Source organism: Macrosteles quadrilineatus, unplaced genomic scaffold, assembly GCF_028750875.1.
Source record: "Macrosteles quadrilineatus isolate MER2022 unplaced genomic scaffold, UCM_ALF_1.0 Scaffold_1__1_contigs__length_201487025, whole genome shotgun sequence".
Taxonomy (NCBI): domain Eukaryota; kingdom Metazoa; phylum Arthropoda; class Insecta; order Hemiptera; family Cicadellidae; genus Macrosteles; species Macrosteles quadrilineatus.
Genome location: NW_026542594.1, coordinates 64393785 through 64451152, shown reverse-complemented (window position 1 = coordinate 64451152; position 57368 = coordinate 64393785). Strand labels below are relative to the sequence as shown.

At 37.2% G+C, this 57368-nt stretch overlaps 1 protein-coding gene across 1 annotated transcript; it reads right to left on the bottom strand.

Annotated features, from left to right (window-relative positions):
• Positions 1–8689: 8689 nt before the first annotated feature.
• On the bottom strand, positions 8690–56925 carry LOC128983384 (isocitrate dehydrogenase [NAD] subunit beta, mitochondrial). Its single transcript, XM_054402648.1, has 9 exons — positions 56740–56925; positions 56589–56654; positions 48745–48846; positions 40220–40336; positions 21765–21971; positions 21174–21338; positions 16391–16600; positions 16093–16248; positions 8690–9499 (listed from the first exon to the last, which is right to left on the bottom strand). The coding sequence occupies exons 1-9, from the start codon at positions 56776–56778 to the stop codon at positions 9422–9424; spliced, it is 1140 nt and encodes a 379-aa protein (XP_054258623.1). The 5' UTR covers positions 56779–56925; the 3' UTR covers positions 8690–9421.
• Positions 56926–57368: the final 443 nt, after the last annotated feature.

Here is a 57368-nt window from a genome sequence, read left to right as displayed (position 1 = left end):
TAGCCGTGCATGAGGTGAACCAGGGTGACATTCCCACGAGGGCACAGCATGGGGGGGAACAATTGAAAAAATGGCAGAACACAACCAAAAAGAAAACATTTCAATTGTGCAAGAAAAACTTCGGTCGTTTGAGTTGTTCCCATGTTCGCGCCCGTTCTTTATTCACTTCGAGTGCCAATCGATCGCCGCTCTCGGAAACTCTGCCAGAGCAGGACAGTGAAAAACGGCTCACCATACGAGGCCGTGATCACACTGGCCAGGCAGGAGGAGGAGGACCTCCTGACGAAGTGTTTTGACACTCTCAGTCAGATGAAGTCAGCGACACGCTGACAGGAACGTGAACAAAGACGTTAAGACTGGGATTACCAAGCTGGAGTCATACTTAACCACATCCTCCACCTCCGCAAGTCTTGGAAGTCTTGTGAAAGGACCATCATCGTGTCTACGTCGATGCAGACCTCACCATGACAACAGACGTCTCAGTCCCTCAACTGCGGCCAGCTCTAAGCGTTCCACCTCAAGCCAAGCTGAGCCTGTCACTGAGAAGAAAAAGAAGGTCGATGGATACAAACCAGGAGAGTGGGTGACTGTTGCGAAACGGAAGGGCAAGCAGAAGAACACCCCTCATCAGTCTGTTTTCTAACCTGGTGACAAGATGGCAAAGTCGACTTTGGAAGTGAGGGACCTCGATGAACTCACGACTGAGGAAGAGGTCTCTACTGGAGTCAAGACTGTCCTCGGGGAATCCAGTGAGATGAAGATCTTTGTCTCAAAGGTCAACCCCAAACAAACACAAGGGGACGATATGTTTTATAGAGATGGCAGCCAGGCTGGGTCTTCATATCCTAAACACAGACAATTTCTCCACTTTCCATCGCCCGGGATATGGAGATATGATCCCTGATATCTCTCTGGCATCTAAAAGCCTAGCCAATCAGATCACTGACTGGCGAGTCTCCGAAGACTACTCTGCAAGCAATTACCATGCAATTGTTTTCGGGGTACTTCCTGAGCGCAGGCATCCATATGCCAGCTCAGCACATTTGCCTCGACGTTGGAACCTCGGTCGTCTTTGCCGAGACACCTTTCGGGGACGTATCGGCCGGTTTAAACTGTTGGGGGCATTGGTAGTGCCGAATATTTAGCGCCACGTCGACGTTGTGTCTAATTTTTTTGGTGTTTGACTGTACCATGCCCAGGATTTCCGCCCGCCGCGAGAATAAGCCAGTTTACTGGTGGACACCCGAGATTTCAGAACTCCGGATAAGATACCAGATACCTTAGCCTCCGACGAGAAGCAGCGTTCCAGAAACCAGCCTGAAGCCAATGCCAGATCGGTCGAGGTCGCTAGGCGAGATCTCCGCAATCAACCGGAGTAAGGTCAGGTGCTGGAAGCAACTGTGTCAGGACGTTGACAACAATCCCTGGGGGATGGGCTACAAGATAGTATCTCAAAAGCTAGGGACTCGTTCTCCACCTGTGGTCATGGAACCTGCTGCCGGCTGCTGTCACCTACTCGTTGTTTTCAAAGCACTCAGCGCGACCTACTAGAGAATTCAGGGATCTTGGCACGTTCTCAACCTTTCGGGAAGATGGACTTACCTCCGCTGTCCGATTCCTGAGGAATCGAAGAGCACCCGGTCTTTATGTCATTCCTGCGGAAATCCTCAAGCTCATCGTTGAGTACAATCCATAACTACTACGGATACGTTCAATGCCTGTTTGGCGGACGGCGTATTTACGACGGCGTGGAAGGTGGCTAGCCTTATTGTCCTGATCCCCAAGGCAAAGAGTGCACCGGGAACCCCCTCTTCTTACCACCCATTGTGTATGCTTGACACCATCAGCAAATTGATGGAGAAGTTAATTCGTGTCAGACTGAATAATGTCTTAGTGACCAATCTTACTAATCTTACTAATATTATAAACTAGCGGAATACCCGTGCTTCGCTACGGAAACTTTCAGATTGGTTGAAATTTTTAATAGATTAGTGTTTAAGTTCCAACAGCCTTCAGTCATCAATTCAGCTACAACCTGTTTTGCTCCAATCGATGTCATATTAAAGCAGCTATTATAATGTCTCACCCGGTCCATAAAGTGTGTATGCTCAGGGTGGTTGCCCATGACCATATAGGTTTAAAGGCATAAAGGTTTAGGTAGGTGCTTTAAAGGTAATAGCTACACTTTACCACCATTGCAGTACATGCCCGGTGTTTATTCTTTCCATTTTAAGGCTTCTCAGTACTTATTATTTGAACTTCATGTTACCGGTACCTATCGCCACCGAGCTATCTCCTTCATAGTCTATTTTCGAATGATATTTCTTGTTAATAGATGTTTCACCATCCATTGAATCTTTGGCAAATGTATTTCAGGATGAGTTTGTTTATACCTTTTGCTTGCGTACTCAGATGCGTATTAGGAGAAACAGGCTGTTGTGGCTCTAAAACGTCAAAGACAGGGATTGTGTCAATTTGAGTCTTTTCACGGGATTACGTTCATCACCAAATTTGACATATAATTCACACTATTCCGATAAACCTCGAAAACAAATTTGAATAGGGTTGAAGCTACAACCTACCAAAGGTAAACGGCTTAGACATTTAATAGAAGTATTCCCTGGAATTGAGGTAATTATTCCCATCACTGTCGTAGAGAATAAGATTGAGAAGTAGTCCCAGTTCCTCACATTTTCAACAATCGCTTCGCACACAGTTATTAGTTTGTGTGTGTGTGTAAGGTGATGAATGAGAGTGAAGTAAATAAACACACTTTAGAAAAAACGAAAGTCAATAAGTTAATGAATTACGCACTTAAAAAATAAAACTCCTTATTTACACACTATCAAAAATTATTTATTAAACAAACTTCCTTTAATATAAATATAGCTAACTAGCTGAGTACCCGTCCTTCGTACGGGGTTGGTATACAATGCTTATTGTAGTAAAATACTCGTGCTTTGCGTTTGCAATGAGAGAGGACACGTTTTGAGAAAATTTGGTTTACTATAATCTATGGTATATTATAATATATAGAACATCTACCATAGCCATAATGTTCTACCACTTCACCTAAACAATAGAAAGAAGTAAAGTTCTCACACTCAGGTTTTTGTTGCTGCTTGGTTCAAATTAGCTGTTGTCATAAATGTATAAAGAACTAATGGTGCTGCACCCTGTTGGTAAACCATATAACCTTTTAATGCTATTGAATATCATAGAAACAAATTGTGTAGTTGAAACAGCTGGCAAAATTATTTAATTCCTTTTAAATATGAATACTCATAAGGTTAACATGGGAAACCCTAGAGCCACTGGGGCGGAGCCCGAAAGGATTTTTGAGGTAAGAATATGTCTATATGTTAATCGGGAATGTGAGCTATCATCATACCAAATTTCAACACAATCCGACCAGTAGTTAATGCGTGATTGAACTTCAAACACACAAACAAACAAACAAACACACAAACTTTCACATTTATAATATTAGTATGATATGAAAGTTTGTGTGTTTGTTTGTTTGTTTGAAGTTCAATCACGCATAAACCACTGGACAGATTGGGCTGAAATTTGGCATGATGATAGCTTACATTCCCGATTAACATATAGGCATATTCTTATCTCAAAAATCCTTTCGGGCTCCGCCCCAGTGGCTCTGTAGTTCCCCATGTTAACCTTATGAGTATTTGTATTTAAAGGGAATTAAAGAATTTAGTCAGCTGTTTCAACTAAAAAAGTTGGTTCTATGATATGGAAAAGCATGAAAAAGTTATAAGATTTACCAACAGGGTGCAGCACTATATTTTTCACTTTCTCCCCCTATACCATAGTATATGGAGAAAGTATTGTTTTCGTCAAAATTTTTGAGTTTGAGTTTTGAGTGGATATATTCGTTTTGGGTCCCCCTGGACCCAAAAAAGTGGTTTTCGAAGTGATGTCTGTGTGTGTGTGTGTGTGTTTGTGTGTGTGTGTGTGTGTCTGTGTGTCTGGATGTGTACAGAGCTAGAGACTACACCTGTGGTTCGATTTCGATGAAATTTGGTATGTAGGTTATAATCCATGGTATCTCCAGGCGTTTTTTTCATTTTTTTGAAATTTTGATTTTTAATGGGGATTTTACCATAAAAACCCATAAAAAACCGGAAAAATCGGATTTTTTCAAAAATGGCCCGAACAATTTTGATAAAAATTTAGTATGTTGTAGCCCTTTAAATTCTGAACAAAGTGGTACAAAACCCATTTCTGTAAAAATTATGGTTCAAAAGTTATTGTAAATTATGTTATTTTCCCACAAAACCCCCATAAAATAACAGAAAATCAGATTTTCCCAAAATTGGCTCAAACTATTTTGATAAAAATTTAGCATGTTATAATGCTTTAAATTCTGAACAAAATTGTACAAATCCCATTTGCGTATAGGCCTACAGTTATTTACTCTCACCACTCTTACACATGATAAAGGTTTTTGACAAACTTATGGGAGAAAGTATGTGTCAGAATGCTGATACCGTTTATTTACTTTCTCCCCCTATACCATAGTATATGGAGAAAGTATTGTTTTCGTCAAAATTTTCGAGTCTGAGTTTTGAGTGGATATATTCGTTTTGGGTCCCCCTGGACCCAAAAAAGTGGTTTTCGAAGTGATGTCTGTGTGTGTGTGTGTGTGTTTGTGTGTGTGTGTGTGTGTCTGTGTGTCTGGATGTGTACAGAGCTAGAGACTACACCTGTGGTTCGATTTCGATGAAATTTGGTATGTAGGTTATAATCCATGGTATCTCCAGGCGTTTTTTTCATTTTTTTGAAATTTTGATTTTTAATGGGGATTTTACCATAAAAACCCATAAAAAACCGGAAAAATCGGATTTTTTCAAAAATGGCCCGAACAATTTTGATAAAAATTTAGTATGTTGTAGCCCTTTAAATTCTGAACAAAGTGGTACAAAACCCATTTCTGTAAAAATTATGGTTCAAAAGTTATTGTAAATTATGTTATTTTCCCACAAAACCCCCATAAAATAACAGAAAATCAGATTTTCCCAAAATTGGCTCAAACTATTTTGATAAAAATTTAGTATGTTATAGTCCTTTAAATCCTGTAGAAAACTATACAAATCCCATTTCCGTATATTTACTGTCACCGCTTACACACGGTTTTGTTGACAAACTTATGGGAGAAAGTATGTGTCAGAATGCTGATACCGTTTATTTCATTTATGAAAACAGCTACTTTGAACCAAGCAGCAACAAAAGACTGTGATTCGCAATGAGAACTGTCAACGTAGAATTGTTCACAGTTATGTTTATGTTTTTCATTTCATGAATAATTTAAGTAGTAGAACATTATGGCTATGGTAGATGGTTCTAATACTATAGAATACTGTAAATTTAAAAAAGAAAATTTTATCAAACTGTGTCCTCCCTTATTGCAAACGCAAAGCTTGAGTATAACTGCAATAAGCATTTTATAATTGTATTCCAACCCCGTACGAAGGACGGGTACTCTGCTAGTATTATAAATGTGAAAGTTTGTGTGTTTGTTTGTTTGAAGTTCCATCGCGCATAAGCCACTGGACGGATTGGGCTAAAATTTGGCATAATGATAGCTCACATATAGGCATATTGTTATCTCAAAAATCCTTTCGGGCTCCGCCCCAGTGGCTCTGTAGTTCTCCATGTTAATCTTATGAGTATTCATATTTAAAGGCAATTAAAGAATTTAGTCAGCTGTTTCAACTAAAAAAGTTGGTTCCATGATATACAAAAGCATTAAAAAGTTATAAGATATACCAGGGTGCAGCACTATAATTGTTTTTGTATTTATGTAAACAGCTAATTTGAACCAAGCAGCAACAAAAATGTGATACACAATGAGAACTGTTAAATTATGATTGTTTACAGTTATGTTTATGTTTTTAACGTCATGAATAATTTGTGACTTTTTGTGAATTTTAATAATTTATTTTAAAACGTTTTTATTAGCTCGCTTTCTTGTCCAGTACAAATTTTGAAATCAATTTTATACTAACTTCCCGACGAGCTAGAGACTTGAAACTTGAAACATAGCTCACAAATGGAAGACATTGCATCATTATATCATTTAATTTTCATATTTCCCTTGGGCTACGCCCCTTTGGCTTCCAAATTTTTCATGTTTACATTTTAAAAGAATGTAAACATATAAATTAATTTAAGTCAGCTGTAAATTCTTAAATTTGACAGAAGAGCAGGGTTAAGAGGTACAGGTTCTGCGGTGGGGCACACGGAAGATTTCTCAGGTGCCGTTTGACGTCACTAACTGCTGACGTCACTAACTGCTGCGTCTGAAGAAACAGACAATTTTATAATTTTCTATTATTAAATTAAACTGTCATAACCTAACCAAACTAACCAAACGTGCTGATAATGGAAAAATCGAATAAAGGTTTACCAATCTAAAAAATAGTTTTGTTCATAAAATAAAATTATAATTGCCTAAAATTCAATTTTATAATTTTTTAATTATAAAATTAAACTGTAATAACCTAACCAAACCAACCAAACTTGCTGATATGAAAAAATTGTTGATAAAAAGTTAGTGCCGCCGGCGGGATTCGAACCCGGAACATTCGGATTATCAGCCCGCAACGCTATCCACTGCACCAACGAGGCCGATGGCTCAAAACCGTATCGTTGCGGTATTGGTGTTCCCTCAAAGTGACGTCAGCAGTTAGTGACATCAAACGGCACCTGAGAAATCTTCCGTGTGCCGTTTCGCAGGTTCTGCATAATTTCAATGACAAGATAAAACATCTGATTACAGATAATAAGGTTTAGGGTTTTGCTTATATATTAAGAGGCTATATAAAATGGATTTAACATATTTACACATTAAAGACTAAAAACTAGAAAATAATTTATAATTAAAAATACTTTTTAAAAATGTTACGTTTTTAAACGCACTAAAAAATAAAATAATTTATAAAATGTTGAGATAATAAATACTTGTAAGATTTAAAACGAAAAACATGGGGCGCATGCAATAGATCGTAATAGTTCAATAGGTGAAGTTTCAGCATGCGTCCCACGTTTTTCGTTTTAAATCTTACAAGTATTTATTCTCTCAACATTTTATAAATTATTTTATACTTTTTAGTGCGTTTAAAAACGTGACATTTTTAAAAAGTATTTTTAATTATAAACTATTTCTTTATTGTTTACGTTAAGTGGTAGAATATTATTATGGCTATGGTAGATGTGTATATACCGTCAATTTAAAGAAGCAAATTTGATCAAACTTTGTCCTCCCCCATTGCAAACGCAAAGCTTGAGTATAACTGCAATAAGCATTTTAAACTTATATGCCAACCCCGTACGAAGGACGGGTACTCTGCTAGTGTAAACCAATAAGGCCCATGTTAAATTTCTAAAATTGAAAAATTAGCTGAGAGAAAATTAGCCATTTAGTCCGATTTGTACCATTTAAGATATTTATACCTTCCCATAGTTGGTAACTATGACTGTGCTATAAATTTCAAGCCAATCGCTTTAGCCGTTCAGGTATTTGTAAAACAAAATCAGGGTTGTAGTATGCTCAACAACTACTGTATCATGTTCATATTAAGAGTCAGCAGGACCGCCGGCCATATGGGATTTTCTGCCCTTAACCACAGAAGACTTTCTGTGCCATAACGGAAATGTTAATGGTTGAAGCATAAGCATAGGTCATAAGCTACTAGCAATTTGTATAGACAAACGCCTATCTTTTGTACTCATTAGAGGGTGTAAATGCCCCCCAAATTAAAATCAACTTTTTTTTTGTTTTGGATAGCTTGCTTTTATTTTTGTAATACCAAATATACCCACTTTGTACAACTTATCCCCCCTCTTACCCTCTTTTCCCCTTAGGGAACAAAAACACCATTGCATCTAATCTATACATATATGGCTCTGGGGAGTTGGTATGTTGTAATGATGCAGGGGTACCGATATTATGTGTACCCCCTATTTTTGGGGCAAGAAACTCAATGCAACCATTCTCGCTCCCTAACACCCCCCCCCCTTTGTACTTACAAGGGGGGTTTATTGCCCTCCTTGTAAAGGGGGCAAAGTGGGTATATTTGGTATTACAAAAATAAAAGCAGTCAATTTAAGACAAAAAATATTTATTTTAATAAGGAGAGCATCTTTACCTTCCTAAATAAGTAAAAAAAAAGGGGTGTTAGGGGGACGGTGATTGTTCCATTGAATTGCTCGCCCAAAAAATAAGGCATTTTTTAACTACTTCATTTATATGTTGACAATTTTACATCGTAGTTAACAAATAATTACAACTTGGATGTTTAATTAAACAAAATAGCGAGCACTGAACCTTTCTCCGTCCTAAATCCTTTCAATTACTGTCCCTAAGATTCTTTATTTTGTGACGCTAAAATTAAAAATCCAAACATATAGGTACAATTAACAATAACTCAACAGTTGTCACCATAAATATCCATGCCCATACCATACCCATACACACATTATTTTACATGATTAACTTATTGTATTTCAAATACTGTATTTACAAAACTGCATGAAACTACAATGATTTTAAATTTATAATTTTACTGTTTTAAATTTGGATTTGTTATACAAAACAGTTTTTAATTAATTTTCAAATAACAGTATCTTTTAATAAAAAAAGGGAAACTTTACAAAAAACTTCATGATACTTCATAAACCAAATTTTATTACATTACAATTTTTAATATTACAGAACAGTAACAATATTTATACAATTTAGAATTAAAAAAAATAGTAGCCTAAAAGTAGTTTACATACTCCACAGTATGTAGAATAAAAACAATATTGTAATCAATAAATACTGAGTGTAGCTATGACTAGAACAAGTTAATAAAACTAAAACTATTATACTTTAAATAAAATTGTATAATTGTATGTAGTCCTGTATGGAGTACAGTTTTGGAAAATTTAATAGAATACAATCTGGAGTTGATTTAGAAGTAGTTTCAAGTAAAAATGTCAAAATGAACAGTAAATTTAAAAACACATCACGTCATCGTTCAATACTGATAGCCATTACATTAGGCCTACTACTTTAGAAGATGAATTAATTACTTCTTTTTAAAAGTTTGCACAATATTACTACTAATCATGATGCAGCCAACTGGCATCAATAAAATGTATTTATATAAAAAATCAACACGGTTATCTCCAAATAATCTACATTTTTATAGCCTACAGTTAATAAACCTACATTTTTTTGAATAAAAAGTTGCTTTCAAAATGTTGAAAAATGCTGCAATTGGTTTACTACATTTTCAATGAATATTCAAGGTTTCCCTGCAAATTAACAGTTTAAGAATCTACATTCTTATCTTTACACATTTTTCAGATTTATTAAATGTACAAAAAGGCCCTATGTACAATTTTTTATCCTCTTCTATTTTCCTAAGTTGGCAATGACGGCATACGTGTATTCATTAGTAGTGTTCTGTCCTCCTAGATCTTTAGTTCTGACCTATAAAATAAATAAAAAGAATTAATAAAAACAAAAATATCAAAAGTATTTGTAATTCAAATCAGAAATACATGTTAATTAATATCGTGGATATTGCTTACATTGACTAGAGATTTGACTTTAATAGGAAATCAATCCAAATAATAAAGTGAGGCCTCTCCTCCGCAAATTGTATTCAACTCCGAACCAACGATGTAAAGAACTACTGGATTGCGCTCTCAGTAGCACTGCTGGCGCTGTTTTCGGTCTAGCTCCCCCCACCAGTAGCTGACGCAGCCCTTACACTCACCACTATAAAACTCACCTTTTTAAGTTGCTGCTCTCTTGAAATATATAATGCAAAATATTTAATGAAATATATTAAATATTGTTAATGCATGCCAAACTCTTTTTACTAATCTAATCTTTATGTATGTTTATTTTCTTGCAGAAAACAACCCATTTGAAATCTTTGAAACCCGACTACATTTGTCCAGTTTTTACCGCAGTTTTTTGACATTAACGTGATGGGCCTACTTTTTTCTTTCGCTTTTTTGTTACCTACCTATTTTGTAAGATACATTGACATTACACATTGGAACAAAAAAGTATCGAGTTTACGTCAAACATAGGTCTGCGGCAAAAACTTGGCAAAATCATTCTATTCAAAAGTGTTTATATTGGTTTACTATTTTTGTTTGTTTAGTAAAATAGGTTTTAAATTACAAATATTCTACTTTCTATTTGTCCTTTATAACTACTTATCATGTTACCATGTGCAGTTTGGAACTAACTATATCAGTTGTCTAAAAACATCTACAGATCGAGTTTAGTGAATTTGTAGTTTTAAAGTATTCAGATGGGTTATTTTCTGCAAGAAACAAAAAACAGACATAAAGGTTTAAATACTAAAAAGAGTTTGACATCGACATGCGTTAGCAATATTTATCCCTATACATTTCAACAGGACAGCAACTAAAAATGTGCAATTAAAGTGGACCTCTTGTTAACTTCACGCCTTCACCAGCATACAAAGTAGCAAAGAAACTTGATAATATAATCAGAAATGAAATTATTTTAGAGAACAACCATAGCCTTAAAAATAGCCTAGAATTAATTGACAAAATGAAATTACTGTCAATAAAAAATAACCAAAGACTAGCATCATTCGATATTGTGAATCTTTATACAAATATTCCTATTAACGAAACAATAGACATCCTCAAACTGAACTTATTGAAGAATTCCAAACTTTCACCTGACGCAATAGATGATCTGATAAAACTAACAAATGTTGTTCTGAAACAGAATTATTTTAAATTTCAAAATAGCTTCTACATCCAAAAAGAAGGGTTAGCTAAGGGCTCCCCTCTATCAAGCATTTTGGCCGAAGTATTCTTAAATGAACTTGAAAACAGAACATTGTTCACAGACGCTAACCGTTACAGGGCTCGATCAACTTTCTCGACCTCACCATCTTTAAACAACATGACCACTTTGAATTTAAGATCTATAGAAAACCGACTTGCACTGACCAAACCATTAATTCAGAATCACACCATCCATACTCCCAAAAGATGGCTGCATACAACTGTTTTGTACACAGGTTATTGACAGTACCAATGAATACAAAAGATTATGAAGAGGAATTAAATACCATCAAAAACATAGCTGTAAAAAATGGATTCAAAAGTAGTATAGTAGATAAACTAGTAGCTAAACAGTTGAACAAAGATAAAAACAAAACAAAAGATCCTAAAACGTTTTTATCGGCTGACTGATATCATGGCCAAGAACAACATCACAGTGGCATTTAAATCTGTTAACAAACTTGGCTCTAAGTTAAAGGAACGTCCTCTCATATCTTCATCAAACTACGATAAGACAGGTGTTTACCAAATCAATTGCAGCAATTGTGATAGTTATTACATAGGCCAGACATCACGCTCTTTTGCAAAACGTTTTAAGGAACACATCCCCAAGAAAACCACGTCTACTCAATCATCAACTTTTGCAGAGCATTTAATCACAAACAACCATAGCTATTCCAACATCAACGATAACATGACTGTTCTACATTTTAATAATAACAAGTTTCAGATCAACACGCTAGAAGAATTCGAAATTTATAAGGCAGTCAAATCGGACAAACAAAACGTGCTAAACGACAAGCTTTCATTCGCATCTAATTTCATTTGCAACACTACAATAGAAATAATGGAAAGGGAGAGGGAGAAGAATGATACCCACAAACAACCTGTTACTGATAAGACGCACCGACCATAGTGCCCGGCAGTCTAGACGTAAACTCCCGCCGGTCACATCGTTAAAGCTAGGCCTAGGCATGCTTGTTACGTGTTTTAAATGTTTTTTATGTTTTGTAAATATTGTGATCTTTGACGACCTTCAGAAGAAGTGACAATGTCCTTGGGAAAACCTGAAGAAGGCTCCTTTGTGAGCCGAAACTAGTTGTTTCACAACCGATTGGATTATCGACATTACAGGTATTTAAACCACTTTAATTGTATCTTGATAATCCGGAGGCTACCCATTCGAAAAAATGAAAGTAAAAATGTGCCTTTTATATTTGTGAGTGTATGGGCTGCGTCGGCTTCTGCCAGTAGATGGTGCGGGAAGCTAGACCGCGCGGCCCAACACTGAGCCAGTGATCCATGAGTTGTTTATATCGTTGCTCCGAACAGGCGGTGAAAGAGATCATCTTGATCTTCTCCCTTGAAACTGTAGCCTCAAGAAATGAGCACTTCAAATCTGTAAAGATTTCCAGAGATAGCACTCCTCGAAAAAATGATTATTTTAAGAGACTTAAATCTGAACTGGATCAGCGTGTATCTAATGGAGAGCAAGACGTTACCATAATGGAGTCCCTCAAATTGTCAAGAATAAAAAAAAAACTAATTGAGATGAACAGTCCACCAATGCATGTTAGTTGTTATTACCAAGAATTTGAATGGTCTAAAGTCAAAATTGATCAACCTATCTCAGTCTAGCTCGCATGATATCATTGCATTCATTGAAACTTGAAACAAATTTGGATCCTTACGTTTAAGACTCGGAATTGGGCTTCGTTGGAGACAAATTATTATATATATATATATATATATCAGATGCGACAGAACATCGCCTTCAAGTGGCAAAAGAAGTGGTGGAGTAATGATTGCTGTGCATGAGATCATATCTTGTCACAACCTTGCTTCAACTGTAAGGAGCGTAGAGTATGTATTCTTATACCTTAACTTGTCCTCTCCAATGAATGGCTGTGTTTCTATCTACTGTGATGCAGTTATGTAATTGTGGTATCTAATAGGAGCCTGGAACATATACTGATACTTGGGGATTTTATTCTTCCACAGGTGAATTGGACTTTTCTTGAGAAGGAAAATGCAAAGGCACTAGGCAGTTCTTCTTGACTTATCGCTGACCTAGCAATAAGTCTCATCATGGTTCCATTTCAAATTTCATAGGTGTTGGATTGGGAATAGTAAAAAATATTTAAATTATAATAAAGACACCATGTTAACATGATCAATTAAAACAATGTATTGAAAAAGTAAAAAGAAAGAAATAATAACGTATCACAAATGCACGCACACATGATAGAGACGGTTCAAGGGAAAAAGTCTTAAAGTAGAGACAGTTCAAGGGAAAAAGTCTTAAAGTCTTCAACTACTGCCCGCCTTAAAGCAACAAAGGGCTTTAACCAAGGACCCATAAAAATTCTCATTAAAACTTCAATACTAAAAAATATTATTAGTAAGGCAGCTTAGAATCTTTTAGTCAAGTGGCAAAGGAAATACTTTTGTTATTGCTGGACGGGTCAGGTGTCCTGAAGACGTCTTGAGGTTCACAACACGGACGATCCCATCCTTTCCAGGATGGATGCCAGTTATACGGGCAAGAGGCCAATTTAGTGGTGGAGAAGAATCGTGCACCAAAACTAGATCTCCTATCTTCAGGTTTGGAGAATTTTTACAACATTTTGAGCGTTGTTGAAGCGTATGAATATATTCCAAGCTCCATCGTTTCCAAAGTTGTTGATGGAAAGCCTGTACTAATTGCCAATGTTTAAGGTGATTTGTTGGCACATCCATGACGTGAGGCTCTGGAACGGATGCCAGAGAAGTTCCGAGGAGGGCGTTAAGGCTGAAAGGTCAACTGGATCACTTGAGAGCGGAGTTAGCAGCCTGGAATTAAGCATGGCCTCAACTTGAGTGGTGAGCATGATGAATTTTGAAAGAATGAGAACTGTGTCACCCATGACACGTCGTAGATGATGTTTGGCGCTCTTCACTGCGCTTTCCCATAGTCCGCCTTGATGAGGAGCAGCAGAAGGATTGAAATGTAACTTGATTCCACGAGTAGAAGCGTAAGAGTGTTTTGTGCTTGAGGAGTTGTGAGGTGAGGTTTAACCAGTGTACGAAGAACTGCGTCAGCACTGACAAAATTCGTGCCACAATCACAATATATGTCCGCACAAAGTCCACGGGGGGAAACAAAGCGCGTTAGAACAGCTACTAATCCATCAGTGGTGAGATCTGTCACTTCTTCGAGGTGGACAGCCTTGGTCACCATGCAAATGAAGATGCGCAGATACACTTTTACAACTTTCACAGAATGGAGATTTAAGTTTTTAATTGTGAAGGACCCACAGTAGTCGATTCCTGTAGAGAGGAATGGTCGAGCAGGAGTGATTCGAGAGGAGGGTAGATCACTTATTAGCGGGTTTATTTCGGAAACATATAACACACTTGAATGTACGTGAGCGAATAACGCTACGTGCACAAAGAATTCGGACGGATTGAGTGATCAGAGCTTGAGTGAGTTGAGGTCCAGAGTGCAGGTGTGTGACATGGAAATGGTCCACTAGCAGGTCAACAACATGATGCTTCCTTGGTAGCAGCAATGGATTTTGAACATCAATTATCAATTATCAATTCAAAAGGTAGTGATGAATTGTTGAGACGACCACCAACACGAAAAAGTCCATCAGAGTCAAGAAATGGTTTTAAACGTTGTAGTTGGGTGGAGCAGTCACGCTTCTTTTGGAGGGACGAAATTTAATCTGCAAAGGTGGCTTGTTGAACAGGATGGAAGATCTTGAGACGAGCTTTGGAGATTTCAGACGATGAGTGAGGACATAGATGGTTACTTTAATGACGACAATTGTGAATGAAGCGGATAAGAAGAGCAACAATGCATTGGAGTTTGTTCCACGATGAGTAGGCAGAGAGAAGTTCCCACTCCTTTTGAGGAGCTGATGTAAGAACAACTATCTTCTGGATTTCTTCTGACGAAGAGAGGTCCTCCGGAGTGAAGTGCGAGGTAGGCCAATAAAAACGAAGCTCCTACTTAAAGCTTAAACCAAGGAGGGCCTGTCCACCAGAGCGGACGGTTGACAAGGAGAGAAGCAGAAATTCCTCTTGACGCACAGTCTGCAGGATTATCAGTACTTGATATGTGTCGCTAAGAGTCGATGGGAACAAGTTATTGAGTTTGAGAAACCCTGTTGGCTACATATGTCTTGAGTTTCTAGGGTGGAGTCCGTAACCATGCCAAGACTATCAAAGTTCTGAAGTGGTTTAGTACATCCATATGAGGTGTCCAGGACTTAGTCCGTTGTGGCTATTTCTGAAATTTTATGAAATTCGACCTCCAGTCAGGGCCGGTTAAACCCATACGCAAACTACGCGGTCGCATATGGTGCCACAAAAAAGTGGCACCATTGGGACAAAATTTTTTTTCAGAAGCCAAATTGGAAACAAATTTACTGACAAGTGAACAACTTAATTTTGTTTTTTTTTTCGCTCAGAGTTCAAGTACCCAAAGCACCACACCAAATAAATAAATAAATAATTCCTTATTGTCATAGAAAGTTTTGAATCATACCATAGCTAAAAAACAGATGACATTGTCAAAACTAACCTAAAATATACAATAATATGTCTTATGCACTATGTTGTAAAAATTTGCTGAACGATAAAAGTAAAAATGAATTTCTATGAATATTAAGATTAAGTCAAATAAGAACTTTGTACAAAATAAAAGTCATATTGTTCATTAGCTTCGTTAAGGTATTCATTTACACTGTAATATGTTTTACTAGTCAGGATTTATTATGAATTAAAGTTTTTAGAGTTGTGGGGTAGTTTATTAAAAAGCTTTTTCCCCATATACCGGTATTTAGGAGTTTTTTCTACAAGCTCCAAACGGTGTCTGAGGTATTGAAAATTATTCTTAAATCTAGTGTTTTAAATCAAAGGCATTTATTCTGTTTGTACCAACAGCACTTCAACTCAAGGACTCGAAGCATTGATTGCAGTTTCGATTTGTAGTGAGCAAGTACTTAGTTTCTTGTACTAGTTAGTACAAGTAGTAATTAGTACTAGTTAGTTCTTGTACTTAGTTTCTAGCTCGATCCGTCCAGAAAATCTGGAACTAGCAAACCCATAGGAAAAAGGAACATTTGGAGACCGGGAAAACTAGGTTTTACTACTATTACTGGGACCACTGGGAAAAATGTGTGATATATTTCACAGAAGTTCTGAGACCACCCTGAATGTGCCATATTAAAATGAATATAATAATTTATGTCATACCTTCCCATCTATGAGTACTTTGGCGATGGCACCTCTGATCATGTCAGCGTAGTGGTGAAGGTTGACATGGGCAAGCATCTTGGCGGCACACAGCATCATTGCCGTGGGGTTGGCTACGTTCTTGCCTACTGCCTCAGAGTAGGTGTGTCGTGCACCCTGAGAGACAAGAACATGATATAAACTGGCATGCCCACCCAAACACATTATGAGTTTTACTTACCATAGAGGTAATATTGTCTTATTTTCACTGCTAATTCTAGTTAATGACAAGGAGTAAGCTTTCCTATGAGTTTCTTACCGGCTCAAACACTGAGCACTCAGGACTGTAGGAGGCCCCAGCCACAACACCAGCTCCTCCCACCAGCCCAGAAGCCAGGTTGTCTATGATGTTGCCATACAGATTGGGCATCACCATCACATCAAACTGGTGCGGGTTGCTCACCATCTGCATCGTACAGTTGTCTACAATCATTGTCTCAAACTTTATCTTCGGATACAGCTTTGCCATCTACAAAAAAAAAAATATTTACATATCACATTAAGTTTTTCTGCAAATTCCCCCTAAAGGAAATACGCTATTGTACCACAGGTGACACAGGAGGACCTAGACCCGGAACCACTTTACTGTTTCAGGGTGTATACTATTTTATTAAAGTGAAATTCCAGGTTTTTTCCTGGTTTTTCGAAGTTTTTCCAGGTTCCCGCGTATTTGTTTGGTTCCACTTAAACTATAATCAATTTAAGACTTGCAGCTTAAGTATACAATACTAGCTGTACCCGCGGGCTTTGCCCCGTTTAACTTCATAAGTGAGCTCGTTCGCATGGCTCAATCACGTCCTGGTTGAAGTTCATTCGCTACGCTCACTCACTTTTAGGTTGGAGCTCCTTCGCTGCGCTCACTTGCCTTCAGGTTAGCTCGTTCGCTAAGCTAACTCACCACCAGGTTGAAGTTTGTTCGCTGCGCTCACTCACCTTTTGGTTGCAAATTAGCTGTTGTCATAAATGTAAAAGAAATAATAGTGATGCACCCTGTTGGTAATCCTTGTAACTTTAATGCTATTGAACATCATAGAACAGAACCAACTTGATTAATTGAAACAGCTGTTGTTAAGATTCATTAATTCCATTTAAATATGAGTACTCATATGGTTGACATGGGAAACTCCAGAGCCACTGGGGCGGAGCCCGAGAGTCCGATCAGAATAAAAACAACTTAGTTTGCCTATTTAATGCCTAAAGAATCAGTGTACCAAATTTCAGCCTCCTAGGTAAATGGGAAGTGGGAGAATTAGTGATGAGTTAGTCAGTCAGTGAGGGCTTTGCCTTTTATATATACAACTAGAGTACCCGTGCGGCTCAATGAGCCGCATAGTATGAAACATAACTCCGAGGAAAACGTTATGCTTAAATTAGAGTAATTCTACTTACATCTTAGAGTAGTTTAAACACTTGTTAGAAACTAATTTTAAAAACCTCTATTTGCGTTGTAAAAGGTTCAACCTACCTACATTATTTCTGTGCTCAGTTTTAACTGATAACTCCTAATGAATGCTAAACGATCTGCTTCAATTCGAGTTAACATGTTACAACAAAGTGTTTCCAGAATTGAGAATTAAAGAAAACTGTTGCCTTGCTGATAGCCTGTGTTAAGTAATTTAAGTTTGGGTCATTTTATTTCTTTGATTTGAGACTTCACTCTAAACAAACGAATTTTCTCCGTAGAGAATCCTGAAAAGGTGGGTGATATCAACCATTTTATGTGGTCCATTTTTTACCCACAAACTCTGGGTTACCAACTGGACAGCCTTAATCTGCGTTGAATAATAGGCTAAAGCAGCAACACCATTGAAAGATGGTTAACGTATTTTAACGTGTTGTCTGTCAGTCACAGTATATACCCCGCATCATAACGTTCTCACGTTGTTCAATGGAGTACCAAATTTTTGAAAGTATGGATTCTTTTGTCGAAATAGGTTGGATAACTCTTGTAGCTATAAAATTTGGATATCAATTTTCATTTTCTCTTTTTGAAAAGCGTATATTATTTGCCTCTCCTGAATCATAAAAATAAACTTGACCTTACATAAAACAATATGAAACAATATAAAACATTATTAGAGTAGTAATAATGTTAAAGGTACTATTCGATCGTTAAATACATGAACACTAATTCCTTCACTTATGTTTGATCTAATATTGCCACTAACTTTTTGAAACTTCTGATTTTTGATCTGAAATGTCTGGATTGTGTTGGTGAATTCAGTCCAAAAATTTGGTATATAAGTTTGTCAGAGATACGGGCAACACAACCTAGAAGTAAACAATCCATTTGCGTTTTTCTCAATTGAAGTAGACTGAGTAATACAGAAAGTTTACAATAAAAACATAAGGTCCGCAAAGATGTGGTATAATCTTACTACTTGAACTTATCATAGTCAATGCATTATTATAGTTTCTACTAAATGTTTTGAAATTTCTCGATCTGTAAGTGTCAGAAGTAAACAATTCTTGCATGCATTCATTTGATCTGTGATTAGCCAAGTTTACTTTACCAACGTGAAAACACTATGTGCTTCGTATATTTTCCACGACCAAAGTAAGTTGCATAGCATAACTGTCAAATATTATTCATCTCACCAAGTGAATTTGTATCTGGATGGGTATCTGTTAGACGGGGATCTGTTTTTCTACTCTCCTCATACACATAAGATATCTTATTATTAATTGTCTCCTCCTCCCGTTTTCAATGTTTCTTCTTTGAACTTGAGGCATTTTCTGTTCTTCCAACAAAACTGATAAACTGTTTAACATGGCCTTAACCTACTGAATATTACAAACAATAATATTTACTCCCAAAAAGCTAATGAGTTTCTTTTCATTAACAGCTGTTTTTTGTTTTTAAATTTGTTCTGTGTATTTCTTATGGGGGAAACCCGACCTTTGAGAGGGTCTCACGCTCTTAAGAGTAGGAATTTTAAAATTGTAAAACCTTATTGCAAAACTACATATTGAGACGAATCTTTCGACACCTTAAACGTTGAAATTGGTCCACAAATAAGGGAGGAGTTGCCTTAACAAAAAACAGCTTCACGTATTATATATATAGATATAAACTTACATCAAATTTGTTTCAAAGTCCAGTGAGCTAGTGTTGAAAAAGTAATAATCCTTATTATAGTAATAATTTTCATTATCATCATTACTTAAGGCCACGGAAACATCGTCTCTCTCGATAGCAGCAAAATCCTGAATATTTCCTGCGGTCGTGTGGTCGCTTCCCACAGTGACGTAAATGTCATCACAGTCTTACGTTATCATAGAAAAATCATGGACATCTCCCGCGGTATGTATACATTATCGCCGTCTCTCGCGATCACGGAAACGCAATCATTGTCATCCACGATCGCGGCAAAATCACGAAAATCTTCCGCGGCCGTGTCTACATCATCATCGTCTCCCGCGGTCACGTAAACGTCATCGTCGTCTCCCGCGGTCACGGAAACGTCATCGTCGTCCCCCGCGGTCACGGAAACGTCATCGTCGTAGGTCGCAATCGCGGCAAAATCATGAGCATTTCACGCGGCCGTGTAGAAATCATCATCGTCATCTTTCGCGGTCACGGCAAATCATGAAAATCTTCCACGGCCGTGGAAAAAAAAACATGGCCGAGAAATCATCATTGACTCCAGCGGTTAGGGAAACGAAATCGTCGAAGTACGCGATCGCGGTAAAATCATGAATATTTACCGCAGCCATGTAAACATCATCGTCGTCTCCCGCGGTCACGGAAACGTCATCGTTGTCGTTCGCAATAGCGGCAAATCATGAACATTTCCCGCGGACGTGTAGATGTCATTGTCATATCCCGCGATCACTGAAACGTCATCGTCGTCGCCCGCAATCGCGGCAAGACGCATTTAACGACTACAATCTTCTACCGGGGCTAAAATAAAAATCCCGGAATCGGTCCAAAAATCCCGGCTTTTTCCAGGTCCCTTCAAATTCAAGGTTATTTCCCGGTTCTCCCGGTTTTCCCGGTTGGTATACAGCCTGTGTTTCTTTTTGGTGTCCCCACAGGCCAAGAGAACTATTCTTAACATATTTATAAATGTTTTTTATAAGTTAAAATGTTTATATGTCAGTACCAAAATTTATCAATTCTGAAATTTGATCGTGTTACCAATACCTGAAAAATCAATACTTAATACCGATACAATTTTTGTATAGTTTCACTAAATATTATGAATAGATTGTTTATACTACACCAACCCCTGTCTTTATCTCGTTCCATAAAGTAATTTTGAGATAATGGGTTGTTTTAAAGTAAAGAAAAAATTAATACAGTAGTGATGAATTCTAACTAGACGATTTAAGTTTAAACCCTTCTAAACACAGTGAATAACTACCATATCAAAAGTAAATGAAGATCTAAAATAAATCAAAAAGACAATTTTACTATAACTAGAGGTTTGCCAGCCTGATATTTTTAGTCAAGCCAAACTTGAGGTAATATCGTAATCATCTCCCGCAGTGGAGACGTCATCATCGTCTTCTGGGATCACCTAAAAATCCTGAATAACTTCCTCAGCCACCACTGAAACATCATCACTGTTTTTCACAGACGTGTATACATTAACATCGTCTTCCGCGATCTTGGCAAAATTCTGATTTCTGCCACCATGGAGACATCATCATCTTCTCCCGTGGTCACGCAAACCTCATCATCCTCTTGCGCGATCGCGACATACAGAACTTCCACAATTCAATTGACTCCCATTTCAAGGGGTTTTCATTCACATTTTAGGTTAGTTTTTTGTTAGCAATACTAAGTTTTACAAGCAAAGTGCAGTTGTTTATTTTGTAAGTTTTAAGGGTATAAACATTTTGGTTTCTTGACAGATGTAACATTAGGTTCTCTGATTATAAATTTCCAACTTGACACAAACTGTAAACATAGGTGCTTTACATGGTAAAAGAACAAGGTATTATTGTCAATTGTCACAACTTTATTTAGTAATAATAAATATAGTTAAGTGAATAAAGCAAATAAAGTAAATAATAAATTTGACATCACAACCAACCTCTGTGCAACTTCTCAAGAACAACCCATCTCCCAACTTCATGATGTTGGCTTTGTGGACTGCGGTGACCTTCTTACGGTTGTTTTTGGTGGCATAATCAAATGCAAACTTAGCGATTCTTGAAGATTTAGTTGCTGTTACAATCTTCAGACACTCCACAACTCCCTACGACAAACCATAACTCAGTGATGTATTATGTATCAGGTGGCTCCACAGCAAGCAGTTTTGAAAACTTGTTGTAATATTGTTGACTTACACTTACAGTTACAGTATTAAAATATATTAAATATGTACAGTATTAAAACATCTACAATAATTGGTAATTCGAAAATGAGGTCTAGCAGCTGCTAAGTGACAATAAAGTTAAATACCTACCAACAAATTTGGTGGCTCTTACTTTGAAAGTAGAATAGTTCATAGAAAAATGTTGCAACTCACTTTTTAGTACAACACTTTATTGAAGAAATACACTTTCATTTAAATAACAGATTAACAGAAAAATACTTTAGTTGAGTAAAAGTTAAATATCAGGTAGACAAGTTAACGTCATTGTTTTAAAAAATAACTTAGGCTACAAAGATCTAACCTAACCTTGACACTTTCATGTTCCAAAGCTGAGTACTCCCCCTCAGTTTGTTCTCTGATGACAACACAGTCAATGTTTTTGTGTCTCATCGTGATGCCAGGAAGAGACTTGACATGGACCACGTTGGCGTACAGGTCCAGAGCTTTGCGCAGCTTCATGTTCAAAGTCTCCAGCTCACCAGTGTGACTGTAGTCTGGGGTGGCCAAGATACCCTGATATTTCATCATATTATTAATTACTCTAAGAATTTCTTTTTTGCAACACATATATCTTTGCACAGTTAAATTATCTATCAATAATGTATTATTTTCCCATCAACTTACAGAAAAACGGAAATGCATTTAATAGTAATTATGTGACGCAAAATTCTAGGGGGGGAATAAAGTAGTATTCACCTAAGTCAGGCTAGGCCTACCCCTAGAACCGGCCACACTCAAATTTCTTCCCCGGAGTGCTCAGAAGGAGCCGAGAAAAATCCAGAGGTCGATACAAAGTTGTCACGGCTTTGACTGATCAATTTATTAAAATTTAATCGAAGGCTCAGAGCTCTAGAAGCGCTCAGGCAATCCTGCAGACGCCCAGTTGGAGCTATATCATCCCAGCCTTCGTAAAAGTGTTTTGGTAAATTTTGCCTAACTTTTAGAATGTCTCTGTAGGGCCGACGAGTATCCAATCTTAAGCCAATGTCATTTAAATACTCGTAATAAACTGTAAACTATCTGGCTAAAGACGGTGGTAGATAATAAAATTGAATCTAATGTAAAAAGCAATTCCTACAGAGTCGTCGGGCCTAATTAATATAATCGAATGGAGAATTTATCGTGGGATGATTTAAAATGGATTCAATATTAATATTCGTAGCTGTTTGATTGTTCAAATCGGCTGCTCCCAAGACTTGATTCTTTCACCCGCCAAAGACGGGGTTTAGAACTTAGACGACAAGTCTCGGGGTATTAAAACGGTGAAAACGAGATATAATTTAGACGTAATAATTATTTGTTAAGCGAACGGATAAATCGTAATTTCGAAAATAATTAATTATAATTAAATAAACGATAGCCACCGCTAGTCACTGGCGGGTCAAGACTCCAATCGGCGAAAACTAAGTTATTAAAATTTAGGAAATTAAAATCGAACTTGAACGGGTAAACAATAAGTGGCAGACAAGTATGCGTATGTTAAAAGAAAATTTAGATGAACGTAAGAAAGCCTAAAAACGTAGCTAACCTGAATCAATGGGTAACGTAGTATTGTATGGCGTGATCTTAATTCGTGTTAGACGGGCTTCTCGTGAACGAGTCGACGGTTGAACAGCGAATAATCCTTGTCCGGCTCAAATCCCGATTTCCTCGGCCCAGCTTAAGCGCTGCGGTGGCGATTTTGGAAACTAGCCAACAGCTGATCGGGGATTCGGTCTAGTTATCGTCTGTCATCGCCAATCAACAAACACCAGCTTGAGGTTATGTCGTCGTTGTCGGTGATAAAAACTTGTAAAATCGGTCGGTTTAACTTTGTTTGGTGAAACGGAGTGCTACTATGAATAAATATGAAGTCGTGGGTGTGTTTGTGTTGAGCCGACCCCTCGCACCGCCCCCAGACGAACAACTAAAGGAAGCATGCCCCCCATAGTGACAGTGCGAGTGGCCGCCCCACATCACTAACTAGTGAAAGGCCGTGGGTGAATATCAAAACAAAACAAATAGTTGTCAACAAAGCCTATAATTAATCTCAAAAATTCAACAAAATAACAATCAACAATCAAACAATGTAACCATCCAAAGAATTTCTCAAATCTCTTAAAAAACTTAATCAAAAATTTTAATGAAAAGGAATTTAGCCTACCCTTCTGAACTTACAAGAACTGGTACCAGTAACAAAATTAGGCCTAACAAATAAATAATTAAAAGTGGTAACTGTAAAAGGATGGTAACTGATCAGTTTTAAACTTTAAATAGATTAACAATAAATAATTAACTTTCAAAATTAATAAATAACGATTAGCTTAAAAATAAATAACAAGTCATGAATAATTTGGGGGCCCCTCTAAATATCAAGTCCTTCAAAAATGTTTATAGGCTAATTCAAACAAACTTGCGGCACTTGGTGGTGGTAGGCGGTGGTGGTTGAAGGCGGATGGTGGCTTAAAAGTCCCCGGAGAAACAGGGCAGTTGGCAGCTCAAGGGGGTGGAAGGTGGAGAGTTCCCCCAGGCGACCCTCTCCGAGGACGACATCAGCAGAACCAAACCTCCCATCCGGGACCCTTTGAACAGATTCCAGGCCTAACTAATAAAAGTTCATTTCTTAGGCTTCATATGACTGCAGTGTTAGGCCTATCCAGGTTTGCAAGCAATAAAATCAAAAACAATTTCCGCACCACTCATTCACTGACCAAACCATTAAGAGTGATTTTATTAATAAATATTCTTCTTTTAAATTAGGCTTTCCTTTGTAAAACAGTTTTTAAAATTAGAAAAAGTAAAATGACTAGAAATAATTTAATTCAGTTCAATAAAGCTCTAAAACATAACAATAAATAGACTTTTTAGATTTTACAAACTTTAACAACACATTCTTACAGACATTTTTCATAAAAATTGAAGTTGACAATAAAAAATATAAATTATCTGGTCCAGAAGGGTAAAACACATTAATCAAACACAAAACAGTTACATAAATACTACAATTAATACTTCAAAAAACAGTTTACACAAAATATTAAAAATTCTTTGGCTGGAGGTGCATTTTCAGGTAAAACCGGTAATAACTCCGGTTATTACCAACCAAATTTGCTCAAATTGCTTTTAAAAGCTGTGGCACAGGTGCCCGCAGCTTTTAAAAGACATACCCATGCCTACCAACAAGCCTGAGGCTAGGTAGGGGGTCAGTTACCTACGGTCACTCAGCAAACAGAAATGCGCTAAACTAAAACTTAAATAACTCGGTCATTTATTATCCAAACTTAATGAAAATTGCAGGGGACATGTAAGAGTACTAAAACTAACTAATTATGACCGAGCTTGGCCCCCAGGAGGCGCCATTACTTAACTAAAAAAAATTAGGCTGAGTGACATGGCCTACATTACAAATAACAAAAAAAACACTTTTACAGGGGACAAAGGGACAAAATTTACATTAAACAAGCTGTAGGCCACAATAACAAAACAAAATTGAGCACAAACTAGGCCTTAGGCCTAATAATAAATTAACAGGGACACAGAACAAACGGACCATAGCCCGCACAAAAGAGAGTTTCAAAGTGAGTTTTCTTGGGTAATATCTGGCCTAGAGTCTCGGGGAAAGCCTTGAAAACTTGGCAACAACAAAAACTACAAAACTAACCAGAAAAACTTGTGGTCTGACCACACAAAGCTTGGCCAAAGGCCCAACAAAACTCTGTTCAACTCCCAGGCTCAGAAATGGGTCTAGCGCCTTGAAAAACAAGTAATTGGTAAATAAAAGTAATTCCAATGCACAGAAGGTGCTTAATACTTGTTTTTCACTAGCCAAAACCCACTCAAAGCCTGCTCAACATGTGGCCGAAGGCCAAAACTAATCAAGAAACTTTCTAACCTAAACAAATCAAAAATAATCAAACAACTTACTCATCTGACGTTCTCGGCACACTAAACTACATAACTTTTTGTTGAAGTGATAACAATAAAACAGAAAATGATATCGATGGACACGGATACATTTTGAGGCACAAAATAACAAAACAAACTGTGTGTGTGTAGTAATGACAGTCGCTGTCCTTCTGCCGAAAATGTGTCCGACAGCGGAAAAAATGCCCCGGGGTCTGCAGGACTGCTGCCAGACCCAAACCGATTGAGTTCCGGCGCAAAGCCAGCACTCGCACTATAAAAAAAACTGAGGCGTGACATTGGTGGGACGCTTGGTGGACAAGTCACGGCTCAACCTCCCCCCCCAAAGGAGGACTTCCTCTCCAAAAAAAGAAAACAACCTCTCCCAATTCTAGAAGATCTCAACACCACAGATCAACTCAAGTGTCTGAAGTGGGGAACGCCAAAAACTTTTTCAACTGGAGGGACAACTCACCCCCAGGGTTTGCACTGGCCAGTGCTGGAAAATTTACTAGGGAAAAATCTTCAGCAGCGCACAAGGGACAGAAGAGGTGATCAAGCTCTCTGGCCCAGTGCACTTCCCACTCAGACACAAGAGTAATGAAAGATGACCTACGGAATTGTTCCCCGGAAAGGCTTCAGATGAGAAATGTGAGCCCTCCGGAAAACTTCTCCAGTCTGCGGATCTCCCAGCCGCACGGAGACAGGAGTCAAGAACTTCAAGATGCGGTGGGGACCTGACCACCGATGAGACAACTTAGCGGCTCTCTTGTCCACGGCCGAACTGACCGGATGAGCCTTACAGAAAACCAAATCCCCCACCTGGAAAGGATTGTCCAACCGACCTCGATTGTGCTTCCTCCGGACCAAATCCCTAGCTCGGATCAAGTTCCTCCTAGCCGCCTGCCAAGTTGCCTTGACATTGGCTGCACCAGGGGGTGGCAGAAGGTCGCCAATTTTCCACACATTTGCCAAGGGATTGTTGGGTGGATAGCCCAACAACAGCTCGAAAGGGACCGCCTTGTGACTCTCATGGTGTGCAGTATTGAAAGCAAATTGAATCCAAGGAAGTTCCTGATCCCAGGTGGTCTGCTTGTCAGCATGAAAAGCTATGAGAGCGGATCGAAGATTTCTGTTGAACCTCTCAGCATGGGAAGGCTGTGGATAGTAAGGAGAAGTGGTCACATGGCGGATACCGTGCCCAAAGCACATTCTCTTGAAAAGGTGAGACACGAACTGAGTTCCGTTGTCGGAAACAATGGTGGCGGGTATTCCAAAGTGTTGGAACAAATGGGTACGAAGTGCCTGCACGGTGAGCTGTGCAGTGGCGTTCCTCAAAGGGAAAAGCCAACAAAACTTGGAGAAGGCATCCACACAAACAAGCAAGAATTTGTTTCCTGACTTGCTACGTGGGAGAGGCCCTACATAGTCTATGAAAACCTTCTCCAAAGGTCTCTCCGCCACCTCAGATGACAACAACCCATACTTGGTATTCTGAGCAGGCTTGCTTAGCGAGCATGTTTGACAAGAACGCACTCGTGCCGCAATGTCCCTGTCCATACCCTTCCAGATGAACATGTCCCTAACCTTCGCAATGGTCTTGTGAATCCCTAAGTGCCCACCCACAGGGGAAGAGTGAAAGTACGCAAAGACCATGGGTACAAGAAGACTAGGCAGCACAACCTTGGGTTTACCTCGCTGTCGGTCTCGACAACAAAGGGCACCCTGGGACAGAAAATATGGGGGGTGGGCTCCCCCATTTTGAAGCTCACCAATGATCTTAGCCAGCTCGGAATCTTTTAGCTGATGTGGGATGAACTCAGAAAAGGCAAGGGGAAACTCCAGGAGCACGGCACACCCAGTGTGCTCCTCCTGATCAGAAGGTTGGTCGTCAGGTGAGTGATACATCCTTGATAAAGTGTCAGCAATCACATTCTGCGTGCCTCGAACATGTTGCACTTGGAATTTAAGGGAAGATATCTGGACCACCCAACGACCAATTTTCCCAAGCTGGCGAGGATGTGCAAGGAGCCACGAGAGCGCTTGGTTGTCGGTTTCCAGCAAAAACTCTTTATGTTCCAAAAAACGTCTGAACTTGTTCACTCCAAACACGACAGCCAAACACTCTAACTCATACACAGAAGAGCTTTTCCTTTCGCATGGGTTCAAAGTGCGTGAGGCATACGCAATTGGCTGCCTAACACCATCTACCTCTTGAGACAACACAGCTGCAATGGCGACGGAGGAAGCATCGGTTTGCAAAACAAACTTTTGACTGAAATCTGGCATCGCCAAAACTGGAGGTTGCATGATAGCTTCTTTCAGAAGATCAAAAGACATCTGTTGTGCTTCACCCCAAACAAACTTGGCGCCCTTCTTCCGAAGCTCATTGAGAGGAGCCGCCAACTCAGCCACATTGGGGATGAAGCGCCGGTAGAAACCCACCATGCCGATGAAACGGGCAATGCCTTTGACATCTCGGGGAGGAGGAAACTCCCGGATAGCCTGGGTTCTAGCCGGATCGATACAGACACCTCGAGATGATACTAGATGACCTAGGAAAGAAATCTCAGCCTGAGCAAAACTAACTTTCTCGGGATTTACGGTAAGGCCAGCCCTAAGCAACCTATTCATGACTTCCTCAAGATGAACCAGATGGTCTTCAAAGCTCTCACTGTACACCAAAAGATCGTCAAGATAGTTGAACACAAATTTGAACTTGACGTCATGGAAGATGGAGTCCAGAAGTCTGGTGAGGGTCTGGGCCCCCACAGCTAGGCCCATGGGTACACGTGTGAACTGGTACAAGTTCCACGGAACGCAGAAGGCAGTGAGAGGTCGAGATTCAGGTTTCAAAGGAATCTGATGGTAAGCCTGGTTCAAATCAAAGACGGAAAAATACTTGGCCTTACCGAACCAATCGAACGCAGAGTGCAAATCAGGGAGAGGGACAGAGTCAATTTCAATCTGAGCATTCAACTTGCGATAATCTAGAACCATTCGAGACTTGCCATTTGGCTTTGGAACTAGAAAAGCTGGACTTGCGTAACTTGAGCGAGAAGGCTCAATTACCCCATTTTCAAGAAGCTCATTGATGATTCCACGGAGTGTCTCCATTTTGGGTGGAGCAAGTTTGTAAGGATGAGAACGAACTGGACGGGTGTCAGTCAAACGGATTTCGTACTCCAAAAGATTGGTGACTCCAAGCTTTGGCGTTAGCACCTCAGGAAAACGAGAACACAAAGTTCTGATAGCTTCAGCCTCACCAGGAGTCAGATGCCCTAATAGATCAACCTTTGGTTTGCTGGGTGTCTCAGGCTCGACCACAGCTGCACCATCCACAATTTCATCCGCAAAAGGAATGAGCACCCGTCTTGCGAAACGAAAGAAGCACTGGCCTCTGCCTAAATCCAAAATCAGGCCACAATGCTTGATGAAATCCGCTCCCAAAATGACAGGAATGCAAAGGTCCTTGGCTACCCAAAAACTCCACACCCAAGAAAAATGATCAATCTTGAATTTCAAACGGGCTTCATAGATGATGGGAAGTGGGGATTTCGATGCAGTCCAGCAGATGTGTGTACTTCGCTCAACTTGCTTGATTAGCCCAGAAGATTTTAGATTTTCAAACAGGGAAAGGGAAATGAGACAACGGGCTGACCCAGAATCCACAAGGGCCTTCTGCACCGTTTTACCTAAGAAGATGTTGAGTCGTGGGCAAGTTGAGCGCGCCGCTTTCACTCCCATGCATGCAAGCTCCCTCATACCCCGCGACAGAGGCTCCCCAAAACCAGCACTCCCAGAAGGGGCAGTACTCACTGAAACCAAAGTCTTGCTGACTTTCTCCAAAACAGCTTTCTCACAGGGCGGTTTGGGCAAACTTTCCCTTTGTGAGCTACTCAGGTTTTTGGACAAAGTCGCAAGATTAACCCTCTGACGACACACTCGTCTCATGTGACCTGTTTGACCACAGCCAAAGCAAACAATAGGACGCCTCTGTCTCTGCGGTGTTTCAGGACCTCGACACACGGATGCTACAGCGGGATGGGGACCAGTCCGGGGAAGATGCCCCGCAACGTGCTCCCTTTGACAATCAGCGTCTTGAACGCTCCGTGAAAGGATGACCAACCTATCCAGGTCTGCAAAAGAAGAAGGCTTTGGAGCAAAAATCAGTCTGGACCGCTCCTCAGGCTTCAATCCCTGCAAGACAATGTCCACCAGTTGGGGTTCAGGGATGTCCAGCCGTAGGACACGCCACACGCCACAAATGTCACCCACATACTGACTGAGAGTTTCATCCAATTTTTGAGGTCGAAACACTCTCTCAACCTTCAATCTCTCCATGACCCTGAAGGGGACAAAGAGCTCAAGCACTTCACTGTGAAAATTGTCAAAATTTACTCCCCGTTTCAAACAATCTAACAATTTGTCACCAAGAGGTCTCAGGCAGAGTGGAACCAGCAGTTCCAACACTACTGAGTCCTCCATGCCTGGGAACTCCTTCAGGTGCAACACCTTTCCCAAAAACTCTAACAAAGGTTCCACCTCTAAACCATCAACCGGGCGAATGTCGCTCAAAACCCCAGCAATGGGATTGGGCAGTGGAGCAAACAAACCCATTTTGCTTTCAGTCAGTCGGTCTACCTTCAAAACACACAAAAAAATTTTACAACGAACAATTCACAAACTTAACTAACTAAAGGCTCTGGACTGAAATGCCTACAGTCAGATGAGGTCCCAAACAGAAGAACCTGCCCATACACACCGCCTAAGCCACCAAAACAAAAAACACGGACTTACACTCACCACATACACACATACATACACACACTAAACGACAACACCTAACATTTGTGTGATGAGGTAAACACACACACACAGTTTCAATTTTGGGTTTACAACTATTTGTTTTGTTTTGATATTCAACCACGCTCTGCTACCATCTGAGCCGACCCCTCGCACCGCCCCCAGACGAACAACTAAAGGAAGCATGCCCCCCATAGTGACAGTGCGAGTGGCCGCCCCACATCACTAACTAGTGAAAGGCCGTGGGTGAATATCAAAACAAAACAAATAGTTGTCAACAAAGCCTATAATTAATCTCAAAAATTCAACAAAATAACAATCAACAATCAAACAATGTAACCATCCAAAGAATTTCTCAAATCTCTTAAAAAACTTAATCAAAAATTTTAATGAAAAGGAATTTAGCCTACCCTTCTGAACTTACAAGAACTGGTACCAGTAACAAAATTAGGCCTAACAAATAAATAATTAAAAGTGGTAACTGTAAAAGGATGGTAACTGATCAGTTTTAAACTTTAAATAGATTAACAATAAATAATTAACTTTCAAAATTAATAAATAACGATTAGCTTAAAAATAAATAACAAGTCATGAATAATTTGGGGGCCCCTCTAAATATCAAGTCCTTCAAAAATGTTTATAGGCTAATTCAAACAAACTTGCGGCACTTGGTGGTGGTAGGCGGTGGTGGTTGAAGGCGGATGGTGGCTTAAAAGTCCCCGGAGAAACAGGGCAGTTGGCAGCTCAAGGGGGTGGAAGGTGGAGAGTTCCCCCAGGCGACCCTCTCCGAGGACGACATCAGCAGAACCAAACCTCCCATCCGGGACCCTTTGAACAGATTCCAGGCCTAACTAATAAAAGTTCATTTCTTAGGCTTCATATGACTGCAGTGTTAGGCCTATCCAGGTTTGCAAGCAATAAAATCAAAAACAATTTCCGCACCACTCATTCACTGACCAAACCATTAAGAGTGATTTTATTAATAAATATTCTTCTTTTAAATTAGGCTTTCCTTTGTAAAACAGTTTTTAAAATTAGAAAAAGTAAAATGACTAGAAATAATTTAATTCAGTTCAATAAAGCTCTAAAACATAACAATAAATAGACTTTTTAGATTTTACAAACTTTAACAACACATTCTTACAGACATTTTTCATAAAAATTGAAGTTGACAATAAAAAATATAAATTATCTGGTCCAGAAGGGTAAAACACATTAATCAAACACAAAACAGTTACATAAATACTACAATTAATACTTCAAAAAACAGTTTACACAAAATATTAAAAATTCTTTGGCTGGAGGTGCATTTTCAGGTAAAACCGGTAATAACTCCGGTTATTACCAACCAAATTTGCTCAAATTGCTTTTAAAAGCTGTGGCACAGGTGCCCGCAGCTTTTAAAAGACATACCCATGCCTACCAACAAGCCTGAGGCTAGGTAGGGGGTCAGTTACCTACGGTCACTCAGCAAACAGAAATGCGCTAAACTAAAACTTAAATAACTCGGTCATTTATTATCCAAACTTAATGAAAATTGCAGGGGACATGTAAGAGTACTAAAACTAACTAATTATGACCGAGCTTGGCCCCCAGGAGGCGCCATTACTTAACTAAAAAAAATTAGGCTGAGTGACATGGCCTACATTACAAATAACAAAAAAAACACTTTTACAGGGGACAAAGGGACAAAATTTACATTAAACAAGCTGTAGGCCACAATAACAAAACAAAATTGAGCACAAACTAGGCCTTAGGCCTAATAATAAATTAACAGGGACACAGAACAAACGGACCATAGCCCGCACAAAAGAGAGTTTCAAAGTGAGTTTTCTTGGGTAATATCTGGCCTAGAGTCTCGGGGAAAGCCTTGAAAACTTGGCAACAACAAAAACTACAAAACTAACCAGAAAAACTTGTGGTCTGACCACACAAAGCTTGGCCAAAGGCCCAACAAAACTCTGTTCAACTCCCAGGCTCAGAAATGGGTCTAGCGCCTTGAAAAACAAGTAATTGGTAAATAAAAGTAATTCCAATGCACAGAAGGTGCTTAATACTTGTTTTTCACTAGCCAAAACCCACTCAAAGCCTGCTCAACATGTGGCCGAAGGCCAAAACTAATCAAGAAACTTTCTAACCTAAACAAATCAAAAATAATCAAACAACTTACTCATCTGACGTTCTCGGCACACTAAACTACATAACTTTTTGTTGAAGTGATAACAATAAAACAGAAAATGATATCGATGGACACGGATACATTTTGAGGCACAAAATAACAAAACAAACTGTGTGTGTGTAGTAATGACAGTCGCTGTCCTTCTGCCGAAAATGTGTCCGACAGCGGAAAAAATGCCCCGGGGTCTGCAGGACTGCTGCCAGACCCAAACCGATTGAGTTCCGGCGCAAAGCCAGCACTCGCACTATAAAAAAAACTGAGGCGTGACATTGGTGGGACGCTTGGTGGACAAGTCACGGCTCAGTGTACTTCACTGTTATTAAAAGTAGGCCTACGTTCTTTGGCCCATAGCCCAAGCTATGGCCAACACATAGGCCTAGGAGTAGGCTATTGTGGATTAAAACTGGTGGTTATGGTGTTTGTTGATTAGCAGTAAGTTTTTTTACCACCCTTAAAATTTGGTACCTCACAATTAAAAATATATATACATACATATTTAGTGCTTATACTGGAGAATATTTTATTTATATGGAAATTGAATTTAAAGTATAGTTAAATTTCATTGTTGAATTATCCGTTATTTAGTTTTGAGTCTGTATATACTCTATTATATTTTGCACAAAGTAATATTTTTCTGTTTATTTTTTAGCGGAGCCACACAAGCGTGTTGTTTTGTTTTGTACAGGGATTTTCTTTAGTTTCAGTATGTATGTATATATAAATGTGTGTGAGTGTGTATCAGTAATCGCAGCTTGTGCAGTGGTCTTGGGTGCGCCTGTCGTGACGTTGCGACCTGTGGACCCAGGATAGCGAGTCCACAGCAGCACAGTGCTCGCCACAACGACCCGCTTATCTCTCCCCCTCCCCCATCCGCCATCCTACATTGTCAATAGACAATAGACAAGACAATAGACAAAGCTTTATTGTACATCACGCCTGATACAATAATTACAAAAGTAATTCCCAAGCTGGTACATGGTCAATTTATATCTAGGTTCCTTAATCTAATTATACCCTGACAAGAGTAAAAACTAATACAATTTATCTTTAAAAAACGTCTGAATTTTGTAATACGCTTTTTGGCTCAAAGTCTCTTTCAGTTTATATGTAAAATTTGGTTTTGATAAAGTTCTGTATGAATTAGGTAAATGATTGTAGATTTTTAATCCCATGTAAAGAGGCCCAGTTTCAAATTTTGTGTGCGAATGTTTGGGATATTGAAAAGTTTTGTTATTATTTCTTGTTTGATAGTTATGATTTATTTTATATTTTTCAAAAAAGAAGGAATTTGCATGAACATACTTTGCTATTTCAAATATATAAAGAGAAGGTAATGTTAAAATGGAATGTTTTTTGAAAAAAGGTTTACAGCTGTTTTTAGACTTCTGGTGAAAAATAGTTCTGAGAATTGACTTTTGGCAAGTGAACACTTTCTTGGCCTCTGCAGAGTTACCCCATAGAGTGACGCCATAAGCCAGCAAAGAATGAACATACGCATGATATACTGTCAAGCAGACTTCTAGCGGCGTGACCTTGGATAGTACACTTAGTGAATACCTTGTTGACCTTAATTTTTTATTTAGATTATGAATGTGATCAGACCAACTTAATTTTGAGTCTAAATTTAGACCTAAAAACTTAACAATTTTTGTATTACTGATTGTGGTGTCTGTAACTCTGTTTCTGAGTTTAAATTGAAGAATGTTAGTTTTACATTCATTTAATTTCAGGCCATGGCTCTCAAACCATTCATTGATTTTTTTAATTGTGCTGTCAAAAGTTAATTTAAGTTCACTTAGTGTTTTTCTTTTTAAAAGAGCAGTTGTGTAATCAGCATACAAAGTGAAAGCACAGGAATTTGTGGAAAGGCAATTAGGCAAGTCATTAATAAATATAATAAATAATAAAGGCCCAAGTATGGAACCTTGGGGAACACCATATGTAACGCTGGCCCAATTAGAATAATATTTTATTGATTTTTTTATTACTATTGTGCGCTGCTTTCGATTGAATAGGTATGATCGTAATAATTCTAGTGCCATTCCCTCCAAGCCAATATTCTTCAATTTGATAAGCAGCAACCTGTGGTCCACACAGTCAAAAGCCCTGGATAAGTCACAGAAAACTCCTGCAGTCAACTGTGACTGATCCAGAGCTTCAAGGACACTACTAATATAAGTAAAAAGAGCATTATGTGTGCTTAGATTTCTTCTAAAACCAAACTGCTCTTGACACAGTTTTGAGTTACATTCTAGGTAATTTGCAATTCTAAGATGAATAATTTTTTCAAAAATTTTAGATATATTACTGAGTAAAGAAATTGGTCTGTAATTTTGACTATTATTATGTTTGCCTTTTTTTAAAATTGGTCTGATTTCAGACAATTTTAGCAAGTCTGGAAATTCACCCTCACTAAATGATTGATTGATGAGTCTAGCTATAATATCAGAAATAATGTCAGCAGTCCATTTCAATAATTTAGTGGGAATCTCATCCCAACCACAAGAATTACTATTACTTAAACTTAAGATAGCATTTTTAACTTCAAATTTGTTGGTAAAAGCCAAAAACTGTAATTTATCTGTATTGTCTGATTCTAAAGAGTTTTGACTGATGTACTTGTTATTGATGAAAGAGACATTTGGCACATTTAATATTTCCTTTATGTTGGAAAATTGAAAATTAAGATATTCTGCAATTTCTTTGGGTTCATTTATCACCCTATCCCCAACATCAATTTTAGTAGTAGTCTCCGTTTTTACTTGAATGCCCAGTTCTTTTTTAACAACTCCCCACATAGCTTTACTCTTGTTACAAGATTTAATAATAAAATTACTATTATGCAATCTCTTAGCCTGCAAAACTACCTTTTTGAAAATTCTTTTATAGTTCTTAACATAGTTCAAAAATGATTTTTGTCTACATGTTTTTGCCAATTGGTGTAATCTTCTTTTAGTCTCTGAAGAAATCATTATACCCTGAGTAATCCAATTCTCCTTACATTGGTTTTTCTTTTCTTTAATTAATTTCACAGGATAAACTTCATTCAGTGAAAGTGTAAAACTAGATAAAAAAGATTTGTAGTTGTCATTCACAGATTTGTCTAGAGCTAAAGACTTGATATTGTCACTTAATGAATTAATAAAAAGTGGTAATTTTTTAATAGGAAAAAAGCGAATTCTTTTGTATACACTTTCAGGAAAGTTTAAGGTTTTAGGCAATTGTAAAAATAATGCATTATGGTCAGACATGCCAAGATCAATATTTATGGTTGCGTTTTTATCATAGCTTACACTTGTGAGAATATTATCTATGCATGTTTTTGATGTTTTAAATACTCTAGTTGGCTGTCTAAAATTTATTTTCAGACCAAAATTACAAGACAAGTTCTCAAACATTTTTGTATCATTATCATTTTTTAAAATATCTATGTTGAAATCAGCTGCTACTATGATTTTCTTTGAGAAATCCTTTTTTTGTATTAGTTCCAGAAAAGATCTAAATTTACATAAAAATAGCTGTGTAACACTACTACCTGGTATTCTATATATGGAAACAACAATAATCTTACAATCTATTATTTCTATACAAGAGGATTCAAAACAGTATTCGTCATTAAATTCCTTGAGATCTTGCCTCACAATAAAATTGATTGTTTCATGCACTAGAATGCATGAACCACCAGCCGATTTTGTCCTAAAATACCCATCAGCTAAAGTAAAATTGGGTAATTTATTCAATATAGATTTGTTACTTTCTTTCAATTTGTGTTCATTTAAACAGATTATCTTAATTTGGTCAATATCCTTAATAATAGTGTACAATTCCTCAAATTTATTTATTACTTATTACTTATTTATTACAAATTTATTTATTTATTTATTATTTATTACCCTTAGCTATAACTTTGTCCACCGCTGATTGTCTCGCATTGACGAGGTTAGAGAAATCTTTTATCCTGGAAACTTTGATTTAATTAGCATTTCTGAATCCTGGCTTAAGCCGAGTATTCATTCAAATGAGGTGTCTCTCCCTGGATATGTGCTGCAGCGAAATGATAGGATTGGTAGATCGTCTAATCGTAGTGGTGGCGTTGCGGTGTATATCCAGGAGGATTTCAAGTTCAAAACTATCTTTTCTTCACCATCGGAGTACTCGGCTGGGCCAGAATTCCTATTAATTGAGATTAGTTTATCTGGAGCAGATGCACTGTTACTAGGAGTGTGCTACCGCCCACCAAGATCAGGGCATCTGCTCAATTTTGAAAATGCCTTGCTTAATGAAATGTTCAGATACAGTCATGTTTTGATCATGGGTGATTTCAACACTGAATTACTATCGTCGACTCATAACTTTGAACACAGACAGCTGACTACTATGTTTGAATCATGTAACCTAACTGTACTTCCACTCGATCCCACACATCATGTTGCCAATTCTGATACCCTCTTAGATCTAATCGTAGTGTCCAATCATCAAGATATCATTCACCATGGGCAGCTTTCAGTCCCTTCAATATCCAAATATGACCTCATTTTCTGTGTGTACTCAATCAAATCTCCTAAACCCAAAGCAAAGCTTATTAATTATCGGGATCTTAAAAATGTGAATGTGGCACAATTCATGTTAGACGTTCAACAAACTCCGTGGCACTTCATTCAAAATTTAAATTCCTTCGATGAAATGGTTCAGGAGCTAAATTCTTTAATATTAAATCTTTTTGACAAACATGCTCCCATCCTAACAAAGTGCGTGACAAAACAAAGACCTGTTCCATGGATGACCCCTGAAATCAAAAGTTTGATGGCTAAACGTGATAGCTTAGGTAGAAGAGCTAGGCACTCCAACAATATCAAACTAAAAAAAAAATATTGTAATCTTAATCTTCGTAATCGAGTTAAACAGCTTTTGCGAAATTCCAAACTCAGATACATTCATTCACTTTTTGAAAATCAAAAACAGCCATCGAGAGTTTTATGGCGTAAAGTTAAAAGTCTTGGGCTTGGGAAACAATTTGATTCACAACCAGTACCCATCCCTCTAAATGAGTTAAACGTTTACTTTTCTTCTAGCAGTCAAAATACCAATCAGCATAAAGTCAATAGTTACTTGAATGAATTAGTCAACTCTCCAACCCCACAACTGGGATATCCTGAGTTTAATTTCAAACCAGTTAATCAGTCTGATGTTTTGATGGTTATTCGCAGAATCCAAAGCAATGCTATTGGTTCTGATGGGATATCTATCCGCTTTATCAACGACATCCTCTACGCAATCCTTCCTACTATCGCGTACATTTTTAATGCATCTTTGAGGCAATGTTCTTTCCCTTCATTTTGGAAGTCTGCCATTGTCCGTCCCCTAAAAAAGATCTCAGCACCAACCCTGGTTGGGGATTTCAGGCCGATAAGAATTTTGCCCGCTCTTTCTAAAGGCCTAGAAAGGATCGTTCACTGTCAAATCACTGAATTCATCACTGAAAATAACATTCTATCTGACTATCAATCTGGTTTCAGATCAGCGCACAGTACAGAAACAGCACTCCTTCGAGTGACTGAAGACATTAGACTCGCTATGGAGTGTCGACAAGGAACGATTCTAACTCTGTTTGATTTTTCCAAAGCATTTGGCTGTGTTAATCATGACTTGCTGGTGCAGAAATTAAGGGCAATAGGGTTTTCCCATAATTCTCTTAAAAGGCTGAGATCTTATCTGTCAGATAGGCAGCAATGTGTGGAGGTTGGTGACACAAGATCAGACTGGATGACCGTTACATGCGGTGTGCCCCAAGGATCAATCCTTGGACCACTGCTCTTTGTACTGTACGTCAACGACATAAACTCGACCTTGACCAACTGTAAACACCACATGTACGCTGACGACTTACAAATATATGACCATTTTACTGCAAACAACGAAAATGACTGTCTCAGAAGGATCAATGAAGATGTCAATAGTTACTTGGACTGTGAATCATGGACTGAGACTAAATCATGAAAAGACAAAACCGATTGTAATCTGCCACCCTCGACTTCGCCCTTCAATTGACTTAGACTCAAACCCAATCACAGTGATTGGGCTTAGCACTTCCCTACTACGACAAAGTAAAGAATCTTGGCATATCTTTCAACTCTTCACTTACTTGGGACACAGCGACACAGCAGTCACGAACACACGAAAAAAGGCTTTTGCCTCCATACATTCACTGAAACGATTGCAGAACTTTTTGCAACAACACACAAAACTTCATTTAATCAAATCACTTCAGTTACTGCAACTCATTGATCAATGACATGACTGTGATTCAGGCGGGTATGCTCCAGCGGTCTCAGAATTACGCTTTGAGATTATTTGTCTATGGTCTGCGGCGTTAGGAGCATATCACGCCATACTACCCTGAGGCAAACATCTTGAAATTAAATTATCAAAGATCAATCAAAATTTTGTCATTGGTCTTTTTAATTTTGAAATCAGGCTCCCCGAAATATTTTACATCAGATTTTAAATTTGTGTCTCAAGGTAGTTCACGAATTTCTCGTTCTTCTTAGATCACATTGTGTATACCTCATCATGTGACCACCGCTTATGACAGGGCTTTTGTTGTTACCACTTGCCGTCTTTGGGACAGCCTACCCCTACACATCCCTTAATCCCTTGATAAACGCTCCCAGTTTGTGGCGGCACTAAAAAATCTCTACTTTGAGCAAATGGTCTCAGCTGGCGTGTCCTAGGGCTTCTGCGTCTTTGCGCGATTGCTGGTGCGTATGCGTGTGAGAGTGTGAACGTGTTTTCTTTTGTATATTCTATTTATAATAATTACTAATTTTTAAATTGAATTTTTGTTTAACATGTTCTTGATGTGTTAAATACCTATATATATTTATATTACATTAAGAAATTTCATTGTATTTTTATTTATTTATATTTAAGTTTGTCAGGTTAAGTGTAAGAGAGGGCCATGTGGCCCTAACTTTGCCTGGTAAAATAAAAAATTTTTCATTTAATTTAATATCTTTATATTTGTTACCTTTTTTTTGCTACAGCTCTCTGTAGGATTTCAATATGTTGCTATGCTCTAACTTTAGGTCATAAAAATAAGATAGGCCAAAGCCAAGTTTCTAGTTTTTATCGAGTTTCCCATGTAGGTTATTCTTATGGAGAAAATGAAAACTGTTGTAGTTTACTTGTTTATGGATATTATAAGTTGATCAAATGTGGCAAATTTATTTATTTCATCCTATACTATTGACGTTAGGTCAAAAAACACTGTTTACCTTCCCCGTAGCAGCAAACCACTAAAGCAAAGCACTCGTTAAATCTAATGTTATTTAAATTGAGAATAAATATGTCTTATTTATAGAAATATTTTTGTAAATATGTAATCAGACAAGTTTAAATTCGCTTAGTCTGCAGGTTTGCTTCGGCGGGGGTATTTTGCATAGCCAAGTAACTTTGAAATAGGTAAGTTAGGTTTTATGCTACAAGCCATCTACATGAAATTATTAGTTATTACTTTTTTGTATAAATAGGCTAATTTCAGTTTTCAAGGACTAAAGCTGCAAGTAAACAAATAACCCTTCATAACTACAATTTATAAAGATTTTTATAATCATACAAAAATTTTGCCTATTTAACTGGGGGAAAATAAAGAGGATCTTTGAGAAATTGGAGATGATGATGATAGGGGGGAGGAGTCCGAGAGGAAAACCAAGAAGAAGGTGAGGAGGGATGTGAGCAGTGGAGAGTGAGATAGTGGATGTTGGAGGAAGAGGGGCTGTGAACGGAGAGGCCTAGTTACATATATTCTTAAACAGCACAGTATTTAGATTTTTGATTAGACTCAAATGTTGTACAAATTTTACGAGATGTATACATTTTTGACAATTTTTTTTACCTTCAGGCAGATGCCGTTACGTTGAATGGAGTTTGCGACATCCTCCAGTGGAGCACTCAGGGCTCGGTTGACCTCGGACAAGAAGAACATGTCCCAGTCCACGGGCACTCCAGCCGCCTGCATCAGAAATCAACCTCAACAACTCTCTTGTATGATGTATGCATGCGAATACCAGTAAGTTACAGTACAGGGTAAAAATTATATTAGATATATTATTTTTAACTCCTACATCAAATCTACATTATCTTCTATATAAATAAAATTAGAGTTTTGTCTGTACTTTGCTCAGAATTATATACTTTTAGGTTATTTTTACGTTTTATACATTAAAGAAGCAGAAACGAGTCTTATCTCTATTTCTGTCTGTCTGTCTGTCTGTCTGTCTGTCTGTCTGTCTTTCCCTTTGTCTGTAACACTCAAGATGGCATTTTACGCAATCTTCTCCGTGAAGACCAGAGTACCTATCAAGATCCAAGTCATTTTAGCGAATTTCCCTATAGGGAAGTAGCTATTACCGTAGGTGGCACGGTAAGACATAGACCCGAGACCAATTTACTTTTTCATTTTGATGTCCCCAGAGGCCAAAAACACCATTCGTTCAAATTTTTATATATGTATATATATATATATATATATATATATATATAGACTTATATATATATACGTCCGTGAACGCGATAACTTGAGTAATTTTTGTCCGATTTTGATGAAATTTGGTTTAAAGGTGTAAAGCGGGATAAACTTGAATGAGTTCGCGAACCAGCATGATCGGACCATGGGAACGGGGCTTTACGGGGGGTTTTATGGGGTAAAAATTGGTTTTTCTCACTTTTGACCCTCAAAACACAAAATTTCCCAATTTCTCTTTAGACCTTTTTAAAGAGCTTAAAAAAACAATTAATTTAGTGTATAAAAGTATTTTTGTTCGGTTAATAGTAACGGAGAAAATTAAAAAAATTGTAAATTTAAAATTCCCATGTTATTCTTATGGAGAATATTGTCAAATGTTGTAGTTTGCTTGTTTATGGAAATATTTTGTATTTTGATCAAATTTATTTATTTTGTACTAAGCTATCAATATTTTACAAAAAAAAACACACTTTATTAGTTTCCTTGTAGCAGCAAACCTAGGTACTCGTTAAACCTAATGTTATTAAATAAAATATATTTAATTGAAAATCAATTAAGACAAATGGAAATTCGCTTAGTCGGCAGGTTTGCTGCGGCGGGGGTATTAATGTATTCACTGGATTGGCGAGAGTGTCTTTAGTGATTTAAATATAGCCTCACTACTTTGTAAATAAAATTACGGATGTTCAAAAATGCAGTTTTGTGCGATTTTTGTCAAATTTTCGTTCAATTTTTATCACATAATAATCGTCTATGAAATAACGAACAGCTGTTCGGATCAAGATTATTTTTTCTAGCTGTCAATGATATGTTTACAAATGTTGTTTACAAATACCGCAACCATTTCGAATCACGTTTTGAAAGCAAATCCCAACCAAGTGAGATTAAAAACGTTTTTCTTACATAACGGATTTAATTAATCGCAAGTGCAATAATATAGTCTAATAGTGTAACCGTAAATGAAATTAAATAAGTTCTTAGGTAGGTTCTTACGTAGGTACTGGTTCTTTTCCTTAGAACCGTTGGTAGCTGCTAGAATCATTTTTACGTAGGTACCAACACATCACTGTAGTTTACAAATTAGTTATCGTTGGTGTTGCACCTTATTTATTAGAGCCGTCCGTATTCAATTTAAGTGATGTCTTAACTCTGTATAAGTTTTGCTTTTTCTGTCTGGATTCCAAATATTAGCTTACCCGGTATGCTAAGAAAATGATAACCTATTTGAGTAAAACATTTGTTGGGCAAACCATCATGAATTGTTTACGCCTTTATATTGTTTATGTATCAATAGTTCGTGGCCTTTTTTGGATTGTTGTGTGTATGTCTGTTGGTAACGCATTAATGTCCTTATTTCTCAGTGTTTCACGGAATGGACAAGAGCACCTTTGATACTGAAAATGTCAACCGGAATAAAGTGTTAAATGGTGAGGTTGAGGTAGTACTTTAAATACGTTTAAGTTAACCGATGTGGAAAGTAACTTTCAATTATAGGCCTACTTTAGGGCTACGCTTCATGGATCTATAAAACATTTTTTAGTTTAATCATTGGACATATGGACCATAACGATCCGGGTGACATTTAATTGCGAAGCATTTATTTTGGCTTGAACTGTCAGATACTGTATTTGCGAAGGTTTATATATAATAGTTTTGCCAGCATATCTGCAAATATGCAAACTAACTGCTGTTCTTAATCTTAATATAAGAAGGTTTCAACTGACTACTATAAGATCCCCGTGCGTAGAACGGGCACACAGCTAGTGAAGACTAAAAATGTATTTAAAAAGTAATACTTTCACAACTGGTTCACATGATTCGACAGATATGACAAATCCCGTGGTACTGGCAAAGGAAATGTAAAAGTAAATTTTTCTATCAAATAAATTAATATTCTAGTATTATTATTAAGGGCTGGTGTATGCTGAATCTCATGCAGCCTGATGAGGTGCATTTACTAAAATTATTTTACGGCTATTGTAATTTTTCAAAGTCCCCTTGATACTCTTGAGTACCCTCTCAGCTTCATTACAAGCCACATTGTTTGAACCACACATAACAACGAGGATATCTTCAGGTCCCAAGTTTTCGCCATCAATATTATTAAAATTTAGAATGTCTTCAGCTAAACCACCTGGTCTAACAAAACCCACAGCTTCTAAAGATTTTGAGTAATTATTCACTTGAGCCGCTAGGTCACGACCATGACTGTCAGCACATATGAGCATCTTTTGTCATATTTTAATATCTTTAAATTTATTTCATACAGGTTTTTCTAACAGTTTTGGATATCTGCAGTTTGTAAGAAGTTGTTGGTATTGTTTGCATGTTATCAGGTGTAGGGAGATTTTGTTGTTTGTTGTTGCTTATGTCAGGTGGAGGAAAGCATTCCAGACAGCTAGATGTTATTACATTTTTTTCCACACTTTTGTTATTCTCCGTGTAGTCTTTTTCCAAAATTGAGATAACGCTCTCCAATGTTCTTATTGATATATAGCATTTTTTTAAAATTTCTTCCCCAAATATTACACATCTCCTGAATGTTTTATGTTGTTCCTGGTTTTGCTTGGTACATTTATCAGCATCCTCTTCAACTTGTAAAACAAATGATTCCTGGCTTCTTTTTCTTTTTTAGCAAATTTCCCATATAGGAATAAGCTATTACCATAGGTCTCATCCATGGTAAGACCTGGACCCGGGACCGATTTACTTTTTGTTTTGAGGTCCCCAGAGGATAAAAACACCACCCGTTCAAATTCATATATATATATATATATATATATATATGTGTGTGTGTGTGTGTGTCCGTTAGCACGATAGCTCGAACAAAACTTATCCGATTTTGATGAAATTTTGTATAAACGTGTAAACCTACATTTATTTGAACAAGTTGACCCAAAAACATAAAATTTAGCAATTTCTTTCCAAACTATTTTGTAGAGCTTAAAAAATAAAATAATTTAGTACATTGAAGCGTTAAAATGCGCCTAATGGTTACGGAAAAAATTCAAAAAAGTGCAAATTTAAAATTCCCATGTTATTCTTATGGAGAAAATTTAAACTGTTGTAGTGCTACAAGCCCAAAGAAGATATTGCAGTGCCATTTGACCCTGCATCAAGTTTATCATAACTAGTAGTACGCTTATTCTGCGCGTAACGGGATGAGTGAACATGAGCGCAATAATGAAGGAGTCCACCCACACCTAGCATACTTACCAGTGTCACTGGTGAACACAATAATGTTATTTGTATGGGCAAATCAACCAAATCTCAGTCAACAACAATCCTAACTTCTCGTCCATTAATTAACCAAAGTCATTGGTAATATACGTAATGGATTTCCAACAGTTATTGATAGGTGGTAAATCCATCGTTCCTGTACAAAACGTCTTTTGATTAAATAAAACCTATTTCCATATTTGTTATGAGGCCTATCATAAACAAAACTAAGCCAAACTGAACTAATCTAACTTAAATAAATTGCCAAAGCACAATGTAAGGAATCTCCAAAAAAATATCGTATTGCTTACAATGATGATTTATATCAACGATAGCGCTATTATATCATCTAAAAATGATTAAAAATCCAATAAATGTTCATCTAACTAATGAATCTAAATGCCATAAACGATTCCCACACTCCGCACTGCTTGAATTTACCACTTCCATAAGGACGGGTCCCGTCCAAGAAACGATCACTCTATTGCACCAAAACCTAATTAAGAACTCAAATCTATCTACAGAGTCAATAAATGAGTTAGTTTCACTCACTAGATTGGTACTAAATCAGAATTACTTCCGTTTCAACAACGACTATTATTCCCAGAAAGAAGGACTGGCAATGGGTTCCCCCCTCTCCAGTATTTTGGCAGAAATTTTTCTCAACAACCTGGAAAATAAACACTTGTTTTCTGATGCCAACCGTTACAGGGAAAAAATTCTGTTTTATTTCCGATATGTAGATGATACTATTGTTTTGTTCAACGGCAACAGTTGACAGTTGTCGTTACTCAACTCCTACTTATGTAATATTCACAACAACATAAAATTTACATTGGAGGAAGAAAGCCATAATCGTCTAAATTTTTTAGACCTCACCATAATAAAACATCAAAATAAGTTGGAGTTCAAAATATTCAGGAAACCAACATGCACCGACCAGACCATTAACTATGAATCCCATCATCCTTACTCACAAAAACTAGCTGTGTACAACAGTTTTGTCCACCGTTTGCTCACAATTCCGATGAATGAACAGGATTATAATGAAGAAATTAATACAATAAAATACATAGCTGTAGCAAACGCTTATCCAAGCATTATTATTGATAAACTCATCTTCAAACATAAAAATAAAATAGGAACTAAAAAAAAACAGAAAAACTACATCTCTGCAAAATATGGCACCTTCATGAGTAACAAATTTAAAAATCTTATGACAAAAAACAATATTACAGTTTCCTTCAGAACAGAGAACAAACTTGGCGCATTGTTAAAAGAGCGCAGTCCTTCATTGACGCAACCCTTAGACAGATCCGGCGTATACAAGATCAATTGTACCGATTGTACTAAATTTTACATCGGCCAGACGGCACACTCCTTTACTAAACGTTTCAAGGAACATCTCCCAAAAGCGTCAACAGTACACCAGACATCATCTTTTGCAGAACATTTAATTTCTCAAGGCTATAATTATACCAGCATTAGTAACAACATGAATATTTTACATTTCTCTAAAGACAGATTTAAATTAAACACCTTAGAAGATTTTGAGATTTATAAGGCAGTAACATCCGACCACGAAAATGTTTATCCATGTTTGCCTCCTGGATTGAATAATAATATAATAATAGGTTAAATACCTTGTATACGTCCTCAATCCAAGTCGTCTTATAAAATGACTATAGTTTCGGGGCCAACAGCCCCATTGTCAAATTTTCTGTCTTGTTAATTACCGAAACTATAGTCATTTTATAAGACGACTTGGATTGAGGACGTATACAAGGTATTTAACCTATTATTACACGAAAATGTGTTAAATGACCAACTAACGTTTTCATCCAATTTTATATATGACACTGCCATAAGGATACTGGAGAGTGGAAGTGTGTTAGACAGGACTAGAACCTAACCTGAGGTGATAAGATAACGGACGTACACCACTGCAATGACCACCCGCAGTCTGGACTTAAACTCCGTCGGGTTAGCGTCGTCTGTTGTCGTAACTGATCAGTAAATGTTTCGTGTCCGTAACGTGTTTTGTGTCGTGTGTAAATGTTTATTTATTTTTACTTGTTAAATATGACGCTCTTCATATGAAGAAAGAAGAAGTCCTTGTACCGCCTGATGATGACTCCACATAGGAGTCGAAACTAGTTGCAACTGCAATTAAATGGGTTGCTTAATAGCAGGTATTTAAACCTTTTTAACATTATTCTAACTGTCACAAAGGCTTCCCACACTCCGCAGCGCTCGCCTTGAACAATACAAGGCCAATATCAAACTACCTTACTACTCCATTTACAAAAAAAAAAAAATCAGTTTTTTTAATACTTCTTATATCTGAACTCAGAACATCTAAAATGTAACCATTTGTAACAGGAGCCTGTACATAAGATAGGCTAGTAGAATATTTAACACTTTTTTTTACAGATTCCACATACTTTTGTCATAATTCTCCTTAAAAAAAACAAAGAAAATGTGTATGCACTTGTCAATTAGTTTTAACTAGTATAAATGTTCAGCACGTTAAAATAAAAAAAACTGTTTTACTATTTTAAATAATATTAGTTATTATTATAAAGAGTTAAATTAACAATTTTCCAGAAAACAATGTACACAAACAGAGTAACAAACAGACGACACAACAAGTCCACCTGAGTTACTTAGATTTCCTTAGCAATTTAGTAATTTAGATCAGTGCTATCTGTCGGTGGCTCACATCAACTACAACAATTTTCTTAAAAAAACTGAAAAAACTAAAAGATATACGCCTAATAACAGTAATGCCACTAGAAGATGCTGATCAAGAAGTTATTTAAAAACCTGGCTAGGCCTACAAATTTAACATGGGGATGGAATGTCTAGTTGTATTATTAGTCAAAGCTAGTAGTCTACCATGACATTCTATGTCTATTAATATATGGAATGAATATATGTATTTATATACATTCTACGTCTATTAATATATGTTCTACGTCTATTAATATATATATACAGGGTGGAAAAAAGTCCCGGGACGGTAAAATATTTCAAAAAGTAATATAGATAGATAGATAGAGTTTTAAAACTTGGTACACAGTTACTGGGCATTAAGATAATTTTACAGTAGGCCTAACACATTTTTCAAAGATGGGCTATCAAATTAAAGGTCTTTGTTAAAAAATCATTGACTATTCCTATCTACATGGACTAGCTGTCGCCAATTTTTGTGTGAAAAAAGAACGTAGTTGTGTGAGCTAGTCACAGAATGCGCTAGTGTCAAAAATTCTATGTTTGTGTATTCGACAGAATTTAGTAATTTAGATCGGCGCAATCTTTAGGTGGTGGCTCACATCAACTACGACGATTATGATTAAAAATCTGGCTACAAAATTAACATGGAGATGGAATGTCTAGTTGTATTAATAGTCAGCCCCCAGAGGGGAGGTAATTGCCCGGTGTCGGAACCGGCACTTCAGGGAAGGCCACAGCTATGGACGACTGGGATTGCCAGCCCTTAGGGGAGTCCCCAGTGACATTCCTCCATCCAGGATGGTGGGGTAGCTGTCAGAGTGGCTCCTCCGTGCAGCACCTCTCACCTACCTGTGGCTGTGGTTCTATGGGCTTGCCCTGCCTATTGTGTACGACTAACATTCTGTGAGGCATACCCTCGGCTCTGGAAGTAGACTCTTCCTGGGAGGTGAAAGATGGGCAATTAATAAGCCCCCAAAGGGGAGGTAACTGCTTGGTGTTGGAATCGGCATTTCAAGTAGGCCATAGTCATGGACGACTGGGAAGGCCAGCCCCTTAGGGGGAGTACCCAGTGGCATTCCTCCATCCAGGATGGTGGGGTGTTTAGCTCTCGGAGAGATGGAAGTGCGCCATCATATCTCCCACCTACCTGTGACTTTGGTTCTATGGGTTTCGGCCCGCTTGCTGTGTGCGATCAACATTCTGTGTGGCAAATCCTCGACTTTAGAAGTAGCCTTTCCTGGAGGTGAAATCGGGTGAGTACCCGTGAGCTCACGGGGACACTGTAGGGGAACGTAACTTTCCGCAGTGTGAGGGCAACGGCTGGGCGCACTCCATCAGCCAATCCCTGTCCCTGAGCCCGGAAGGTATGGTTATCTAGAGTGTGGGGGGTTCTCCCTGGAACCTCAATTGAGCTAAGGGAACCTCATTTGAACGTATGCATAGGTCAATAAATATGCACATCAAATTAAATGTCTTTATTAGTAGAATATAATGCCACAAATTTCAGCTCAAAAGAACAACTACTAGGCTATAAAATGGCATCCGTTTAAATATTCAAAATGGCAGATTCAAGAGTTCTTTGAACGGCTGCCATTTTTGACTCGGTTGTCCGTTTTGAGTTCAAGTTTGCGGCATTGTATTCTACTACTACTTACTTGTAGTAAGGACCTTTAATTTGATGTACATATCAACCTATGCTTTAATTTAAAATTTACTTCTGACACCTAGTGGGCCGTCCCCCTGAAGAGGTAGTGTATCACTGAATCATTTGTTCAAATAGTGTTAATGCCCAGTAACTGTGTACCAAGTTTTAAAGCTCTATCTTTATTACTTTTTGAAATATTTAACCACCCCGGGACTTTTTTCCACCCTGTATGGTAGCCCTAATCACAATGATTTCAATATATATAATAATAATTATATATATAGGGACTACATACCTTGAACACTTCTTGTACAGAATATACAAGTTCTGGGCCCACACCATCTCCGGGTACTAGTGTACACTTTGTCCGTCCTTCAGTGCGAGATGTGGCAAGACTCTGAACAATACAATAATTGGTTGATTTTTTTAAATTGAAAAAAATTCTAAAATTATAAATAACCAGCTAAAGTACTCTTGAGCACACATGAACAAAAAAGGACTTTAACCTAAAAGTTTAATTTAAGTTGGAATGTCTCTTTGAACCGTTCAACGCTACTTTTTGTTATGAAATTGCGTTTAGTTACATAAATCAACTCAATTTTGTTTTGACTTCATTAGGCCGGCTTATTTTTAGTTAAATGTGGAATTGCAGCTTTAGGTAATTTAGTTTAAGAATATTTTACTAAAACATGAGCATATACTTCATATAAATAAAATCCTGATTAAGTTAGTTGGATAAATCAAGTTGTATCATTTAGCTGGGTGGATAAAGTGCTTGCCTAACAATCAAAACTTGCTGGTTAGGTCCAGGTTTGAAACCAGACCCAGCTGCAAACAATTATAGAACAGCTAATGGTCCTGGCTCAAGAAACAGCTGATTTTAGTCAGTTATAAAGTTACATTAAACTATCTCACTCCATTCTACACTCACTCTCCATTTATATTCAGTTTTATACATACAAACCATTATGACTTAAAGCATTCCCTACATAAACACTATACATCTTACTAATATTATAAATGTGAAAGTTTGTGTGTTTGTTTGTTTGTTTGAAGTTCAATCACGCATTAACTACTGGACAGATTGGGCTGAAATTTGGCATGATGATAGCTCACATTCCCGATTAACATATACGCATATTCTTATCTCAAAAATCCTTTCGGGCTCCGCCCCAGTGGCTCTGTAGTTCCCCATGTTAACCTTATGAGTATTCATATTAAAGGGAATTAAAGAATTTAGTCAGCTGTTTCAATTAACAAAATTGGTTCTATGATATGGAAAAGCATTAAAAAGTTATAACATTTACCAACAGGGTGCAGCACTATATTTTTGCACTATTATTAAAATAGCTAATTTGAACTAAGCAGCAATAAAAACTGTGATACGCAATGAAAACTAACTGTCAAAGTAGGATTGTTTACAGTTATACCTATGTTTTTAATTTCATGAATGGTTTGTGATATTTTGCAAAATTTGAGAATTTATTTTTCTCTATTACGTGAAGTGGTAGAACATTATGGCTATGGTAGATGTGTCATGATATAGAATACTGTAAATTTAAAGAAGCAAATTTGATCAAACTGTGTCCTCCCTCATTGCAAACACAAAGCACGAGCATAACTTCAATAAGCATTTTGTACTTATATGCCAACCCCGTACGAAGGACGGGTACTCTGCTAGTAGTGTTTATATAGTTAATGCTTAAAGTATAAAATGTGCATTGATTTGCCGCCAATGAGGTGAGGATTGCAGTTACAGTTCCGTAGAGAACCTGTGTTGTATTATTAGATGAAATGTTAGCTTGATATATAATAGTATTTGATACTTTTATACTTATACTCTTAACTGAAATGAAATGGCTACCGTTTTCACTTGAGAGTGATATTGATTTAAGTATTAAATACTAGGTGCATGCTTATTCTTCCAAAGTGTGGACAAAACGAAGCTAGTGTCCGCGAGAGTAAAGAAGTCCCTTGAGCCAGAGCAATACGAAGCTATGTTTGGAGGGTATCGCGCACTATTTGTAGGCGCTATGCATCTGGGCGCCTCGCCTCAATGTCTGTCTGTAAACAACTGTTGTAAACATAATTACTCATATCTTTGTTTTGGTAAGTGGATTATCATCATGTGGTCACGTCATTTGATTCATTGCAGTCTTGTGTGTTCGCGTAGTGAGTTATTTTGTTTTGGACAGTCCTTGTAGCTATGGATTTAAGAAAACGTGGTGCTACTATACATAGTGGAGAGAGGGATTTAATTAGACGGGTGATCGAGTGTTGTGACAACGAATGTAAAGACAAAAATTTATTAGAACCCATAGAAAAGGCAACAGAACGTGCTGCAAACTTTTGTAAAGTTCCAGAAAAAACTATTAAACGAATTAGAAAAGCCGGCAAACAAACTCCGGATGAAAAATTCTGTACACCCGGGGTAAAACGCAAGAAGGCTGACTACCATAAAGTACAAACAGATAGCTTTGATAAGCGTGTAATTGTAGATGTAATACGCGATTTTTACAAGAACAAAAAAATTGTCCCTACATGTAAAAAACTATTACCTGTCTGTTTTGAGAGAAAGAATTAATTTTAAATGGAGCGAATGGGCACTTCGGCGTCTCTATTGGGTCAAACGAAGGGTTTTTGCTTGTTTTCGTGTTTTCTTGATTCTTGATTTTGCTTAGGTTTATGGTAATAGGATTAATAACTTTAATAATAAGTCCAAACTATATTTTAAAAGCTCATTTTATTTATTTAATATAGATTCATTTATATATGTCTTATATCAACAATTAAGACCAATAAAACTGTAAAACGATTATTTAAAAATACTTTTTTGTGTTACAGAGCCTAGCCTACTGAAATTGGAGTTTATTGCCTTTCTTTATTTTTAATGTTAAAAACAACATTGCTATAACTTTTAACCATAGTGATAAGTTACTTGTTCTGTGAATAACACTTTTCAATGTCAAGAAATCATCCTTTATTGTCATTATGCATAGGGCAAATTGTGCCTCAACCTAGTTGGTGCAGAAAACAGTATTCAGCGACTTATCCTGAAATCGGCTTTTAGTTTAAACATGTTGAAAATTGTAAAGTAAAAATAACATGTAGGCCTACTTGGCTATGTAACAAGTTGGCTATAGTAGGCTTGTTCTTGCAAGGACTAAACAGATATATTCCTAATAATTGAACTTGGAACTTGGTATTCGTCTTAAACCATAGCATAGCCTAGGAATAATCCTATACACAAGCTGTTAGCAGGAGCAAACTATGCAATTTTTTTAAATGTAAGTTTCATGTTATATGGAAATTTTTCGTTACAATTATCATGTAGTCTAGGCATATCTTAACAGCTAACAGCTGTTGTTTTGTTAATTTAGTAAACATTTGAAAAATATTCGTAATCTAACCAAGGAAGGGCTTGTGATGATGAACCACAATCAACAGCTGAAGCAAAGGTTGATAGACCAGCTTTCTCATTATTTTAAGGTTTAGTGTTGGTGTCCATTAAAACCCAAGTTGAAACACTATCGATATAATAAACAGTGTTGGGAAGTAGCGCGCTACAAGTAGCGACGCTACAGTAGCGCGCTACTTTTTTTGTAGCGTTAGCTGTAGCTACGCTACTTTTAAGATTTTGTAGCTTTAGCTGTAGCTAGCTACATTTTTAAAGTAGTTGTAGCGGAATTTTAGCTACTTTTCTCGCTACATTAACATTGATTGAGATAGAGATTTTTAACACAACCTTACGTGAAACAACCTTTTTCAAACTGAGATTTTCAAGAAAATTAGGCCTACATTCTTGGCTTCATACAGCTGGTCACAGTCGTTACATTACCTATTACAACGTTGCGTGGACATGGAGGCCATTATCTGAGTGTTATCCACATTTTTGGCTCTCATTTCCTTCATTTGCTACTCTATGATTACTGTCAGATAAAATAAAATCGCTAGATGCAGACGACGTTCAAACGTTACCGGTGACAAGAGAAGCTATTGAATGCTTGCAAGTGATTGACAGGGAAATTAGTTTCTGATTTAATTTAGTTTCTTTATTGTATCAATTTAGTTTAAACTTGGGTTTGAAACCAACACTAATCCTTAAAATAATGAGAAAGCTGGTCTATCAACCTTTGCTTCAGCTATTGATTGTGGTTCATCATCACAAGCCCTTCCTTGGTTAGATTACAAAGATTTTTCAAAGGTTAACTAAATGAACGAAGAGGAAATTTCCTGATGAGATTTAAGATTTGCCTAGAATACATAATAATTGTAACGAAAAAATCTCCATATAACCTGAAACTTGCATTGAAAAAATAGCATACATACAGTAGTTTACTCCTGCTAACAGCTCTTGTCAAGGACTATTCCTAGGCTATGCTATTGGATTAATACAAATACCAAGTTCAATTAATAGGAATATATCTGTTTAGTCCTTGTAAGAACAAGCCTACTATAGCCAACTTGTTACAAAGTCAAGTACGCCTAAATGTTATTTTTACTTAACAATTATCAACATGTTTAAATTAAAAGCCGATTTCAGGATAAGTTGCTGAATACTGTTTTCTGCACCAACTTTTGTTGAAGCACAATTTGACTTATGCATAATGACAAAGGACGATTTCTTGACATTGAAAAGTGTTATTCATAGAACAAGTAACATATTACTATGGTTAAAAGTTATAGAAATGTCGTTTTTGACATTAAAAATAACAAAAGGCAATAAACTCCAATTTCAGTAGGCTAGGCTCTGTAACACAAAAAAAGTATTTTTAAATAATCGTTTTACAGCTTTATTGTTTTTAATAGTTGATAAAAGACATCCTATAAATGAATGTAGGCCTATATTAAAGAAATAAAATGGGCTTTTAAAATATAGTGTGGTTGTATGTCCTTTGAACTTAATGAAATTTACATATAAGATGCTTAAAAATAATACAATATTTAAAAAAAAGTGTTTAAATGTTAAAGAAAAAAACACCCAACTAACTTATTTTGGTTCTGTTGTTGTAATGTTAGGTTTATATAGTTGCAATTAATTTTACATTTACCTAATGTGCGTGGAAAACGTCTTTGGAAAAGTAGCTAAAATTGTAGCTATAGCTACGTTTCATTGTAGCTGTAGTTGTAGCTAGCTACTTTCTCGGAACTGCAGCTGTAGCTGTAGCTAAGCTACTTTTTTTGGAAATGTAGCAGTAGTTGTAGCTAGGTAGCTACATTTTTAAAGTAGCTTCCCCAACACTGATAATAAAGAAACAAAATTGATTACTAATTTCCCTGCCAACCACTTGCAAGCATTCAATAGCTTCTCTTGTCACCGGTAACGTTTAAACATCTTCTGCATCTAGCGATTTTATTTTATCTGACAGGTAATCATAGAGTAGGTAGTAAATTGGAAATGAGAGCAAAAATTGTGGATTGTATAACACTCATTTAATGGCCTCCATGTCCACACAACGTTGTAATAGGGAATGAAACGGCTGCAACCAGCTGTATGAAGCCAAGAATGTAGGCCTAATTTCTTTGAAAATCTCAGTTTGAAAGAGGTTGTTTCACGTAAGGTTGAGGTTATGATAAAAATCACTATCTCAAACAATGTTAATGTAGCGAGAAAAGTAGCTAAAATTCTGCTACAACTACTTTAAAAATGTAGCTAGCTACAGCTAAAGCTACAAAATCTTAAAAGTAGCGTAGCTACAGCTAACGCTACAAAAAAAGTAGCGTGCTACTGTAGCGTCGCTACTTGTAGCGCGCTACTTCCCAACACTGTGTAGCCTACCGGTAATATGCATTCACCATAAGTATATTCATGGATCAAATAATTATTTGGGATTAATGCTTTCAAACTCGGATTTAATAAAGATTTAATTGTATTGTATTTTATTGGTATTTACATTTAACTAAACAAAAATTATAAAGTAGAAAGGTTATTAATTTGCCTTAGTAACACTAGAAAACGGGTTTCCTTCGATTGTATGACTATGCAACAAAATATTATGACGTAGATTTATAAAAAATATACAGATATTAAATACAACAATTAAGCCTTAAAACTAGCAGGGAGCAGCATCAAGACGGCTCTACAGTAATTGTTGCGCGAAACGTTCGAGCGTAACGCCTTCAAACTACGAATAGGCCGGAGCTCAGGGGACTTCTTTACTCTCGCGGACAGTAGTGAATAAGGCTGAGCTGGTTAGTAAGGCGACCAGACTACACCATAGTACACTAGATTGGCACACAAAGGACTTCTGTGAATCCTTTGAATGTTCTGAATCCTCATACTAAAAGGAAGAAAAAAGTTTATATTTATGTCTGAAAATGAATATTTACCCAGATATCCGCCATATTGTATTTTAAACAAAACCATTTATCTGTGAAATTTTTCATTCGATGATTATAAGCATGTTAACATACACAAAACCTATTATGGAAAAATAATAAAGTTAGTCCGATTGTAAATTTCAAAATGGTGGCCGTTTGAGTTTTATATGTAGCTAGCCTAACTTAAATAACTCAAAAACGTCTAATAATATGAAAAAATGACAAGAATACTTTTTTTTAGCATTTTTAATCCCCTATCAAACAATACCATCAAAAAGATCGGACGACATATAATTGAAATAGGCCTACCAACATTTTTGGAGTAAAAATGAGGCAAAGTTAGTAAATTAGGCAAGGTGAACTGTAGGCCTACTGATCAATTTTAGTGGCAGTGACCAGGATCCGAACCCATGACATTGCTGCCTTGGGACAGATGTCCGTGACGCTACCAACTGAGCCACCGACTCCCCTAAACATGTAATTAACTACATGTAATTAGTCAACCGAGTCCATCCTATATAATCTCCATAATGTGACGAAATTACTTTTATAAAAACATTGTTGACTACAGAATCACTTGAAATGTTTCTATAGTCAACTATGTCATTATATTTAATCAACGATGTTATTCTTCTCATCAACCATGTTACTCTCCTCACTTAACCTGAACTTGTGACGGGTGTAGCAGACTAGCACTATGCAGCACAGTATGAGTATGAGTATTTTTGTTTTGTGTTCTAGTTGTAGTGTAGTAAAATGACAACACTAGGCCTATTGCTGATGACAGCATCAGAGTGAGTTAAGTACCGGTAGTAAAGTACAAAAGTTTTTACTTCCAGTTCTTTGTCGTGTGGTTGAAAAGAGTCAGCTGTTTAAGCTTAGTTAACCCACAGTTCATTCCACTTGTAAATGTCATCCATCTTAGGCTAAAACCTTGTTTATTGTACTGTTGTATATTTTTACAGCAATAGCTTGAGAAATATTCATCAGCAGTGAGAAATAATGGTATATTTGGATTCAGGAGGTAAAAACCTATAAATTAAGATATCAAAATTAAAAATTGGTTTGGAGGCACCTATACTAAATAACATAAATACCAAAAGTGTTAAGATGGGAACCAAATTGTTTTTAAACTAAAAATGAGAATAATATACTAGATTATAAAAGAAATAGCAAACAGGCAGTACTCCGGGATTGGCTGCTTGGGTACATTTCCATATCTGTTGGCACAAACAACCGAATTAAAATATCGATCGATATATCGTTTGGTTAGTTAAGTTTAAGGTTAATCTAACCAAACGATATATCGAATTAAACAATTGAATAATCAATATTACTCATTCAGTTGTTTGTGCCAACAGATATGGAAGTGTACCCGGCTGCTTTACCATCCTTTCTACGGCGTTGGAGAGTTCTTGGACTGGAGAGCCCTGATTCTTTAAAGACACTCTCAAAAGAAGTTGATGTAAATAATTGACACAATTTTCAATCTTAGCGATTTGTAAATAAAGATCTGTTTCTCTCTGTCAGTTTAATATTTTATTTAAAGTCTGGTAGGCCTAACTTACATTTTAGCGATTTCTTCAATTCCAAATTAGAAGATTAGGCCTATCAATAAGGCTCAATATTAGTCAATTAAAAAACTGAGTTAATTGGAGTTTTGAGAAATACTTATGTAAAATAAAGTGGTGTGTAACTTATGCATAAAGTTTGTGCTTGGCCTAGGCTATGTTTTGTACATTATCAACAAGACCGTAGTGACAACACATAGGCTAGACATTTATAAATTAAAATTAAAATAATTAATTGTGTACTCACTGAAAATTCAGTAGAAGACGAATGAATTCCTCTGAAGGACAAGGAAAGAATTCCGTTTTGGGTGCACTACAACAAAAGACATAAGATTATGTACCTATCATATGATTACTTAAGGCAACAACAAACATTTGTTGTAAACAGTGTTACTTACTTTTGATAGTAAAGAAGAAACTTGTCTACTTAGGGCCATAACTAATCTAAAGTAATATTTGATTCGCTAAAGTAAAACTATTCTTAAAAATAAATTGGTTAATTAAGGCCACAAATTGTGGCAAGCAAAGCGTTTCGAAAGGTGGTCAGAAAATTAAGAAAAGAAAGAATAGGGCAATGGGAAAAAGAGAAGACGAATAAGACGATAGCCAAGCAGAGCAGACGACTCTAGGTAAAAAACCCCTCGGAAGTCAGCTGAGTTAGAGAAAACTTTTAAGCCACTACATTCGGGCTTAAGTATTTTATCGTTGAGTGAACGATTATTTTATATAGTTTTATGTTTTATATTTTATTTGCTACTAGCTGTGTACCCGTTCTACGCACGGGGATCTTATAGTAATCAGTTGAAACCTTCTTATATAAAGAACAGCAGTCGGTTTGCATATGTTCAGATATGCTGGCCAAACTATTTATTATACATAACTTCATTTTATGTCGTTTGTTGTTGTTCCGGATCGGTATGACAATCAATAAAAGGCTAAATTACCTGTGTCCGCTGGTCGATCCTAATGATCCTATTACAGGAGATGGATTTCGGCGAAATTAAATCGCCATCATCAGTCCTAAAGG

Excerpts from the sequence above, each read along its gene's own strand:
- LOC128983384 (XM_054402648.1), bottom strand. The coding sequence starts at position 56,778 with ATGGCCCTAAGTAGACAAGTTTCTTCTTTACTATCAAAA. Across the intron at positions 48,847-56,588 it reads CGTCTTCTACTGAATTTTCA|AGTCTTGCCACATCTCGCAC; the intron begins GTGAGTACACAA and ends TGTATTGTTCAG. Across the intron at positions 21,972-40,219 it reads GTAACGGCATCTGCCTGAAG|GGTATCTTGGCCACCCCAGA; the intron begins GTAAAAAAAATT and ends ATGAAATATCAG.